At 43.5% G+C, this 72089-nt stretch overlaps 1 protein-coding gene across 1 annotated transcript; it reads right to left on the bottom strand.

Annotated features, from left to right (window-relative positions):
* Window positions 1-24841: 24841 nt before the first annotated feature.
* On the bottom strand, window positions 24842-71383 carry N4bp2 (NEDD4 binding protein 2). Its single transcript, XM_051164748.1, has 17 exons — window positions 71229-71383; window positions 69116-69467; window positions 64258-65416; window positions 61123-61247; window positions 58297-58385; window positions 56259-56335; window positions 50881-51036; window positions 46605-48949; window positions 45923-46008; window positions 45212-45257; window positions 43101-43288; window positions 39390-39508; window positions 38385-38523; window positions 35691-35879; window positions 34051-34219; window positions 26457-26580; window positions 24842-25287 (listed from the first exon to the last, which is right to left on the bottom strand). The coding sequence occupies exons 2-17, from the start codon at window positions 69342-69344 to the stop codon at window positions 25242-25244; spliced, it is 5286 nt and encodes a 1761-aa protein (XP_051020705.1). The 5' UTR covers window positions 69345-69467; window positions 71229-71383; the 3' UTR covers window positions 24842-25241.
* Window positions 71384-72089: the final 706 nt, after the last annotated feature.

Genomic DNA, 72089 nt, shown 5'->3' with positions numbered 1-72089 from the left:
CCAAACACGCCGCGCCCACAGAGACCATGTCGGGAGACTTGGAATGAGATGATGAAGTAAAGTGAAGGAGATGATGAGCCAGTTCCTCTACCAAATCCTAATGCAGCCATATTGAGAAAAGGAAGGCACCCACCACAAGAGTGAGTTGGCCTTTTGAGGGTGGTGAGAGCATAGGGAAGTGAGCCCAGGATATCCCCCTATGGGAGCAAGAATTACTGAAAGCCAAGCGAGGAACACTTTTGAATTTATTCTGTCTGCAAACTTAGATGCCGAAAGTTGACTTGATGCACCATGCAAGACTCTGAGCAATAACATGATGGAGAGAGGTCTTGAGGACCCCGGCAAAAGCGCCAACATCACAGTGGCCTTATGGCACGGCAAAGGAGGCCTGGTGCACACGGTGAGCAGCTGTTCCGGACACTTTGGTGCCATAAGCACTGTCCCAAGTACCAGCTGCACTTCTCTCATTGTGAATATTAAACACACAGTAGACAGATGAGGGAAAAAACAAAAACAAAGACAGTGCTTCATCAAATGTGCAATTTGAGAAGAAATTATCCACCCTCTCGTATGTATGCTTAACTGCCTTTCCTGAGCCTTAGGACATCATTTTTAACCAAGCTCAGGATTGAAGCTGTCTCATATAACACAGGTCTGGAATTAGAATAACAAGGGACACATGCTGCCCCCCATCTCTCCCCTCCATCCTTAGCGCCCTCCCTCACCCTTCGCCAAGCAACGGCCAGGAGTGTCTCCAGTGAGAACAACTGTGCCCTCCTTCCCACCATCCTTCTTTGATGGTCAAATTTGAGCACCTACCTTGGGTCATGTTGTGAACGCCACAGTCACACTCGTGTAGTGAGAACAAAGCAAGTGGAGACCCTTTGGCTCATGCCATGTCTGGTTTTACACACAGTGTTTACTTTATTCCAGAAAGAGAGGCATGCAACACACACTGTTTTGCAGCTTAGTTTTATTTGTATTTTAGCCAATGGGTATGGTGCAGATATCTTTCCAGCTCTGGAAAACTGAAGAGCCACACTGAATTGCATGGCACTCATGGTAGGGAAATTGAATTCATTTACCTGGTCTACCATGATGTCAACTCACCTTTTGGCTTTATGAAGCATTATACTTGTAAAAACAGTGTAACATTTGAATAGAACTGTGCATGAGGAATATTCCTGTAGAATCCTCAAGGAAGTTGGATTGTTTATATGCCTTAGGTTTCCTTAACTTGTAAACAGGGTACCTGACTTGTTATTGAGAGGATTAATGAATTGTGCATACCAGCCACCCTCCTTGCAACTCAATATTTCAATAAATAATAGCTACTCTTTTGGCCACTATTTTCATGATTTTAATGACAGTTTTCCAAAATGGTTTTGTATTTACATAAGCCATAAACGAGTCCCTCACTCATGCATACAACCCTTACAAATGGTCTTAAGCTCTCTAGCACCTGCTCATCTTGATAAAAATGGAAGTCCCCAACTGAAGACAGAGACTGAAGGCTGCAGAGTGCCACACAGGAAATCAAACCGAAGCGCCAGCTACAGACACTCAACAGAATGTAAGCAAATAGAAGATGGCACGCAAAGGATTCTGGGTCTTCATCATGAGCCTTGCAGCTCCCAAGCATCAACTGGTCCCACCTCACACAAATCTGCTGTTGTTCCTGTTAGAAGGCAGCGGGAGGGGCAGAGGGGAAGGGGAGAGGGCGGGGGGGGGGGGGGGCCAGGAGCGGGTAGCCCTGCAGCAGGCCTCAGGGAGCTCCTGCTGGCCTCTGCAGGTCTGAGGTTAGTTTTGGATGGCTTTATGCTGTTACCCCAAGAGCTTGGTCACTGTAGAGCACAGTGGCACAGGGAGATTGCTCATTGTTTTCATCAAGAGAAAACGTGTCATGGTAACAATCACTGAAAGTCATCAGGGAAGCGTGCGCTGCCCTCAGAGCCACGAATTCCTCTTTCAGCTCATCAAGCTCGTGCAGAGGGCTGGATCTTTCTAGTACAGAAAGCGGGAAGGCTTTTTGGGCTTTTTAGGGGGTTTTTTGTTTTGTTTTGAGTTGTGTTTTGTTTTTGTTTTTGTTTTTCCCAGCTTTTGTTTGTTCGCTTACTTGGTTTTTTGTTTGTTTTGTTTTTTGATTTTTGGATCTTCTTTCTTGTCTGAGTTTCCCAAAGTTATCGAGGCTGGAGTTACACTCACTACACAAGCCAGGCCTTCAAACAGTGACCATCTGTCTCCGGCTCCCAAGTCGCTGAGATTTCAGGCCTGCCACCAGGTCCAAGAGTTATAGTTATTTTTGAGCAAAGAATGCACCTTCACATTACTTTGTATTATCCTTTGTATTATTTTATAAGTTAAGCCTTATTATAAGTTAAATACTTGGGGCTGGAGAGATGGCTCAGACGGTATAAGCACTGGCTGCTCTTTCAAAGGTCCTGAGTTCAATTCTCAGGGACTGCATGGTGGCTCACAACCATCTGTAATGAGAGCAGGTGCCCTTTTCTGGCCTGCAGGCAGATCACTGTATACCATAATTAATTATTTAAAAAATAAGTTACATACTTAATCTTGTTCTTTTCTCTTCCTCTTATTTCATTGTAAACCCATTTATTTGAGGCAATTTGATCTGAATTTCAAAGGACAAATTGATCCTAGCAAACACCAACACCATGTAAGGCTTCTGAAGTAAAAATGCCTTCTCACTGAAAACCTCTTCCATGAGATGCCTGAGGAAACCAGAGACAAGGCCAAGTGAATCCTTAGAGAGCCCTGTCCTAGCCTTTGCAAAGAGAACTCAATGCTACAGAGTGCAAGCATTTGCCTAGCACATAAAACTGGGCAGATAGCTCTGTCTGTAAACTGCTTACTGTGCAAGCACAAAGACCTAAATTTGATATTTAGAGCCTCTATAAAAGAGCCGAGCATTGCCTCCCACAGTGGCCCACACCTTCAAGCCCACTGCTCAGAAGGCACAGACAGATGGATGGACCTCTGTGAGCTTGAGCCAACCTGATCAATGAGGTGACTTTCAGTACAGCCCAGGTGACACAGTCAGACCCTGTCTCAAAAAACAAAAAAGCAAAGAACAACAAAATCCAGGCATTGTGGTGTGTACTTGTAAACCCAGTGCTGAGAAGGCAGAAACAGGAGGATTCCTGGGGGCTTACTGGCCAGCCAGCCTAAACCTACTTGGAAAGCTCCAAGCCAGTGAGAAACCCTGTCTCAAAACAACAAAACAACAAATAAAACTACCCAACCAAAACAAACAACAACAACAAAACCCCAAGGTGGATAGTATGTGCAGAATGATGCTGGAGGTTGTTGTCTGGCCTACATGTGCATGCTGGGGAGTGGGGGTGGGGGGAGGGCGGGGTGGGGTATGGGGTGTGTGGGGGTGGGGGGTGGGAGGGGAGGGGGGAGGAGAGAATATAGTCCCACAATGAGCCTTGCACAGAGCATTGAACAAGAAGTCTTAACAAACAAAGCAACAAAAGAATGCCTTCCCCTGCCTTCCTTTCCTTCCTTGCCTTGCTCTGCACAGTCTTCTACCCCCATCTCCCCAAAGCCCCCACTGGTTTGTCTCCTGCTATAACCAACCTGCTCTCAACCCTGAGCACTAGCTAGATACTGCCCAGACTCCCTCCTCCTCATTAGGCTGGTACTGAAGAAAAGTTCTGGAAGGCAGAGGAGAGGACCAGCCTGCTCCTGTGGCCTGCTACAGAGACACAATATAGTGTCTGTGCTGATGGAGGATTTTAGATGCAAGCCCAGCATAGAAAATTCAAAAAAATTCACTCCATGGGGAAAACAAACAAACAAACAAACTAGAAGTCTTATTTACTCAGGCTTTATGACTGTCCTGGGTTTTCTACCAGCTGCCGTGTGATTCATTGATGAATTCTTCTGTCCTTAACCTAAGTTGGGGGGAGGAGAGTCCTGCTTTGTAGATTCACCTGGAAATGTTTTCAGAAATATGCGCTCTTGTTGCTTAGATGCTGAGCAATGATCCAAACGAAGGAAAGGGAAATGTAAATTTAAGAAAGAACCCGCGAATCAGTTCTGGAAACACTGACAGAGCTCATCACATTACTAGTGATGAAAACTTGAGCCAACATGATTTTCCAGCGATAGATGAATGATACCTCGATACGCATTCAAGAGGATGTGTTGTGCTGGGCGGTGGTGGCGCACTTGGGAGGCAGAGGCAGGAGGATCTCTGCGGTCAATGACAGCCTGGTCTACAGGGTGAGTTCCAGGACAGCCAGGGCTGTTAAACAGAGGAACACTGTCTTGTGGGGGGGGGGGGGGGTGTTGTAACCATTATAATCACTTTTACAAACATCAGAAAAGACCATTTAGGGCAGCGAGACAGCTCAACAGGTGAAACCCTTACCACACAAGCCTGACGGCCTGAGTTTGGTTCCCAGAAACCATATGGGGGAAGGAGAGACGTGACTCCACAAAGTGGTCCTCTAACCTCTGAGTGCACCCACCCACCTACATGTACATCAAACACACACACACACACACACACACACACACACACACTAAAAAAAATATCTAAAGAGGGCTAAAGAGACAACTCAGAGGTTAAGAGCACTACCTGCTCTTCCAGAGGTCCTGAGTTCAATTCCCAGTACCCACATGGTGGCTCCCAGCCATCTATAATGAGATCTGGTGCCCTCTTCTGGTGTGCAAGTGTTACATGCAGGCAAAACACTATACTTAATAAATAAATAAATAAATAAGTGTTTAAAAAATATTTAGATACACTATTTAATCCCTATTGTAAAAGTAAAAACAATTGTACATTTAATTACTTAATATTAACAATTTTAATTATTATTAAAAATAAAACACTTTGTATTCATGTGTGTATCATTGTATGATAAAGCAAAGCATTAATCACTGATGAGGATTGTTTTCTTCTGATCACAGCACACTGCTGTCAACCACAGACTCATGTTACACACTAGCTCGCCGGGCTCACCTGTATGTCCGTGATTTGTACCCTTTGGGCTGTACGTCTCCTTTTCCTCCCACTACCCCACCTGTGACAACACTGTTTTATTCTCTATCTCTATAAATCTCACCCCCTCTCTATTTTAATTCCATGTATAATTGAGTTGGTACAGTGTTTTTCTTTCCATGTCTGGTCTGCTTCACTTAGCCTAAGAGCCGCCACGCTCACGTTAAGACAACGGGCTCCTCTTTTTAGAACACTGCATGAGATTCCATTGTATACCTGCAATTTGTTTTTTCCATTTTTCCATTTCCACTTGTTGATGGACATTTATTTAGATCGTTTCCAGATGTTAGCCAGTGCTGCAGTGAAGATGGGAGTGCAAACGTCTTTCCAGGGTAGCGATCTCATTAACTTTGGGAACCTGCCCAGAAGAAAGAGGGATGGCTGGGTCCTATGGGAATAATATTTTAATTTCCCTTTGGTGCCTATAACTGTTTCCCATAATGGCTGGGCAGATCTGAAGTGCCACTGATGCTGTTCAGGAGCTTTCTCTTCCCTCAGCCTCTCCAACATGTGGCCTTCCCTGCCTTCATTTGGCAGACAGGCTCTCACTGTGCGGCTCAGGCTCTCACTGTGTGGCTCAGGCTCTCACATTGCGGCTCAGGCTCTCACTGTGCGGTTCAGGCCCTCACTGTGCGGTTCAGGCCCTCACTGTGCATCTCAGGCCCTCACTGTGCGGCTCAGGCCCTCACTGTGCGGCTGAGGATCCCACTGTGCATCTCAGGCCCTCACTGTGCATCTCAGGCCCTCACTGTGCGGCTCAGGGTCTCACTGTGCATCTCAGGCCCTCACTGTGCGGTTCAGGCTCTCACTGTGCATCTCAGGCCCTCACTGTGCGGCTCAGGCCCTCACTGTGCGGCTGAGGATCTCACTGTGCGGCTCAGGCCCTCACTGTGCGGCTCAGGCCCTCACTGTGCGGCTCAGGCCCTCACTGTGCGGCTCAGGCCCTCACTGTGCGGCTCAGGCCCTCACTGTGCGGCTCAGGCCCTCACTGTGCGGCTCAGGCTCTCACTGTGCGGCTCAGGGTCTCACTGTGCATCTCAGGCCCTCACTGTGCGGCTGAGGCTCTCACTGTGCATCTCAGGCCCTCACTGTGCGGCTGAGGCCCTCACTGTGCATCTCAGGCCCTCACTGTGCGGCTCAGGCCCTCACTGTGCATCTCAGGCCCTCACTGTGCGGCTCAGGCCCTCACTGTGCGGCTGAGGCTCTCACTGTGCGGCTGAGGCTCTCAGTGTGCGGCTCAGGCCCTCACTGTGCGGCTCAGGGTCTCACTGTGCATCTCAGGCTCTCACTGTGCGGCTGAGGCTCTCACTGTGCGGCTGAGGCTCTCACTGTGCGGCTGAGGCTCTCACTGTGCATCTCAGGCCCTCACTGTGCGGCTGAGGCTCTCACTGTGCATCTCAGGCCCTCACTGTGCGGCTCAGGCCCTCACTGTGCGGCTCAGGCCCTCACTGTGCGACTGAGGCTCTCACTGTGCAGCTCAGGCTCTCACTGTGCGGCTCAGGCCCTCACTGTGCGGCTCAGGGTCTCACTGTGCATCTCAGGCCCTCACTGTGCAGCTGAGGCTCTCACTGTGCGGCTGAGGCTCTCACTGTGCGGCTGAGGCTCTCAGTGTGCGGCTCAGGCCCTCACTGTGCGGCTCAGGGTCTCACTGTGCATCTCAGGCTCTCACTGTGCGGCTGAGGCTCTCACTGTGCGGCTGAGGCTCTCACTGTGCGGCTGAGGCTCTCACTGTGCATCTCAGGCCCTCACTGTGCGGCTGAAGCTCTCACTGTGCATCTCAGGCCCTCACTGTGCGGCTCAGGCCCTCACTGTGCGGCTCAGGCCCTCACTGTGCGGCTGAGGCTCTCACTGTGCGACTGAGGCTCTCACTGTGCAGCTCAGGCTCTCAGTGTGCGGCTCAGGCCCTCACTGTGCGGCTCAGGGTCTCACTGTGCATCTCAGGCCCTCACTGTGCAGCTGAGGCTCTCACTGTGCGGCTGAGGCTCTCACTGTGCGGCTGAGGCTCTCACTGTGCGGCTGAGGCTCTCACTGTGCGGCTGAGGCCCTCACTGTGCGGCTGAGGCTCTCACTGTGCGGCTGAGGCCCTCACTGTGCGGCTGAGGCTCTCACTGTGCGGCTGAGGCTCTCACTGTGCATCTCAGGTTCTCACTGTGCGGCTGAGGCTCTCACTGTATCTCAGGCTCTCACTGTACGGCTGAGGCTCTCACTGTGCGGCTGAGGCCCTCACTGTGCGGCTGAGGCTCTCACTGTGCATCTCAGGTTCTCACTGTGCGGCTGAGGCTCCACTGTATCTCAGGCTCTCACTGTGCGGCTGAGGCTCTCACTGTGGGGCTGAGGCCCTCACTGTGCATCTCGGGCTCTCACTGTGTGGCTGAGGCTCTCACTGTGCGGCTGAGGCTCTCACTGTGCAGCTGAGGATCTCACTGTGCGGCTCAGGGTCTCACTGTGCATCTCAGGCCCTCACTGTGCGGCTGAGGCTCTCACTGTGCATCTCAGGCCCTCACTGTGCGGCTGAGGCTCTCACTGTGCATCTCAGGCCCTCACTGTGCGGCCCAGGCCCTCACTGTGCGGCTCAAGCCCTCACTGTGCGGCTCAGGCCCTCACTGTGCGGCTGAGGCTCTCACTGTGCGGCTGAGGCTCTCACTGTGCGGCTCAGGCTCTCAGTGTGCAGCTCAGGCCCTCACTGTGCGGCTCAGGGTCTCACTGTGCATCTCAGGCTCTCACTGTGCGGGTCAGGGTCTCACTGTGCATCTCAGGCCCTCACTGTGCAGCTGAGGCTCTCACTGTGCGGCTGAGGCTCTCACTGTGCGGCTGAGGCTCTCACTGTGCGGCTGAGGCTCTCACTGTGTGGCTGAGGCTCTCACTGTGCATCTCAGGCTCTCACTGTGCGGCTGAGGCTCTCACTGTGCGGCTGAGGCTCTCACTGTGCGGCTGAGGCTCTCACTGTGCATCTCAGGCTCTCACTGTAGGGTGGATGGCTGTGAGTTCGAGGCCAGCCTGGTCTACAAAGCAAGTCCAGGACAGCCAAGGCTACACTGAGAAACCTTGTCTTGAAAAACAGAAAACAAACAAAAAAAGAAGAGTAGGGGTTATAGGCAAGACATTTAGCAGCTGTGCAGCCACGCTCCCCCAGTGAGCACATGGCACTGGCCTCAGCTCAGATAACATTATAACATGCCGTTAGGATTCCTACAGATGAGTTCAAGGAGACACAGACTTCTACCCTAGTACCCATCCATATTTAAGGGATAATCTGAGGCTTGTATATCACATGTAGAGTGTCCCCAGCACTAGGACAATGTACCCTAGCCCTGTGGCTAAGGGTTCAAGAGCTAAATAAAGCCAGGGGACGGGGATGTAGCTGGCAGAGTGGCCTGAGTTTGATCCCTAGCACCTCACGAACTGGATGTGATGGTGCATGCCTGTCATCCACCCATCAGGAGGTGAAGGCAGGAGGACTAAAAGTTCAAGGCTAGCCTTGGCTAACATAAGTTTGAGACAAGCCTGTGCCACATGAGACCCTATCTCAGAAATAAAGGAAGTGGGCAATAGGATGACTCAGGGAGCCTAAGTGTTTGTCACCAAAGCCTAGCAACCCGTGATCCCATGGCAGAAGGACAAAAACCTCCTGAACAGTGCCCTCTGACCTCCAGACCCTTCAGTGTCCTCTGGCCCATGGTCACATGCCCAGGTATACACAGCCATGCACATACATGCGCAAATAACACTTATCATGAAGTTTGAAACGACTTCTAATACTTATTTATTTTATTATTTTCTTTTATTCTTCAACTGAGACAGAGAGAAAGATAATTTATTGTACACAAGCTGCACTTGGCCACAAGTGAACAGAACTAGTCCAGAATGCCACAGGCCCCAAGAGGGCCAGCAGGACTGTGGTGTTGTAAGGAAGGCAGTCAGCTTTTCAGGTGGTCTCAGCGAGATGATCTTCCAGGTCCTCTGAGCCTCATCACGGACGGCAGCGTACAGTCCCGTAACCTGTGCCAGTGTCCCGGCCTTCGGCATGCCTTGGCGCTGTTCCTGCAGCCTCCGTGGCGCACAAGGTGACGCGTGGCTTACTCGGACCTCTGCCGCCTTCTCTTGCGCTTCACACAGTCTGCGCATTCGCTTCTTCCGCCACTTCGCTCTCTTGGCACAGGAGTTTCGAGGAAGATGGCTACTTCTCCTCCTCCTCCCTCTTCCTGTCTTCCCTTGTTTTGCCTTCCTCCTCCTACCACCCTTCTTCCACTCAGGACCTTTTTTTTTTTTTTTTTTTTTTTTTTTTCGGTTTTTTGAGACAGGGTTTCTCTGTGTAGCCTTGGCTGTCCTGGACTCACTTTGTAGACCAGGCTGGCCTTGAACTCACAGCGATCTGCCTGCCTCTGCCTCCCAAGTGCTGGGATTCAGGACCCTTCTAACTACAGCACAGCGCACCTTTCGCACTGTCCTCTCACCTGGAGATGAGCCACCCTTACCTACCTGCCATTTACCTCCACAGACATTCCAGTCTCTTTTTAAAGTCATGGATACACTTATTTATCAGAGTTGCTATTGGTTGTTTTACCGGGGGAAAAAAATAGCGCTGGGTGCATTTTTTAGACTTTTGTGTGCTTGCTTACATAACACTAACGCACCATGAGATGTCCTTGAGTGAACTGATCCAGACCTACAGTACAGCCTGTGACCAGAAACAACCACATTCCAATAACTACATGGAATCTAGCTCCTCTCCTCTGGAACCTGGGAGGGTCAGTCCTCATCACTGCCGAGAGAATGTGGCAGGAATGGTGAGACCATGTTAAAAGACACTTCTGTCACCTTCTCTCACCTTCCTCCAGCTACCATGTTGTGAAGGAACCCCCGCTACACTAAGCATCCAGGTCTGTGAATCCTGGAAGACAGCTTGAGCTTAGGTCTTTGGCTAACACCTAGACTTGCTGGGTGATTCTTCAGGCAATTCTGGAACCTTCCCATGAGTCACCATGGAGAACAGACAAACTACTTCCACTGTACTTGCAGTCTTTTGTATTGTCCAACTTCCAGACACACAGAATCCATGAACGTAATAATTTTATTTTATGACAGTAAGTTATGGGGAACTTTATTACAAGGCAATAGATAACTGGAATAGAGTTAATTTGTGCTTTCAAGTGCCTATATAATGTTTCATAGTCTCACTATCACAGGCCAATTAAGGAGCTCCCTTGTTTCCAGTTCTTGTCCCTGCGAACATTACTACAACACATATCCTTGAAGATATATTACTTGCGGGGCTAGAGAGATGGCTCAACAGCTAAGAATTCTGGGTACTGGGGTCCAAATATAGGCCTTTTTGGTTACACAGCCCCCTAGAATGGTTTTTGTTTGGGGGAGCTATTGATTGGTTTATTTTTTTCAAGATAGGGTCTCACTATGTAGCCTTGGCTGCCCTGGAACTCACTATGTAAACCAGGCTGGCTTTGAACTCACAGAGATCTACCTGCCTCTGCCTCCTGAGTGCCAGGATTAAAGGCGTGTGCCACCACACCCCGATAGAATGCTTCTTTCTTAAATCTCTTCCCATTAACTCTGTATCTTGGACTTTGCTGAGAAAATCTGCACTTTTTACTCCCAGGTCCTCTTACGTCTCAATTACCTCAAGAGTTTTTAGGTAGCATGCATGCTGCGTGTTTTCAGTCATCCCATGATCATCCACGTGTAACACTTCACATACAGTGTGTACATATGTGTGTGCGTATATGTATGTATACGTGTACATTTGCACTCACACACAATTCCAAGTCTCATTGCTTACTCATCTTTTGCCTTTGTGCTTTTCCCTTTAAATCTTTGTCATAATTTGCTGTTTGGTCAGAGACCTTTAATCCTTTCTTCATATGGGAGGATGTGTGCAATAGACTGTTGGTAGAATCTTTAATTTTCTGTCATTCTCACTGGCAGGCGAATGGTGCCTTCACTGGGAAAGACTTCTTGAGCTGCTTCCTGGCTCTCTCAGTCATGCAGCTATGGTCCCACTATCTGATGTCCTTTTCCTATCCTATCTAGGAACGTAAGATCCGGGAATTTTGCCAAAACGTTCAGGTGTGTGACCCCTCCCCCATCACACACACACACACACACACACACACACACACACATCAGCCCTGCCTGGAACTGGATGAACGCCCACAACTAGCTAATGCAAGGCTTTACTCGGATCAGAAAACAAGCTTCCATCAAGTCTGGCTTTTCCTTTCTTCCCTGTGGAACGGCCAGGGCATCTTGGACCCTCGGGGACTGCCGCCCACCCTTGGCTAGCCGCAGCTACAGTCTCAAGCTAAGACTGAAAATACTGCATCTTCTCAGACGCTAGCCCCATTAGCTATTTGATATAAAGCAGCCTGGAGTGAAATAAAATGAAATACAGATAATTTACCCTGGTCTATCACGTGTATATTGATGCATCTCGCTTTGCACCCCATGGATATGTATAATCATCATGTACCCATTGAAAATAAAATTATAAAGTGTGTTTAAGAAAAAATACATGTGATTTACGTATAAAGTCTATTTTTCATATGTGTAAAAACTATACATTTATTAATTGTATCCCCTTTTTAAAAGGTATTTAGCTTTAGGAACTATGTACTTAAGTTAGAAAATAACTGTTTGGACAAAGCAGAATAACCTGCCACCTCTAACCGGCTCAGCTGTCCTCTTCTGTTTCCTAAGCTCTTCAGAATGTTTTCATGTTTAACAGAAACATTATCACTGTGGGAATATTCACAGTTTCCTTCCTCCTCTGACATTTGTACCCTGAACACTTTCTATCTAGATCCCCTCCCACCCACCCTCCACCCCCTTGTTGGCTTATCAGCCAGGATAAATGCAGACCTAGGAGACTCAGAAGAGTCGAAGACCTCAGTATAGAGCAGTGGTTCTCCACCCTCCTACTGCTGCAACCCTTTAATACAGTCCCTCGTGTTGTGGTGACCCTCCCAACCATAAAATTATTTTCGTTGCTATTCATCCCTGTAATTTGGCGACTGTTATGAGTCGTAATGTAAATACGTGATCTGCATCTGATCTATGACGCAACTCACAGGTGGAGAAACACTGGGAAGGTTTGTAACCAAAAGACCTGGACTTTGCCCCAGAGAAAAATACAAGGAAGAAGGCAGAGATGTGGAAGAGTTTTGTGAGAAGGGCAAAGTAAGTAACACAGAAACAGGAACTTTGGGTATCCGCAGAATATGAGAGAGTGTGAAACAGAAAGGCTGTGGGGAGAGCGGACTGAAGCCTCAACCTTCTGCCCACACCCACTCCACAGAGCACAAGTGCTTTATATCAGGCTACCAAGGAGCACACGGATTACAGTGACTGTATAAAGGATGGTTTAATTACATGTATGCTTCCACTCCTGGATGCACAGCGCGTAAATGCAGAAGCCCGCAGAGGCCAGAGGCATCAGATCCCACTGAAGCCAGACTTACTGGAAGCTGTGAGCTGACTGACTTGGGTGGGGAACCAAACTCTGGTCCTCAAAAAACCAACACCCTCTTACCACTTGACTTACTCTTTTAGTGTCTTTACTTTTTCTTTTTTTAAGATTGATTGATTGACTGATTGATTATACAATGCCCTGCCTACATGTACACCTGCAGGCCAGAAGAGGGCATCAGATTACATTATAGATGGCTGGGAGCCACCATGTAGTTGCTGGGAATTGAACTCAGGACCTCTGGAAGAACAGTTAGTGCTCTTAACCTACGAGCCATCTCTCCAGCCCCTTTTATTGTCTTCTTAACATGACAGTTCTAACGCTGAGTCTTTAGGGCCACTGTCCTGCTGGTTTTGTGTCAACTTGACACATGCTAGAGTTATCAGAAAGGACAGAGCCTCAGTTGAGGAAATGCTCCCATGAGATCCAGCTGTAAGGCATCTTCTGAGTTAGTGATCAATGGGGGAGGGCCTAACCCACTGTGAGTGGTGCCATCCCTGGGCAGGTGGTCCTGGGTTCTATAAGAAAGCAGGCCAGTAAGCAGAGCCCCTCCATAGCTCTGCATCGGCCCTGCCTTCAGGATCCTACCCTGGGTAAGTTCCTGTCCTGGCTTCCTTTGGTGATGAATAGGGATTGTGGAAGTGTAAGCCAAATAAATCCTTCCCTTCCCAACTTACCTTTTGGTCATGGTGTTTCGAAGCAGTAATTGAAATTCATTTTCTGTGTGTTCGCACTGTACACACACACACACACACACACACACACACACGTACTTATGGAAGGATACAAGATGACCTAGCTGTATGCGTGTGGGTAGGTGACTGCAAAAGCAAGAGGCATTGGATTTCCTGGAGCTGAAGTTACAAACAGCTGTGAGCTGCCTGCCTAATGTGGGTGCCGGGAATTGAACTCCATCCTCTGAGAAAACAGCCAATGTTTTTAAGCACTGAACCATTTCCCCAGACCCCTCCTCCCTTCTTTCTTTTTTTTTTTTTTAAGTGGGATCATACACATAGAAACCATGACTCAAAAAAAAAAAAAAAAAAAAAAAAAAAAAAAAAAAACCAGCAAAAAACCAACAACAACAAAAACAGATTCCTGAATGCTAACTGCTGGGAATTATTTTTGAGGGAAATTAACTAATTTTGCCTAAGGGAAAAAAAAAAAAAAAAAAAAAAAAACAGATCAGGGCTGAGTGGGTAAAAATGCTTGCTGCCCAAATCTGAAGAACTAAATTCAATCCCTGGAACCCACAAAAGGTCGGTTGTGGTGGCTCACACCTGTAATCCCAGCACCCCTGGTTGAGATGGAGACGGAAATGGAAGAATTGTGTAACAGCTCAAAGATGCACACTAGCTTGAAGTACACAGCAGAAATGGCGGCCCCTGACTCAGCAAGACAGGAGAGTACCCACACCCAAAAGCTGTCCTCCAATCCCCACACGTATGCTATGAAATGCCCAACACACTAATAATAAATCAAATGAAATATAGAATAAAATTGTCCAAAAAAAAAAAAAAATTGTCCATGAACCTACAAAGCTAATGAGTTCTTGCTATGCAAACTCATCGACTTTGAAAGTCTTTGCAGAGACTGAGGGGGAGTGGCCATGGACCCTCGGTTTTTCTGTCGTCAAATTGAAACGTTGTGAAATAATGTATCATCCTGTAGTGTGTATGTGTGCACGTGTGTGTGCGCACATGTGTGCACATGTATGTGTGCACGTGTGTATGTGTGCACATGTGTGCACATGTGTATGTGTGCACGTGTGACACGTGTATGTGTGCACGTGTGTATGTGTGCACATGTGTGTATGTGTGCACATGTGTGTATGATGTGGGGGAGGAGCATGGCTCACGAGTGCAGATCAGAGAACAACTCTGTGGAGTCGGTTCTTATTATTTATTTTTGGTTTTTCAAGGCAGGGTTTCTCTGTGTAGCCTGGGCTGCCCTGGACTCACTTTGTAGTCCAGGCTGGCCTCGAACTCACAGCGATCCGCCTGCCTCTGCCTCCTGAGTGCTGGGATTAAAGGCGTGCGCCACCAGGCCGTGCTGTGGAGTCAGTTCTTTCCTTCTACCTTTAAGTGGGTTCTAGAAATCAAACTCAGGTCTCCAGGCTTGCATTATGGGACAGCAAGCGTCTTTACTCAAGGAGCCATCCCATCAGCTCTAGTGTATCTTTTTTAAAAGTATATTTTATTGGTTTTTCATCAATTCAGATGGGAAGACAAACAAGAAAGAACCTCAAACTAGATTCACACTGCAAAGCGGCTCAGAGCACATCCACTTCTCCTGATCCCTTCACTCCTCCAGTCACTCTGCCCATCCCTCCCTCCAGTGAGCACAGGGGGGCAGAGTCAAGAAGAATGTGCCCAGCAAGCCCTCCCTCCCTCCCTCCCTCCGAGCATCACTGAGGACGGCGGGAATAAAGAAACCATCTTGTAGTTCACCCATCTTTCCAGCAGGCTGACTTTTCAATCTTTCAGTGAGTGGCCACCACCTCCCTGGACAATGTGGATAGAGTGGATGACAGCCATCTCTGTGACATGCCACGTGTCAAGCCGTCAGGGACCAGTGTTCCCATAGCTAATATTTCTAACTCTGAAACTGTCTCTTCCTACCCCCTCCCACTTCCCTTTAGACTCTGACTTTCTGAAGCTGTTGTTTGTCTTCAGGACACAGCTTCCATTTCCTGACACCCCACTTGATTTCTTGCCCAGCTCATATTTCAGCCAGCCACCCTTCAACACACAGCACCCTGAACTGCTCCTGTTACAGGAAATTTGGGGGGAATCCTTTCATGTTTAGCAGATGAAACCATGAAAATAGTCCCTTCTTGGGATTTGTAATCTCATTAATAAAGTAATTTAATGGGAGCATGGTGATACATGCCTTTAGTCCCAGCACTTGGGAGGCAGAGGCAGGTGGATCAGTGTGAGTTTTGAGGCCAGCCTGGTCTACAGAGTGAGTCTGGGACAGCCATGGCTGCACAGAGAGACCCTGTCTTGAACACCCACAAAAAAAAAAAAAAAAAAAAAAAAAAAAAAAAAAGTCTATACCATAGACACATAATAAAAATGCGGGAGGGGTTGGGGAGATGGCTTGGTGGGTAAGAATGCTTGCTGTACAAACACATGGACCTAAGTGTGAATCCCCAGGACCCACATAAGGCAAGCATAGGTGTGCTCACCTGAAGGGTTAGCAGCTGAAAAGCCCCACCTGGGCTGAGAGCCTTGACTCATTTGGTCACACCTTCAGGCTGTTAGGTCCTGCCAAGCTTCTGGTAAGATCAACATGCCAACCTCTTCACCTTGAGCCTGCAGGGTAACAGTGCTGCAGGTGGAATCTTCCATCCCCAAAGATGTCTTTTCTGCCCTATAAAACCCCAGGGCCCCTGCTGCCCTTCATTGTTCAAGAGGATCTGCTTCTAAAGGTCTCCTCTTGCGTTTCCAGGTCACTGTGAATCCTGGTCTAACGATGCCTAGAACCCAAGCACTGAGGGGCAGACACAGGAACTCACCAGGCCAGCTTAGCTGAGACAGTGTGCTCCAGGGTCAATGAGACCCTGTCTCAAGAGGTAGGGGAAAAGTAACAAAGGAAGACACTTAAAGTCCACCTCTGGCTTACGTATGCATGCGTGTGTGTGCACAAGGATGGGAGCTTGGAAGTGGACAGAGCTGGAAAATGTTAAGAAATTAGTGTAAACAGCCTTGAGACTCGTTAGGGAAACTCAATAGGCTAGTAAGCCTTTTAATAGCATGCAGTTATGAGTCCCAGTTTCCCCTTAATGAAAGTCCTAACAACTTAAGAGCAACGCTGAAAGGAACACACCAAGCAAGTCCTGGGCGACTGCTTCAATCTGAATCCTGGCTCCATCCTAAGCAGTCTTGGACAAGGTGCTAATCTTTTGTGCCCAAGTTTCTCCCTGATTCCCCACACCGACTCTTCTGAGGACTAATAAAAACATGAAAGGGTACAGAAACCAGGACCGGGTAGGAGCCAAGGATGAAGTCTTGGTGGGGACTGTTCGTCTTAAATGTCTGGCAAGTTTACTTAAAATGCAGGGCCCTATCTTGAGGGTAGAAAACTGCTTTTAAAACTAAACATTTTACAGGCAGTTCTTGTGTTTACACATTGAAAGCCACTGCTCTAAGGAAAAGTGAAAGACACCCTGAAAGCTGGGACACTTCCTTCAGTGGTTTTGCTTGAGATCTTAAACTCAGGATGAAGGCAAAGATGAGCCTCAATTCCTAATTCTCCTGCCTCCACCCCTCCCCCGAACGCTGGGATTGCCAATGCGCATCTCCTCACCCAGCATCCTGGCATGTTTCTTTTTTCTTTTTTTAAAGATTATTTTATTTATTGCATATGAGTGCTTTATCTGCAGAAGAGGGTGTTAGATCACATTATAGATGGTTGTGAGCCATCATGTGGTTGCTGGGATTGAACTCAGGACCTCTAGAAGAGCAGGTGGCGCTCTTAACCACTGAGCCATCTCTCCAGCCCCTGGCATATTTCTATATAGCCCAATTGCCAGGGTTTTTGCCTTTTTTTTTTTTTTTTTTTTTTTGAGTGCTGGGATTAAAGGTGTGTGCCACCACCGCCCTGTGCCATGATTAATCTTCATCATCCATCACTATGGAAACACCATTTCTGGGAAGATTTAGTTGAGGTTCAGCTGAGAGCTAAAGATTCATCGTAACTGTGAGTGCCCAACACGCGCTGCCCTCTGCTTCTTCGCTGTGGATGCAGTGACCCAACTGCAACACCTCTCCTGCCGTAATGAGCTGCACCTTCAAACTGGGACCCAGAGCAAGACCTTCCTTCTTCCTTCAATTGCTTTTGTCAGGCAGCTCATCACAGCAAGGGAGGTCACTGCTGCATGCTTTCAAACCCTTCTGGTTTTTCAGGGTCTTGCCATGCTGCAGAGACTGATCTTAATCAACTTGTAGGTTCAAGTACTTCCCAAGATTCCCAAAGGAGCTTGGATTAAAGAGAGCTACACCTGCCCCCAGTCAATCTTTCTTATTTCTAGTACATGTCTGAAGCTCTCACCGGCATAGCCAAACTGGACAGTCCCCTTCTCCAGCTCCACCTCTCCTGTAGGGCTGCAAAGTCTGTCTCCCGGGCCATGCCTGCAGACGCACTTCCCTATAGAGAACAGACCCTGCTGAGGTCTGGGAGCAAGGTATGGGACACCTACCCACCGCTGCTGCTCACGGCACTGAGAAGTCACACCGCAGAGCCACCTGGGTCTCCTGCAAAGCTTTTCTGAAGCCGATGCTGGGTAGGCTGAGGAACAGCTGTGGGGATGGTGTCATGGTGGCAGCTTCCCTCCTGCTGCCTCCTCACCTTTTTATTTGGCAGAGGTGGCAGCTACCAGGCAGGTTAATTCTTCAGTGTTCAAGAACACAATGCCAGAGACAAGCCTGCAGTCCTCTTCTTTAAATAGTCCTCTAACTTAAAAAAAAAAAAGTTCCCAGTTGGACATAGTAGCACATAGCTGCAGCTCCTACATATGGAACTCTCAAGTCCAGGCCACCTAGTGAAACCGTATCTCCTGAGACAAAACAAACCCCAAACAACAAAACTCCCACCACAACCAAAAGTCTGCGCAGTTTTAAGTGTATTCAAAAGTAGAACCCTGTGGTATAATCAATGCTCACTCCATCTTCAACAGTTATTAATATTTTTTTGGAGGCAGGGTCTCCCTATATAGCTCAGGGTTAACTCCATTTTCATGATTTCCCCCAGCCCCCACCCCTGCCCCTCACATGCTAGAATTACTGTGTGCACCCCAACTCCCTTCTACACTGCCGATACGTGCTGGGCAAACACTCCACCACTGGCTGCTGCACTAGTTTACCTTCCCACCACCACCTATTTTGAAGTAAATCCCAACTCTTATCATTTTTAGCACACACTTTTTAAAACAGCAGACTCACGTAAAAGTTCACCCTAATTATGCACCCAGTCAATGCTTACACTGTTAACCATCTTTTATTGTAGTACAGTTTGCTTCATTTCACTGAGCCAGTACCCAGATAAAGTCCACAGATTGCAGCCTGACACGTTCCAAGCCTTGAAGTCTTAAGTCTCCCCCTTCGCCTGTGTCGTTTTCTGCGATTGGTTTTGAAGAAATCATCTTGTTGCTTCTCCCACGCTCTGTACTGTGGTGGCTTTGCCCAGTGGTGTTTTACATCCTTCACACTACACTCTTCTGTAATTCCTACCAACTGCTGGGGACAAAGGCTTCGTCTGCCAAGATGAAGGTGAGTTTTCTGAGACCTGCATTAGGCGCTGTCAGGTAGCGAGCAGTTGGTATTGCTAGTCTGGGAACACTTAAAAGCTCATAGCTTCAAAGACTAGGAAGGAAGGTAGTTTTGTTGCTTTTTCATTACCATGGGGTATGTGATTTTTCAGCTGTTAATCTGTGAAAACCAAAGATTAAAACTTCTTCTCATAGTCAGGACAATATTCCTTGCAGCCTTCTAAGGTGGGAAGACAAAATTATTTGGTTTATTCTCAGCCCTTCAAGGATGAAGTTCTTTAGGGTGCTAGTTTATGGAGTGTCTTTTGGTTGGTTGGTTTTTTCAGAGTGTTTCTCTGTGTAACTTACATCCTTGGCTGTCCTGGACTCCCTTTGTAGACCAGGCTGGCCTCGAACTCACAGCGATCCGGCTGCCTCTGCCTCCCGAGTGCTGGGATTAAAGGTGTGCACCACCGCGCCCGGCAAGGGTGTCTCTTATTAGCACCAAGCTTCCTGGGGCTTTGTCTTTGATCTCGTGCCCCGAGATCAAGCTGCCTTGTGATCGATCAGAGGCACCTTCTGCAAAAAGTGCTTCCACCTGGTTTTGGCAGAACCCTCTACCCCACTTGCCAATTATGCACCGTTTTTAGAGCGCCGACGCTTTCCCACAGAACTTCTCGTTTTCCCGCCTCCAATAGGTCATTCCATGCACTTACATTAACAGATCAGGCTGTTGTGACAATACCAGAAGCACAATCAGACTTGACTGCACCCTTCAAGGAGCCCTGAGCGAGCTTTGCCATGTCATTTAGTTTCTTTCCTAATGAAGACCACAAGGCTGCAGTCCCCAAAGGTCCCCTCAGGCTGCGAATAGGACTTGTTCCCACAGTAACATTTTCATTTTCTTTAGAGGGCATCCTAAACTTCTCAAGACTTTGAAAAATGTGGACACTGTAGAACGTTCTCCTAATGTAACTTCATTTGTCATACCATCGACACACCGAGAACGCAAGCTACAGGCTTAAAGGGGTTCAAAGGCAAACATGGACATGTTTTCACAGCTGCTTGTTTAAAAGGGTATGTGTCTGATACAATGGTAAAGTATATTCAGTACTATCTTGTAATACCCTGTAAGTAAGTGGCCACTCCACTACCCCAACTTCATCCCCAGTGCCACAGCCTACAGCTTCCTGCATGTCACGAGACAGGCCACCAATGGCTCCCACTCACTGCTACTGATGTAATGAATCTGCTTTTATTGTCATACTAAAGAGCTAATATTTCTTCTATTAAAACTAAGTAATTTCTAACAAGTGAAAGAAGTTGAGGTGGCCACAAGGAGTGCTCCAGAACCCCAGCAAAGGCAAGTGAACTCACATGAAGACCAAGATGAGGACTTCCACACGTTTCAGCCTTTTTCTTACAGAAAGATGCTCGGTTATACGGCCTTAGCGGGAGACCTGTGTTTAGGCTCACCCACCTCCTGCGAAAACAGTGGCCTCCTTCACATCGCCCCAGCCCCTCCTCCTTTACCAGCAGGCTCTGAGTCCTCAGACGGAGATGGAGACCCAACCTCCTAGACGCAGGTGGAGACCTATCTCCTAGACACAGATGATGGAGACCCACCTCCTAGCCTGTTCCACCTTGCTGCACATCACATGCACCAAATCTGAGCTTTTGGACGTGGATATAATTAGAAGGGGAGGCAAAAGTCACTATGCAAATGACTAGTTGTGCATTATCACAAACACCTATAGGCCTCGTCCAGTTGCTACAACTAAACTGGCAAATCAAGTGATCCTGTTAGAACTTAAATTATGAACCCAAAATCCATTTCCTCAGCCATATTAGTTACTAAGATTACCTGAGTATTTGAAATCAAAACATATAACTTTGTGGGGTTTCCTTCTTATTACTCTTCAATATTTGGAAATTATCAATCACTTGCTAAAGGAATGCATCAAGAACTAATCTCTACATGTGTCTATATCGTGGTAAAAATGACAAGGTGAAGACCGCTATTCATAGCAAGAGAATGGTCAGATTTTGCCTGAATGTAGGGCGGTCTGAAACAAGATGACTCCCCAGACTTTCTTGTAGGTACATGTGACCAGACAGAAATGTCCTACAGCAGCTCCCAAAAAGTACCCTTCCTGCCCCCCTTCCAACAAATCCTCCAAAAAGGCCCATGGAAAGAGCACGAATATTGGTCTTTACCTCTGGCATTTAACGTCAAGGAGAAATACGCCGTTCTTCTTGTCCCCTCCCCCTACATAATGGCTTTCTTTGGATACAAGGTGAAGACAATTTCAAAATGGGAGAATTTCAGACATACTAACCAGTCACCCCTCCCCTTTTTTCTTTCTTTTATCCATATTTGAGTCAGGATCTTGCTATATAGGTCTGGCTGTTCTGGAACTCGCTATGCAGACCAGGCTAGCCTCCCATTTCTGCTTCCAGAGCGCTGAGATTAAAGGTGTGCACCATCACACCCAGCTCACTCCTCTCTTTTTAAGGACTTATGAGACTATTACACACTGGGGATCAGATAATCAAAGTTGGAGCTGTGCCTCTGCCACTAGCTGGCGAGCCAGTTAGCTTTGCCAATCCTGTGTGTCTCTGTCTACTGGAGTGGACTGTGTAAGAAGACCCTGCAGAGATCCACAGGCAGACATGTGTGCAAGCATTAGGCGACATGAGTCACTATACACACATTAACTGATGAGACTATAAGACACACCTGTGGGTAGGAGCTATCTTACACCGTAGCTTCAGTAACAAGTACTCAAGAAATATTTGTTGGTTAAGTATTTTAGTATCTTTGATAAATTATTCTGCCTGTTTGAGCTGAATAAAGCTGATGTAAGAGTATTATTAGTGTTCCTAACAGGCACAAACAGGAACTTCTAATTTTGAGGTCAGTTAAAAGATATGGGGGTGTGAAGAGAGAAGGCTTAGCTGCTAACCCACTTATCTGGGCCAGAAGTGAACCCACCTGCAAAACCAACACAAGTGGCACACTTGTACAGAAATGGAGACTGTATGACACTGTTCCCAGAGGATCACAAAGATACATGCAAAAACATTCTTTAATATTTAAGCAACTAAACCTACCACATCAAATGAAAGATTTCTTCACACTGGACTGTGACTAAAGCATTTTATTAAATTAAGTGTGTAATTTGCAAATGGTTTCATAAGAAATTTTAAAAGCAATGTTATAAACATTTTCAATAAAAAAGTACAGAGTTGACAGCAAAAATCACATTTTTATAGTACAAATAAAAACATTTTGTTTCTGATACACTGTCTGAAAAGCTTATAGTCTATTTTCAACTGCTAGCTGCAATGTGGCACTTTAATGAGACGTCTCGTGGTTAACTCGACAAGAACAGGTTCATCACCTGACCAAGACAGTCAACCACTCAAATGTGAGGACACAATGAATGAACTCTGTCATCAGCTAATTGAGGTGAGGCAGGCTTTAGGACACAGGTGTGTTCTAGCCTTGTTTCTCTATTCACTTCTGTAAAGAGACATCAAGTAACACTGTAAACTTAAATTACACTGTAAAAATAAGCACCATTAACATATCTTCTATATCAACTTTTCCTTTTAAATGGCACTTGGTTTTGGCCACAGACGTTTAAGTCTGTTTTCTTTACAAGTAATTAAAAATAAACAACATTTAAGCATGGCACAGAGCATCACCAACTGTCACTTCATTGCACAATGGAAAAGCACTCAGAAAAACAGCACACATTATTTTTGTCCATCCCATACACTTTCTTAATTGAGAGCAGTTAAAACATTGTCAGAGCAATTTCTTGATTTTCAAAAGTTTCCAATTGCCAGCTTAGAAATAACTAACTAACCCTGTCGTTACGCATGTCCTTCTAAAGCAAACAGAACAGTTGAATTTTTAAAAGAGGAAAGAAAGAAAAAACAAAACAAAACAAAAGACAGGAAACCACCCCAAAGAACTGGAAGCTGTTTCTTCTCAAAATCTGTCATAATAAAAATCATCTCAGTCACAGTTTCCACTACATAATATGGATGACACTTAAATGTCACAGTATACAAGCAATGTGGAAATACTAATAAAAAGAAAAAAAACCTTCACCTTGAAAATAACAGCAATACATCAACAGCTAACAAATGTTAGAAAACATGCTCCAATTGTCTTACAGGAATAAAAAAGCGGAGTGAAAGTGGTCGTGAGGGCCCTGGCGCTTCCTACTCACTGTTGTGTTGTTATTCCTATCAAGTCTCTCTTTTCCTTGGGTTGATACCAGTAACAGATTATTAAATGTATAAAACTGCTACTAAGATCTTCCAATCTGGGGCGGGTATAATGGTTTAATATACTAAGATTATAAGAAGTTCTAACTTGGGTCCTCTATACCATCTTTAACCTCTGATATACAAAATTCAGAAGTGGACAAAAGAAAAACTTTGATAATGCCCAAAGTATCTCTACCTCTGGGGGCAGGGGTGTGGGGGTGGGGTGGGGTGGGGGGTGGGACAAAGGTTTCCAGATCAGAAGAAGAAAGTTCAAAGAATGTCCCTTCAGAATCAGAACTGCTTAAACGATACCAGATAGTGGTGTTCAAACTCTGTGCATTTATAGATAATAAGAAGAGCTATGAAGCCAAGCATGGCAAGCCAAACCTATAACCTCAACATTTGGGAAGGGTGTGGCAGAAAGATCTTGAGTTTTAGGCCAACACGGTCTGCATAGCAACAAGGTCTACATTAGGTTTAGTCCATCATAAAGAACCACTATCAGACTGCTCAAAATCAGGCCAGGCGCAGCATAAAAACAGCTGCTTTCCAGTAGTTTCCAACTACAGCATGCCACGCTTGTGCTTCTTTTCACTGCTCTCTTATTATAATAAGTCTGTCTGAAGAACTCAAATGTGATTTGTTTTAAACATGAGAAAATATAAAACACAGAAAATGAGTATGCAGCTGCACATACTCCAGTACTTCTAGGTTTAATACTTTTTCTCATTTTTAAAATTATATGCCTTGAACACAGGAATATGCTCACTTTATTAACTACTGATTATGGTTTTTGTACTAAATTGAAAGGGGGAACTGCTTTATTTTTAATATATATAAAACACTTCTAAGCATTACCAAAAAAATGGTATGCTACACTACTGCAATTTTGAACACAAATTATTACGTCTAAAAATATAAATGCTTGGGTATCGGTAATCCACTAACCATTTGTAGGTAACAAACATAGATATTTGTTTTTCTGGAAAGAAAACTCAATAGTAAGGCTCTTTTTTTAAAGCATGATTCACAAGATGCAAAAGCATGATTTTGAGTTTTATTCCCATTAGCATGTCCGCTCTGTGAGAGCTCACTCTGTCAGTTCTTTCAGTGCAGGGCAATGCCACACTCCTCAGGAAGGTTGAGAAAGAGCAGCATAACTTTTTGTGAACATCATATGTTAAAAATACTCTGTATATCCAAAGTTAGATTTATTTTAACTACTGTCTCACTCTAGAAAAAGTACACTTCACCACACTGAGTCTGTATAAAGGAAAACAGAATTTACACACAGACAGGACACTAGCCCAAAGAACTCAATGAGACTTTTCTTTCAGAAAGTTGGCTCCTTTTCAAAATAAAGGTAAAAAAACTAATTACCAGGGCTTCTTTTACAGTTATACCAAAAAATGTGTTTGCACTTAAGTCAACAGAATTGGCTCACTGTAGCTTAGAAATGATGCCTCAAGTATAAAACAGCCACTTAGCAGTGATGCAGTGTGGCACGCACGCTGCTCCTGAACCCCGCAGCACACTAGAGACACGCAGCCATTTTCCCTTCTTTAAAAGCTTTCCTACCCATTGAAGTTGAGACTGCAAGTTACTCTCAGAACCAACTTGTCTCCAAAAAATGCACAGAACAGCACAGGAGGGAAGGGATGAAGACCAGAGGCACAGAGCAAAATACAGCCGCACACCCGTGCATCTGCACAATGCAACAGAATCAACTGATTGTGTCAGGCTTTGAAAGTAGGAAAAAAAAACAACAACATGTTTTTGCTGACCCCTCCTCCTTTACTGCTCTGCGGCTGTGTGCAGAGGCTGGAAGCAGGCTTCGAAGCCACCGCCCTCAGAGCTGCCTTAGGACTTTTCTAATGTGAAACAGTTAATACAAAGGCCGCAGTTTTCTTGTTTTGTTTTCCTAAGAACGACCTAGAGCACTTAAGATTTTTAAACTGCAGTTGATAATTTTTTTTGACATTTTGTAATTAATAAAAATTCCTTTTAATGTTTTAACAAGTAACAGATTGGCATTTGATCCTGTAAAAACTTTTTTTGAATTCTGAAAAACATTTTTCTTGTTTTACATTCCTAATAAAACACATTTGAAAGTAGAACTGCTGAATTACTACAAATAAAACCAATTTCAATCTACAAACCTTCACACTTCTAAGTCAAGGGCTTTTTAAATTTTACTTTAGCATGACTTTCAAGCACCCTGGTTTAATTTCAGAGAACCTGTGGGAATGAGAAAAAGAGTTATTTAAGTGCAAAATGTTCAAACTACTTAGAAAACGTATTATAATCAATTCACATGATCTACACTTAACATTTACTACTAACACGGCCTCCTTTATTAGCATCCGTGTTGGCCATCCCTGACCCACCCTGGAAGCAAACGCCACCCTAAAGCTGCTCCCACATCACCAGTCAGCACAGCCTCTCAAGCCTGAGCGTGACCTTCGTGAAGAAAAGCCTGCTGTATGAAAGGTTAGATGGTGTGCATCAAGAAAACGCCAAGAGGAGTCTCTGATACAGCCGACAAGCCCCTTTATCTGGCCATGCAAAGACATAAACGTAAACAAACAGGAAGATGGCTCACTAACACCAACCCAATTGTAAAACTAGCCCTGAAAGGCTTTTTTTTTTTTTTTTTTTTTTTTTGGTTTTTCGAGACAGGGTTTCTCTGTGTATCCTTGGCTATCCTGGACTCACTTTGTAGACCAGGCTGGCCTCGAACTCGGAGATCTGCCTGCCTCTGCCTCCCGAGTGAGTGCTGGGATTAAAGGCGTGCACCACCACTCCCAGTTAAGGCTTCTAATTTTTAGGTGCAAAGTTAATGCCACTGTTTTCTAAAGGTGTTCAAGCAATACCTCACTGCATGGCATAAACACGTTTTATACTACATGGAATTGGGAGATTGGAAGGCTAGGGGAGAGATTTAAGGATAGGTATTCTCAGAGAAGTGATAAACTTCCTTGTCCGTTTCTACTACTAACTAATGACTACAATGGAAAAGACATTTCACGCCTGTCAATAAAAATCGTTAGCACATTTCAACTTGTGAGGACATATAAATTCAATTAGAACTTCTGCTGAAGTATAAATAAATCCAAACTATACCTATTTCAGCCAAACTCCCACAAATACATTTTGCCTTTCCAAGTTAGCAAGTCTTAAGCTCTCACACGTCACCTAGTGCTGCAGCACAAGGGCGTCTATCAACGCCTCAGCAGACTGTCCCTGACAAGAGCCATTGTTTTCTTTCAGTTTCTCATTTACCAGACAATACAAATCTAGCAAGAAAAGCTATCCTTTAATTATCAACTTGTGGCTGCAATCAAATTGCTGAATTAAAGTAACCATCTAATAGTTTGAACATACTGACAGTAGCAGTCTGCACTCACCGGAAGCTGTGGCTTGTGAGGTATTTAATGACAGCTGGTTTAATGCGAGCGACTCCTCCCTGGCTGTGGTTTCCTCTCCCAGTAATCACAGAAAGATAGGGCTTACCGCCACTCTGCTTAAACTCTGTTAAAATGGGAATTACAACAATTAAAATCATTTTCTATATTCTCAGCAGAAAACCTAACTATTCGAAAGTATCTGTTTTAAAGTACAGAGCTTTAAGCAGTTTATCCATTTAGAGACGTGAGTGAGTAGCTCGCTCACTCGGCTCAGCAGAGCACACTTAGAGACGGCGGATGGAGAGTTGGAGGCACCCAGGATTATAAGGTGAGTCTGAGGTTAGACTGAGGTACATAGTGCAACTCTGTACCAGGAAAGAAAAATGGGGCTTAAATGAGACAGATTTCCATTCTCTACAAGTCTCTCTGAATAATGACAGCAGTAGTAATTTTATCTAAAAATTATTACACACGTGGACTCAGACAATGCTTTACATGGCATATTTTTGTGATTTAGAATCTCCATAACAACCTGTTAATGAAGCACCCTAAAGCCAACCAGATTTAGTATGAATCACAGTGCTGCCACAAATTAACTGTGTGTGATTGTGGGCAAATTCGTTGGCTTTCTGGTGCCTATTTCTTCACCTAGGAAAAGAGATAATAATAGCCACTATTTTATACATTATCTTCCAGGAACAGCTAGCTATTAGCAAATCTAATTTAACATAGAAAGATAATCCATTGTTAAATTCTTCCCAAGAGAGATTTTCCCTCCTTGCAGGAGAGAATATTTTAAAAATCCTGAATGACATTGATCTCTTGAAAGAATGTAGCTGCAACTTCGTATTTGACCTTGGGAAGTTAGATAAATCCTGTAATCAGTAACAAATCTAGTAGAGTAACAACAACAAAACCAAAAAGTCCTATTAATAATAAAGTAATTCATGTAACAAAGTTGTATTTCTCATTCATAAATAGCCTACCTTTTTACATTTTGCTCATTAAGTTGCCTTAATATTCAAACAGAGCCAAAATATTGTTTTTTCAAGCCCTATTATATCCAAGTCAATACCTGGCTTGTCATTTTATTTACTTATTCAAGGCAGGGTCTCGCTACATGTCTTGGCTGACATGGAACTCAATGTGGACACCAAGCTGCATGGTAACTTACAGTGATCTGCATGGGCAGCCATGTCCAACTAGCTTGGCATCTCAAAAGGGTATGTTGTTAGAACAGGAGGGTTCAAGGCCAGCCTGGGCTACCTATACCACATGGCCTGCCTTGAAACAAAGTGAAAGGTGAAACAAAGTTTTAATTTACTTCACTCTCCTCACACCTTCACTTCTGCACCATCAGATAGATCCGCCATTCACCACCTGTCTACATTACAGTTCACTCCTGTTCAGAAAATGCTCTTCAGTTGGTCTGCAAACCTCAAACAACAGAGCAGCTCAAAAAGATATTTGTCTCATTAGTTACTATGTGCACTCACAGTCTAAGATTCCAGACTGTCTCAGATATTTATCATCTTTGAACCAATCGTTTAACTTCATTTGTAAATTGCTAATAATTTTAAACAACAAACTCATAAATGATTCTCAAGGACTCCTCTAAGACAACATAACAAGCCGGGTGGTGGTGCACAGCCTCAATCCCACCGCCTGGGAGGCAAAGGCAAGTCCAGGGAGTTCTAGGACAGCCAAGACTACAGAGAGAAATTCTGTCTGAAAAACAAAAACCTTCAACTATCATCTTAATTAATCACAGTTCCCCAATTATCTGAAACATGTGTTTATGGAGTGATTCTGACTTGTTTGTTGTTTTTTTTTTTTTAATCAGAGTTGAAGTAAACATTTCATTCTGCTGGTTTGCTTTTTCATACAGGGTCCTACTCTGTAGCCCTGGCTGGCTGTCCTATCCAGTCTACCAAGTGCTGAGATGACAGGTATGAGCCTCCGTGCCCATTTGATGTGTCTGCTTGTTTTGTTTTTCAGACAGGGTCTTATACAGCTCTAGCTGACTGGGAACTCGCTTTCTCTGTAGACCAAGCTGTCCCCAGACTCAGAGATCTACCTGCCTCAGACTTCTGAGTGCTGGAATTAAAGGTTGGGCCACTGTGCCCACCCTGATATATAGTTAGGTAGCTATAAATGGAAAGGTTTTCCTTCCCTTTATTTCTGTTTGTTTACTTTTTTAAAAGTTATTTTTTCATGTATTTCTAATCTGTATTTTGCTGACTATATCTCTGTATATTTATCTAGTTCCTCTGTCCCCAATGAATCCCTAGTACTAATCACACCCAAACTTCTCCTGATTGATCTGAGGGGAAGGATACTTCACAGATGTGTGTGGACTTCACCATAAGGCACACAGGACCCAGACGTCTCTATCTATCCTCAATTTTGAAAGTTTTTTTATATTATGACTAAAACTAATGCAAGATCCCCATAGATTCTTACCCCCACCCCAGCCCAACCCTTCTGTTCAGCAGTGCTGCCATCTGGTGGTAAGCGGTAGACATGCTGCCACAAACACACACAAGATGCTTTTTGCACCTTGCATCAAAACAAATGCTGTCCTAGGGAAGTTATTACATTTTCTTCTTTTCTACAAAACTGTTTGTTGTTTGCTTGTTTTTTCGAGACAGGGTTTCTCTGTGTATCCCTGGCTGTCCTGGAACTCCCTCTGTAGTTCAGGCTGGCCTCGAACTCACAGCGATTCGCCTGCCTCTGCCTCCCAAGTGCTGGGATAAAAGGTGTGCGCCACCACTGCCCAGCTTTTCTACAAAATTGTATTAATATAAAATTCACGTAACATGATACTCTCTTTACAATTCAGCTCAGCCATGTAATGAAAGCGTTAATCACAGCTACTTTGGAGGCTGAGGCAGGATGATTCCAAGTTCAAGGTCAACCTGTGTTACAGAGTTCAACTCAGCTCTAACCTGGGCCATAGCAGCCCGGGCAGCTTAGTGGCATCTTGTCTCAGGGAGGAAACGCCTGAGGCATGGAGCACTTGCCTGGTTGGTCAAGTCTCACAAGAAAAAACAAAACACACCCTTATAATTCAGTAGCATTTGTTGTTTTGTTTTGTTTTTTAGCATATCAGCAATGCTACAGCTACACAATCGACACTGTTGCTCCTAGTACTCCCTTCTCTCAAAAAGAAACCACACGCCTGTCAGCAGTTACCAGTTCCAGTCCAAGACATCACTAATCTACTTTCTTTCTATTCCTAAGGACAGTTCATATAAATGTTATCTTTTGTACTGTCCGTCTTTCACATACATAGCATTCTGTTGTTTTTTTGTTGCTGTCTGGTTGGTTTTCTTGTTTTGTTTTGTGTTTTGTGTGTTTAGCGAGACAGGGTCTCTCTGTGTAGCCTTGGCTGCCGCGGGTATACAGCATCCTTGACAAGTCCATCCGTGAGAGAACTTCATCTTCACGGACAAGTAAAGCTCCATTAAACAGGTCTTCTGCATTCTGTACGCACGCAAGCATGCAACGCACACAGGCAGGCAGGAAGAAATACTGGAAGGCAGGCAGGAAGGCAGGAATGAAGGCAGGAAGAAAGGCAGGAAGGAGAAAAGAAGGTTGAACCTAGAAGGCATTAAGCTAAATGAAATGAGCCAGACTGAAAGGAAAGATTGTATGATATCACTGAGATGTGGAATCTCAAAGATGAAACTCATAGAAAGGTAGTAGAGTGGTTCAGGGCAGAAGAGAGGGGATCAAAGTGGGACGATGTGGGGCACAAGGCAGACACTTTCTACTGTAGGAATAAGTTCTGAGATCTGAAGTACAGCATGGCAGCTACGAGTATTGCTGCACTGTGTAACTCATCAGTCATCCCGACACTAGAATCTACTTTGCTCCTAAAAGTAATGCCTCACCCATTGTCTTAGTCACTTGTCTACTGCTGGAAGAAAGTTAACTGGAAGCTTAGAGTCCATGACCACCACTGACAGGGAGCACAGCCAGGCGTGAAGCTGAGCAGAAGCTGAGAGTTCACATCGTTACCCAACAGTCAGAGGCAGAAAGCGAACAAGGAATGGTCTGGGCTTCTGAAACCTCAAAGTCCATACCCAGTAACAGACCTCCTCCAAAAGGCCCCACTGCCTAACCCTTTGCAAACAATCCCACAATTAGCGTCTCAAATACACGAACTTGCAGGAGCCATTCTCAGGCCACCACCACACCCTGCTCCTGTGAGCAACCCCATAAACTAACTCACTGCTCACCACGCTAGGCTAGGCTTCGGTGGTGTCGCTAGCTTTTCTTCTGCCACGTATTCTCTATCTGGGCTGAGCAGACATTTGTTTCTATCTCCCCAGTGTCAAACAACACCATTTCCCTACACCAAAATGCTAGTTTTTAAAAGCACAGAATTTTCACGGGGCGGTAGTGGTGCACTCTTTTAATCCCAGCACTCGGGAGGCAGAGGGAGGCATATCGCTGTGAGTTCGAGGCCAGCCTGGTCTCCAAAGTGAGTCCAGGACAGCCAAGGCTACAGAGAGAGACCCTGTCTCAGGGGGAAAAAAGTACAGAATTTTAAAAACACACATAGCATATTTGTATTATATATTAAAATATATTATGTCTGTACACATATATATGTATGTGTGTATGTGTGTATATATGTATATGTGTACACACACACACACACACACACACACACACACACTCAAGTTCACAAGTTCATGGTTAACCTATATTACAGAGTTAAATTTAATGCCAACCTGAGCTACACTAGCCCAGCTCTTAGTGACAGAGACAGACAGACAGACAGACAGATAATAGACAGATAGGTAGAAAGAACTAGCTAGTGAACTATATGCGCACCATATAAAGAGCTATGTGTACACGTATTACACATGTGATATGCATATGCGTACATATAACACGCATACACTATACATACATGCTTTATATAAAGAGAGCTACATATGATTATATATTATATTTATTATAAAATTGATGGGCATGGTGGTGCATGCTTTTAATCCTAGCGCTTGGGAGGCGGAGGCAGGAAGAGCTCAAGAGTTCCCAGACAGCCTGATCTACAGAGGAGTTCCAGGACAACAAGGCTACACAGAGAGAAACCCTGTCTAAGAAGCAAACAAAAATTATAACTCCATCTTTCAACCACCAATGCAACAATTTACTTGTCAAAGAGCTATCAACAGATGCTAAAACCATTGGTGAAATATTCTGAAAACAGTGGTTGACAGTCATAAGATACCATTCACCACAGACTACTAATTAGCAACAACAAGGTAAAAGTCTATTTTAATCCACAGAGAAATCTGATAAAAATCTTCAATTAACTACAGGGTATCCAACAACATTTTCAATATTAGAACAAACTGGCCATGCATGTTTCCTGATCTATTCACCAAGAACAGCTGAAACATTATCAATGTAACCAATAGTTTCGGAGTTTTGGTTTTTCGAAACAGGGTCTCTCTGTGTAGCCTTGGCTGTCCTGGGTCCGCTCTGTAGACCAGGCTGGCCTCACATGCTGCAGGAGCATGAGGATGGCCTGGCTTACAGTTTCAGAGCGCACAGTCCCTCACACAGAAAGGGCATGGCTGCAGACTCACAGAGATCCACCTGCCTCTACCTCCCAAGCGTTGGAACTAAAGGTATGTGCCACCACTGCCTGACTAACCAATATACTTTTAAAAAATATCTTATAATGTAATGTAGACTGGTCTCTCCAGTCACCCATGTAGTATATAACTGTTTAAAAATTTAAATTCAACCTGAATTATCTAAAGAAAATAAATTATATATATATAAAAATATAAATAAAAGCTTGGAGCTTGCATAACCGTAAGATTTAAAAAAAAAACAGCAAACTATTGCAGACTATAGCAAAGTACAAAAGATGCTCAACTAGCACATGCTATACTTGAATAGACCCTGGGGAAGGGGAAAGGCACAGCTATGTAGGACAGTATGTACAAAAGCTGGAAAACTAGAATGTGGCCTGCACATTAGACAATGTCACTAGGGATGGTCAGCGTCTCAAAGGTGGAAGGGTGTAATGGCTAGACAGCAGGTGACTCTGTCCTTAAGAGATACAGCTGCTAAGGCATTTAGAGTTAAACCACCGCAACATCTACAATTTATTTTCAAATGCTTTAGCACAAAGCAACTTTACAGGAGCTAGAGACAGATCCTTTAAATTGCTGGTCACAGCTGGGCGTGGTGGCACACACCTTTAATCCCAGCACTTGGGAGGCAAAGGCAGGTGGATCTCTGAGCTTGAGGCCAGCCTGGTCTACAGAGTTCCAGAACACCCAGAGCTTGAAAAACAAAAATTAAAAAAAAAAAGAGGAGCCGGGCATGGTGGTGCACGTCTTTAATCCCAGCACTCGGGAGGCAGAGGCAGGCGGATCGCTGTGAGTTCGAGGCCAGCCTGGTCTACAAAGTGAGTCCAGGATGGCCAAGGCTACACAGAGAAACCCTGTCTTGAAAAACCAAAAAAGAGGAGGAGGAAGGAAAGAAGGAAGAAAAGAAAGGAAGGAAGAGATTGGCGAGAAATAGAAAAGGAAGCATTTTCAAAAATGACAAACAGCTGTGAGGTGGTGGTGCACACCTTTAATTCCAACACTCGGCAGGCAGAGGCAGGTGTGTCTCTGTGAGTTCAAAGCCAGCCTGGTCTACAGAGTGAGTTCCAGGACAGCCAACACTATGCAGAGAAACCCTCTTTTGGTCTCAAAAAACAAAAAGAAAGTAACAACAACAACAAAAAGAGAAACAGTAAAAAAAAAAAGTCTGCACTTGTTACTTGATTCATTGGTGTATGAACATTTTTTTTTAATATTCCGGAACCTCTTCAACAGAGTTGCAACGGTTCAGAATAAGCAGATGAATTTTCAATCTTATATATTAATCCTGTTTCATCACAAGTGATATGTACTGAATTGATAAATGTATATAAAGTGTGACAGCATAGGGTATCTTTATTATCTAAACTTCTCAGGTTTGTCCAGGCGACAAACACATGACGTCTAGTATCAGTGTCTGAGACAACTAAAACAGACTGAACTTCCTTTGGAGTGCTCCTAGTTGATGAAAGCGAAGCATGATGTTACACCACCAGGACACTTTAATGTATGAAACGCATGACACTGAATGAAGTACTAAAAAAGATCTCTAGCTGAAGGTCCTGGAAAGATGTAGAATTTAGGAAACAGCAGGTGTGACCTTCCCTGTTACCTGTGTGACTAGACACCAGCACAAAGAAAGGAGCACTGCCCCACTGCAGGCACTTAGGAAGCCTGCCTCTGGAGCAATTCTGCAGAAATATTACCACATTACTTTCTCTCATATCTGAGCAAACATCTACTGAAGACAATATTCAAGGCAGGTCCCATTTATAAGTCACAGTGGATTCCTACATTGCACTGTACCCCATCCTTTAATTCCAAGAAGGAAATCTTAACGGTCACGCCAACAAAAATTCTTTGAAGAACAACTAACATAAATGTCTACAAATAAAGCAGATGCTCTCAGTCGGCACACACACACTCACTGTGTTTGACAAGCTTGATCGACACCAGTGTCACCAGCACACTCCTACCTTCTGTCTTCTGGTGTAAAACTGTTGTCAAATGCTCTATAGCTTCATCCACATGCAGCCCGTGGAGGTCTAGGACATTCTGTGGCAGCAGAGAGGCGTTGACTTTCTCAAAGATCTCCACAGCAGCGAGGTGATTGGCTTCCTTCATCTTCTGCTCATGAAGACTGCCCTTGAATCATAAACACATCACCAACAGGGACCTTCGATAACTACCACTTAGACAAAGAAACAGAAGTGCCCTAAACAAAATTCAGAGCCCTGAATCTATTACTTTGATGTAACAAGCTAAATGACAAGGACGAACCAAACTTTGGAGAAGTTTAGTAACTAAATAAGAGTTTTTAACTACTCAATCATAGTAGTAGGGAAAAAAAAAAATCCTTAAAAAAAGGTCATGAAAGGAAATGTAACAATATTTAGCTCAAGAAAGAACCAACTGGATTACTGTTTGATTAGCAAAGTGTATTCTTTGATAACCGTTGTCTCTCAGCGTGATGGTCACCTCCAACATCTTCTAGTTACCCCCTGCCCATGGTCTAGTGTTTGACACTTTCTTTCTGTTCAATAACAAAAGATTAAAGCGTTTAGAACTACAAAAATGAAAAGGATGTTTCTTATTCTGTCATGCAAAATAAGTCCAGCAAGAAATTTTACTTTGTTGGAAAATGTTAATATTGTTTTCCTCTTTGTGAACATAAAGGTAGTAAGGGGGTGGCTCAGTGGTTAGGAGCACTTGCTGGGCAAGCACGAAGACGAAGCCAGGGTAAGGAGATGGGCAGATCTGTATGTGCCTTAACCCAGCACAGGGGAGGAGGCAGGTGGATCCTGGAGCCTCACTGGCAAGCCAACACAGCTGAAAAGCTGAGCTTCCAGTTCAGGGCTTCCTCACTGCCTGTCTTAGGGCAATACATGGGAAAGTGATGTGGAAAACACCTGCTGTCCTCCTCTGGCCTCTGTACGCACAGGAACTTACACTAATGTGCATGTACCAACTACATAGACACGACAACACACACACACACACAAATAAATGCTTTCCTTAAAATCCAAAGAATGTGAGACAAGGTAAGACCCATATGATTTCAATCTAACACAACTTTCTCTGCTTTCTTTTCTCCAGGAAACTTCTATCTGTTCAGACATGCTACTGAATGATAAGCTGCCAGGAGACCACTACACGCTCAATTTAATGTAAAGGAAAATATGAAAAAACAAGCCACAACTGCCCAGGCCTAGTGGTACACGGCCATACTCCCAGCAACTTGGCGAGCGAAGGCACGGAAACACATGTCCAAGGCCAACCCAGGTAATTCAGCAGGACTCATCTAACATAAAAGACAAAGGGAAGGAAAGAAAAGGTAAAATACAGAGGGAAGCGCAGCCCGGGTGGAGCACCTGTGTGAGAGCAAGTTCACGCTCCAGCCCGAAGAACAGCTGTGATTCATGAAGCTGCTCATGCACGCTCAACGACAGGAGCTGAGCAGAGTGGACAAAACTCTCACAATCATGCCATTCTTTTACATTAAGCCACTTTATGTTACTTATACAGTCTCCAAATTCTTCCCCAATTGTTAAGCCAAAACTTAGTGTAAGCACCATGTACTTCAGACTAACAAAGAGTGACCAGTTCTGCACCTCACCTGCTGAGCGTAGAAGGTGGCCACGTTCTTCTTCCCCAGGCGGTAGGCTTCCTTGGCCTTGCTGTAGCACTGCATCCTCTTCTGCTGGTGCAGGAAGGCTTCGGCCCGGTAGTCGTCATACTCCGGGTACTCAAAGTCCTGGAAGGGTGGCTCGCCTGAGGCGTCATCAGTCTCCTTCTGCTTCTTTGCCTAGAAAAACACAATAAATAATATGCAAACAAAGCTTGAAATGGATGTCTTGTCAGAAAACGCACACACACACTAGGCTCTGAGGCGGCGAGGTGGCACATGCTTGCAATCCTAGTACTCAGCCGGGAAGCAAAAGCAGGAAGATGAGACTATCTGGTGAGTTCACGGTGGTGTGGTCATCAACAGGCAGGAAGACCCGGACAGCGCGGGCTACACAGTAGTTGGAGGCTACTCGGGACTATATGGGACTCTGTCTAAAAAGAAACCCAGCAGGCACTGCAATGCCTTTAATCCCAGCAACTGGGAGGCAGAGACAGGTGGACCTCTGAGTTCAAGGCCAGCCTGATCTAGCCTGGTCTACCGAGGGAGTTCCAAGACAAGCCAGAACCACACAGAGAAACTCTGCCTAAAGAGAAAAAAAAAGAAGGAGGGAGGGAGGGAAGGAGGGAGAGAGGGAGGAAGGGAGGGAGGGAGGAAGTAAGGAAGGAAGGCAGGCAGGCAGGCAGGCAGGCAGGCCGGCCGGCCAAATGAACAGCTAGACTCATCTTTTTTCTCAGAAGAGATTTCCTCAGTGTCTATAGTGTAAGCCAAGCACTCACTGCCATTAGCGTTTTCATATTATAATATTTTCCCTTCTTAAACCACTTCTAGACATGGAAATGTACTTCAAATTATTATTTTCTTTACGGATGGGTGAGACAGGGTTTCTCTGTGTAGCCCTGGCTGTCCTAGAACCCGTTCTGTAGACCAGGCTGGCCGCAAACTCAAAGATCCACCTGCTTCTGCCTTCCAAGTGCTGGGGTTAAAGGCGTGTGGCACCAGCATGTGGCCTGGCTGTTCTTCAAAATTATCAAAATATAATTAGGGCATAAAATCAAGCCAAAAGGTAAAAGGTAAGAAGGTCACAGAACAATGCAAAAGTATTCAGCACAAAAAGCCAAGTTTTGGTTTGTGTTTAAACCTATTCAAGCCTTGGCTAGTGTTGCACCTGGCACTCATGGGCAGAGGCAGGGCTCAGCTCACTCTTGACTACGTAGGGAACATGAAGCCAGCTAGAGAGAGATACGATGGCTGGCATTAAACAAAATTTCAATGAGAAATTCCAACTTAAAGTTTTTAAAAGCCAATTAAAAACAAATAATTTAAAAGCCAGACTACCTCATGACGTTAGCATGGCTGATAGTAGAGGTAAGGAAACTTATGGGTCAGTTTCAACCTACTGCGTACCATTAGCCACCATGGTCAGGTGGAGAATTGCAGAAACCGTTCAAATAAAGCCTATACCTCACAACCTCAGCATCACGGAGGCCAAGCAGGTGACTGAGAACAGCATAAGCTACACAGTGAGATCCTCTCTCAGAAACCAAGCACGGTAGAGTGCTTCTGTATGTATGTACACCCACATCCTCATGTGATATAGTTATTATCCAAGCAGGTCCTTAAAGAGGCTAGTCACTCTAATGGAAACCATAAAATAGTAATTATGCAAACTGGCCACATGCTTTTCCATCAAGAAAGAAAACTAGGGCTGGAGAGATGGCTCAGTGGTTAAGAGCACTGCCTGCTCTTCCAGAGGTCCTGAGTTCAGTTCCCAGCAACCACATGGTGAATCACAACCATCTACAATATGATCTGGTGCTCTCTTCTGCAGATAAAGTACTCATATACAATAAATAAATAATTAAAAAAAAGAAAGAAAGAAAGAAAACTCTATTTTAGATAATATTCTCAGACAATATATCCAAATATCTTTAGAACAGGGGTTTTCTCCACCTGAGGGTTACAAACTCTTTGGGGATTGCATATCAGGTATCCTGCATATCAGATAATTACATTATGATTCATAACAGTAGCAAAATTACAGTTATGAAATAACAACAAAATGGTTTTATGAGTACTTAGGAGGCCAAGGCAGGCGGATCACTGTGAGTTCGAGGCCAGCCTAGTCTACAAAGTGAGTCCAGGACAGCCAAGGCTACACAGAGAAACCTTGTCTTGAAAAACCAAACAAAAAATAAAACATTTTCAAGGTAAAATAGAAAAAACACTTAGGAAAAAGGTTAAATATTTCTGCCTACATATTTAGATTCTAAGATCTATGAAACAATAAAAACCACTGCTATTCAACTATGCCTCCTACTCTACTGTGTCTACACAGAGAAGCCTACACAGAGGCAGAGACAGGAAGGGTTCTGTGTTCGAGGTCAGCCCGGTCTAAAGAGCCAACTCCAGGACAAAGAAACTCTGTCTCAAAACACCAAAATGAAAAGGAAAGAAAACTCTCCACAGAGTCTGCAGGGACTTGACATGCTCATCCTGCATACGAATATGAACATAATTAGTATCAATTAATTCTCTGGAGTACACAGATATTATTTTAAAATTAAGCTTATAAACTAGTCGAAATAGAGAAAAATAATTATTAAATTACTGTACTCAATAAACAAACCATATTTTTATATACATTTATTTGGCAAAAAGATAAAAGATCAAATCACTCCATACCTTTTTCTCTTTAGGTTTCAGTGTAGTTTGAGAAGTGACAGTCTCGTTTTGGTGAACACACTCCTGAGCTACAACTGTTTTCACAGGGTCTCCTTCAAGAACACAGTTTAGAAACTGCACCGTGTGTTCCAGTGAATAGCTGTTTAAATATATTTAGACACGAAACATCAAAGTTCTGTGGCATAAACACCATAAACCACCTTCAAGCATTCTGTAGGAGCACGCCCTGCCTTTGCAGAGAACCCAGGCTTGGCTCCCAGCACCTGCAAACCTGCTCACACCTGCCCGTGCCCGGGGATCTAACGCCCTCCTGCTGCTGCTGCTGCTGCTGTGAGCACTAGTCACACATGGGGTGCACATACATACATGTGGGCAAACACTCATATGCATACGATAATAACTATTTTTAAATTGAAAAGTGTAAGAAATTGGCTTACTTTTCAGTTTTTAATACTGAAACTGGTATTCTAATACTGGTTTTTCAAGACAGGGTTTCTTAGTGTAACCCTGGCTGTCCTGGACTCGCTCTGTAGACCAAGATGGCCTCAACTCACAGCAATCTATCTACCTGCCTCTGCCTCCCGAGTGTTTGATCAGAGGCGTGCGCCACCACCACCTGGCACACGCATCATCTATAGCCCATAAGTCTTCTTACAGTCTGTATACAGTTCATTTCCTTCCAAAATCAAACACAGACACAACACCTCAATGCCAGTATTGTACTGTAGCAAACTCTATCAAACAACACCAGGCTCCAGTTTAAAATGGACGCAAAGCACTGTCCAGCTCTCAGCCCCATTTTATCTGGGCATGTTACTCATGGTGAAAAGTTAACGAATACATTAACAAATACCAGTGGCTAGAAATTTTCATTCTCTTTACAATATCATGAAAGTTACATACTAAGTTTAGTAATTTATTAGATGGACACTCGAGACGCTCTGCCATGTATGTGCAGGGACACCGGTGCAGAAACCACAGCCTACCCTTCTAGCACTCACTCACTTGTGGTCTTTGAAAATGTCCACCAGGAAATTTTGATTGATGGCTGGAAATATTTTGAAGAGCTGCTTCTCCTTTAGTTTAGTGGCACAGTCTTTTTCAAACATAAGTGTCTCCCGTTTCTAAAACAAAACAGAAAACAATCACCCATAAGATGAAATTTATAAGCCAGACAATACTGAACAAAAGCCTAATAATTTTGTTGCAAAAAGACCAATGATTTGTAACGCAGGTTTTCTTCACTGATCAAAGGCTGAGGTTAGTAATATAAGTATTCTTACCCCATTTATTTATATCCCATTTTCACCAAGCATTTGAAGTTCATAAATACACAGTCATGTATATACACATACACAGACACAACACAGTCTACCATGTATTGTAACAAGGGTGACACTACATATACAGTCATGAACCACGTAACAATGCTTCAGTAAATGATGAACCACATGTGTGCTGGTGTAAGCTGTGCCATGGACCACATGTGTGCTGGTGTAAGCTGTGCCATGGACCACATGTGTGCTGGTGTAAGCTCTACCATGAAGCCTCAGTGTGTGCTGGGCGTACCAAGCTGCTATAAAAACACTATGACATCATATAACAAATCACATAATGATACTTTATTTGGGACGTCACTAATCAATGTAACTATTACAACAAATTCAAAGATCAGAGAAAATAAAGACAAAAATATAGGATAAAGCTAGCAATTAAAATCAGTATTTAAGCCCACGCCACAAACTCCTGTACAATAACTACAAATTTAGTTCTGAGCCCCCTTAGTGGCTAAGGGGAAAAAGATATTCTCAGGGTCCATAAAATAAAAACAAACCAGTTCTGCAGGGGAAGTAGCTTTTCTAGTACCGAAACCTGAGAAAAATGTCTCTGTCCCTTGGGTCCCCATTAAGGACACTGTGATGCTGTGAAGAACCTCAAAATTATTTTATCCTCAGTGGGGAGAAACCACAACGTGTAAATATTGCAAATTTAGGTTGACAGAAAACCTTAAAAGTTACAATTGTTTAAAATGTTTTCGCAAATACATTTACTAAGCCATAAGTATATGAGTATTGCTGCTTTCCACACCCACGAAGCTGTGGATTCAGAACCACTACCCCAGCCAGGCAGAGCCGCACACGCCTATGACGCTTGACATACAAGAAAGAAAGATGGATAGTTTAAGGACACTGAGCTATATATTGAAATCCTAGCACAAAAAATTGAACTTCAAGTAAGTAAGTAAAGTAAAACTGTCAGGCTAAATGGATTTTCCAAACTAGTTCTTTCTCTGCCTGCACACAGTGGCATGCACTACGTGACAGCTGTGGAGGTGCCGCCCCTGTCTGTCTACCTTCTTCCTGTCTCTACCCCAGTAGCTCAGATGCTAGCACACCCAATTTTTAAAAAACATTTTATGATGGTGTTGGGGGACTCAAATGCAGGGCCGCATGTCTGACAGGAAGTGTTCTTACTCTCTGAGCCACTTCTCTAGAATGTCCAGAGCGCCTTTTTTTTTTTTTTTTTTTTTTAATTAATGCTAAACTAAATTATGAAAAACATTCTTCAAGTAGCTAGGTACTGGTGGCGCACACCTTTAATCCCAGCACTCAGGAGGCAGAGGCAGGCAGATCAGTGTGAGTTTGAGACCAGCCTGGTCTACAAAGTGAGTCCAGGACAGCCAAGGCTACACAGAGACACCTTGTCTCAAAAAAAAAAAACAAAAAGAGAGAGAGAGAGAGAGAGAGAGAGAGAGAGAGAGAGAGAGAGAGAGAGAAAGTTGGGCTGCAGATGTCTCATAGGTTAAGAGCACTGTCTGTTCTTCCAAAGGTCCTGAGTTCAATTCCCAGCAACCACTGGCAGCTCATAGCCATCTATAATGAGATCTGGTGCCCTCTTGTGGCACTCAGACATTCATGCAGGTAGAACAGTGTATATATAATAAACAATTAAATCTTTTTTTAAAAAAAGGAAGTCAAAGGAAATTCATTTGTTAACTCCTATTGAGAGATTATGAGGCAGGCCAGAAATATAAAGGAAATTTTCAATAATGGAAATAGTATTTCAGCAAAACTACTACACTATTTAAGCTGTGTTAGGTGTTCCTATTTCTCTCTCAGCTTACTATACATAAATTAAGAAGGATATCTGAAGACTGGAGAGATGGTTCAGAGGTTGAGAGCACTGTTGTTCCTCAATTCCCAGCAACCACATGGTGACTCACAACCATCTAAATGAGATCTGCTGCCCTCTTCTGGCCTGTGGGTGTTACATGCAGGCAGAGCACTGTATATATACATAAATAATAAATGTTTTTTTAAAAAAGCAAAAGAAAAAGAAAAGGATATCTGAAACTGCAGAAAAATATAAAGATGCTAAGAGAAGCTATTTTATGTACAGGTGGGACAACAGAACTTAATCATGACTACAGCAGATGGGGTGTGCATGTGTGTAAGGAACGCCTCCTGCACTGGCATCTATGCAGCCACGTCAGAAGGCGCCTCCGTCAGTCATACACATTAAAGGCTAGAACGTCCTGGGCACTGCCTAAGTGCTGCTTTTTCCCTTGATAACTGGACTAAATAACTTCTAAAGTCTTTCCATTTTAATTTTTAAATTCTTTAGTTCTTTCGGTTTGGTTTTTCCGAGACAAGATTTCTCTGTGTAGCCTTGGCTGTCCTGGACTTGCTTTGTAGACCAGGCTGGACTCGAATTCACAGAGACCGACCTGCCTCTGCCTCCCGGAGTGCTGGGATGGCAGGTGTGTGCCATCTCGGCCAGTGGAATTCTTTAGTACTTAATTTCAAAAGTTAAAAAAAAAAAGCTGAAAACAAATTTGAAAGAAACCAATTTCCCTAATGGCTTCAAATATGTTGAAGAACAAAAAGTAAATAAGATGTAATAAAGTTGTTTATAAACTTTAGCTGAAGAGTAGAAAAAGAAGAAAACTGAGTTATAAATTCCTAAGTTCCTAAACTTTTTTGTTTTAAAGATGAGCACATCTCAGTCAGTAGACAGAGTCAGGTGTGGAGAGAACATCTTTTAAAAAAGCAATACTGGGCACGGTGGTGCACGCCTTTAATCACAGCACTTGTGAGGCAGAGGCAGGCGGATCAATGTGAGTTCGAGGCCAGCCTGGTCTACAAAGCAAGTCCAGGACAGCCAAAGCTAACACAGAGAGACCCTGTCTCAAAAAATTAAAAAAAAAAAAAAAAAAAAAAGTAATGCTATTACTGTTACTACATGAAAGATTTCATATTTTTCTGTAAGTAAAAGATTACAGAGGTAAATGTTAGAAACTACCAATGAAGCCTGTCAGGGGTGGTGCACGCCTTTAATCCCAGCACACAGGAGGCAGGTGGATCTCTCAGTTCAAGGCCAGCCTGGACCACAGAGTGAGTTCCAGGACAGGCAGAGCTATACAGAGAAACCCTGTCTGGAAAAACAAAAACAAAACTACCAATGATAACAGCTTGATGGCCTGAAAAAAAACTCAATCTAAAATAAGCACATACTTAACAGGACGGCTTGCGTGTGTCAGAATGTCATCTAAAAGAAGCCTTGACTTCAGAACCTATACACTTTTCAGCTTTAATACTGACTTCTGCCAGATTGAATATAAAGTCCAAATCTGGAGACACAGAATGAAATGAAAACCACAAACTAAAGCGACACTGCAGCCCAAGAGCGTGGGTTAGGGTCTGGGCCAGCCCGTACCAAGTCATGTTTCTCCTGTAAGGCAATTTCTTCCGACATTATTTCTCGCAGAGACACTTTCTTTGTTTGAGCATTCCAGGGATCCAGCGTCTCGGGTGCTGCTACAGTCTTCAATAATTTTTTGCCTGTTTTCTGGGATGACTTTTGTTCAGAATTATCAAGAACAGCAAGTCCAGCCAGCAAAGGGTCTACAAGAATAATATAAAGTAGTGCCACATATTTGGCAATTAATGTACAAATTAAGCATTAGCCACAAAACAAAAGAAACATGAGATTTTGAAGTCCTCAGCTTGTAATATGACTTTGAAATTTCAAAATAAGCCTTCACATAACCACAAACAAAAACTGGTGGCATAGCAGTATTTAGGTATTATTGTAAGTCAGCTCAGTGCTTCGTGTTCTTCTGTGTTTCTCTCTCTGCCTCCCTCCCTCCCCAACACAGCAGCGCATGCTGGGGAGCTCCACTAGGCCCCACCCCGCTACTCCTGGCACTGAGAAGAGCAACATGCTAACAAGCAGTAACAGACCAGAAGCACACCATAAATAGCAAATTACAACAAAATAAAGAACAAACCATGAAGGTCAGTTAACAAGAGTTAACATGTAACACTGCAGCATCTAAACGGGGTAGAGGCTCATTCTGGTATATTCCTGTTCTCTGTGGGAAGTGAAGCAATGGCAACTGCTGCACCCACTGACGTCCATATAAACCAAAATACAGGTCCAGTCACTTCTGCCATCAGCCACCTTTATTCCTCTTTTCAAATGTTTGTATTATTGTTTGAAAGGTCTATACATCCCCCCCCCCTTCCGTGTCTTTTCCCAGACCACCCTCCCCACATCCCAGACCAAGTGACTTATGTTTTTTATTTTCTCAAGCCCAGACTGCTGGCTACTCTTAGGTGTGTGGCTACCTTTTCTCTTCAACTTACAACTCGAGCACAAGAAAGAACACGTGGAGCCCGAGACTCTCCGACCCAAAGTCCCTGGCCTTGATTGCAGTGTGCAGTGCACAGAGGTACGCAAGGTGCTCCCATACAGAAGAAGGGCCCTTCTTACCAGGTCTGCTATGACAAAAATCATAGGCGACAATACTGTGTAAAAGGTCATCTGGAATCCAGGACCTTCAAGTTGGCAGCATTTACCAAAAAAGCACGTTTACCTTTGTAATCTAACACAGTGATATCAATAAAGATTTCAATGGCCAGGTAATAATTCTAAAATGCTTTGGCACAACCTGGCCAAGAAGCACTTGGACAGTATGCGCTGCAGCACCCTCGAGACACTCCACAGCCTTCGTGATAAACACACAGTGGACAGCCCTGCTTTCCTCTCAGTTTGTTATGCATCAAGACTTAGTGCTAAAAGTTTTTGAGAGAACATTTATCTGTAACTGGCATGGTGTGAGCCAAGTACTCAAAAAGCTTAAGAAAGAAGTATTGCAAATTCGAGACCAGCCTTGGCTGCAGACTGTCTGAATTAAAACACAAAAGGACAATTTTTAAAAAATAATTTCTTAACTGGGCATAGTGGTGCATGCCTTTAGTCTCAGTCCAGAGTAGCCAGAACTACTACATAGAGAAATCCTGTCTAAAAAAAAAAAAAATTCCTGGTGGATGGTGGATCCCAGCATGACAGAGGCAGCAGGCAGACCTCTGTGAGTCTACATAATGATTTCCAGGACACTGAGGGATATACCAACAAACCCTGTCTCAAAAATCAAACAACAAACAAACAAACAAACAAAAAAACCAAAAAAAAAAAAAAAAACAAAAGAATTTTTTTTTTCATTTACTAATCAAAATTTTGAGGGACATGGCAAACAAAAGTACCTGCTGCCAAACTTGATAATCTGAGTTCAATGCCCAGGATCCATATGATGGAAAGAGACACCTGAAAAGTGTCCTCTGACCTCTACATATACACCAAGACACAGACACAGACACACACACACACACACACACACACACACACACACACACACACACTTTAATGTTATTTTAAGAACCCTTGGGTAACATATTTTGTGGAAGTCCATTTAAAATGAGTTAAAATATGCACAGTTAGCATTTCAACATCAAGACAAAGAGAAGTCAAAGTCTGTTCTTTACCTTGCACACACCTGCCACAAGACACCTCCTCCTGTCTCTGCCGTTCCTAAACACAAAGGCAGAAAGCAAAAGTTGGCAAAGGAGGGTGCACTAGGAAACAAGGCTACAAAGTTATATTAGTTCTTCCTGTGAACTATAAACCATTATTAAAATTAAGTAAAATAAGCCAGGCGTGGTGCAGCACACCTACCCTACAACCCCAGCACTCAAGAGAGGCAGAGACAGGCATATATCTGTGAATTCGAGGCCAGCCTGGTCCACAAAGCAAGTCTAGGACAGCCAAGGCTACACAGAGAAACCCTGTCTCGAAAACAACGACGACAAAATTAAGTAAAATAATGAAACTATATAAATAAAATTACCAAGAATAGCTATATCAGGGTGAAGAGATGGCTCAGAAGTTAAGAGCACTGGCTGCTCTTCAAGAGGACCCAGATTAAATTCCCAGCACCCACATGGCAGCTCACAACTGTCTGTAACTCCTGTTCCTGATCTAACACCCTCACACAGACATACATACAGGCAAAACACTATTGCACATAAAATAAAGATTTAAAAAATAGCTACGTCTATATATATTTTCCCCACTTTGGAGTTCTTTTTTAAGATTTTCACTATTAAAAAATAAAATTATGTCCACATGTGTTAAGTCTGCATATGGCTATGTGTAAACAGACACCAGGGAGCATGTCATACAAGGGCGCTACCAACCATCACAGATTCTCTCCATTTCTCATGAATCACTTTAGCCAGATTCAGATCTATATGAACCACGCAATCTTCAACTGTTAGAGACCCTTGTAATGGGAAGAGAAAGAAAATACAGTCATTACTCATCATACATTTGCAGAAAACGTACTCAACTGTCATACGCATAAGTTAACTGTTGTCATTAATTACTAACACATTTCTATTTGCTTGGAATATTTTTACGTTCTGTGCCATTGTTTTCATACTTAAGTGGTGCAACATGTAAAACTTCAAAATCTGCTAAACTATTCACTTGCCTGTGCCTCAGTAACTTAATAATTCTTCCAAAGTATTAGTTAAGATAACCGTCGTCCAGGAAATTAGTTCCTCCCTTAAATCTCCCTGAAATAGCACCAGAACTCAAAGTTCACGTCTGCAAGTGAATGAGGAACGTACTGGAGAAAACTTTCCACATGCGCATGGAAATACTGAAATGACTGAAATATAAAACTCTATGTAAATATTCTCCACTTCAAACTGCTTTAAATCCTTTTAAAAACATGTTTTTAAAAATAAGGCACTATGTAAAATTATGTGACAAAAATTACTGATACACTGAACCAACAAAAACTGCCAACTGGACTAGAGACTGTCTGCTATTTACACACACACACACACACACACTCACTCACTCTTTCCTTACCTGAATCAATACCAACTGGGCCAAATAATTCACTGAGTTGGAAAGCCAGCTCAGGGGGCAATGCCAACTCCAAACAGTCAATGGTCAGAGATTTGGCCATCGCTGGTGCGGGATTCAATACCTCAGTTCTGTCCTCTTCACTTATTCCTGCTGACAAATTAGTTCCTGGCATTAGAAGCTTCTCCACTTCCTGTTTCTCCTCATTGATAAAGTCTTCCATGTTTGCCAATTTCACATAATCCTTAGTTAGATTTTCATTTTTCTTTACTTCCAAAGATCCAGCAAAATAAACAAGTTCATCTAATTCAGGATTTGAAGAGCTTGTTGCAGAGTTTATAAACTCAGATAAATTTAAGAAAGAATGCATATTGTCTCCGGTCTCTGTGACGAGATTTTTCTCCATTTCGCTTACATCTTTAGGAACACCGGATTCTGTAGTACGTGGGAGAGACTGTCTGAAACTATGCGCACCTGACATTCCAGCCCGACCGTTAGGAACTATTTCATTATTACTCTTTCCATTTGCACTGACATGAGGGAATATTCTGGTTATTAATTCAGGGTTTTCAGGATTTACATTTCTTAGCTCTTCCTGCTTTGAGCTCCCCTTTTCAGCATCACCAGCAGGCTGTGCACTAGTGTTCCTGATACCAATGCCAGAACTAAATTCTGACACAGAAGAATTAGAATCTTCTGAGGTTCCTTTGTGGCTAATAATTTCCTTCAAATCTAACCCCATAGAAAATGGCCCAACTTGTGACTCATCATATGATTTGGGGGAATTATCAACCTCAGTATCCTCACATAACTTCGTCTCAGAATCCAACAAAAGGCTTGTGGCCCAAATAATATCTTTATTACATCTCTCATATAAATCTTTCAGGGCTTCTAAGGAGAAGGACCCAAACAGTTTGCACAGGATGTTAAGATTTTCGGATTCGTCGGCGCTGGTGAGCTCGCTCTCCTCGACATAGGTGCTTTTATCATGCATCCCTCTATACGGAATTGTTGCCTGGACATTTAATTTTGTATTAAAAGTGAAATCTTTTGGCCTAAACCCATCCAATTTTCCGGTCAACACTCTGACAGAATCTGAAGCACTGATTTTATTCTTTTCTATTTTCCACAAGAGAGCAAAATCTTGGGGCTCAGTCTGGGTACAAGTGCCAGTATCTATTCCAGAGACAACTGCAGACAACCCCACTGGAAATTCTGCTAGAGATCGGGGTCCCACGACTCCAGGAAGGGTGGCTGAGCTACTGGAAAAGGGAAGGGGCAGTGTGTGCTGGCTATGAACCATTTTACCCAGGCAAAGCTGATCCTCGTGACTTGTTTGACTGGGCAGCATTTCAGAACCTCGAAGGGTGGAACCCAGTGTTTTCAGTTCTTCAGGGCTTGTGCCCCAATAGGCTTCATGTGCTGGGTATAAGGGAATTTTACCCATGTTGTCACTGGCTCCAAACTCTAAGCTGGGTTCACCTGAGCTAGCTTTTGGTATTCTCGATCTGTGCTCTCTCTGAGCTAACGAGGCAGCCGAGGGCCAGTCGCCCACGGCGCTGAAGGAGGTCTGCTCAGTGCTTCTGTACGTGTCATAGTGATAGCTACTGGGCACCTCAGAAAGAGCATCACTTCCGTGAGGAGCTCCTTGGGGCTGGGTGTGGTCTGGAGTCACAGGTACCCTAATATCTAATACTTTGTGAGACTGGGGGCGATTATATTTTTTGTCACTTTGTACAGATAAACTTTTTTCAGTTTTCCGGTTCCTTTTGCTTCTCTGGCTAATTGTCTTATCAACTGGCCAGTCACCCACAAAATTTGATGGTTCTTGTTTTGGGAATTTTTCCAAAGATGATTTGCTTTTTTGTTTTCCAATGGTCTTTTTCTTTCCTGCTGCCCTTTCCTCCACCACTTCAGGGGGTGAGGGGTTGTCACAGTGACGTGTGGCTGCACTGGTGAGCTCACACACTTCTGGATGACTGTCAGTGCACAAACTACTTGGTGACGCTCCGTCTGCGGGGCTCCAAGCACCTGCTTCAGTCGCTGTCGGCTCTGGCTCCTTCTCTCTCTTATCTGTGGCTTGCATCTTGCTCTCAGAGTTAGGAAGACAGGTGTTTGGAGCTTCCCTAGAGAAAGGGCCACGCACACCGTGACTTGCGTGACTTGCATCACTCGCCTCCTTCCTTCCTCTGTTTAAACTGGCAAGAGGGAGCGGGGGAACGCTTTCAGGTAACACTGCTTCTTTGGCCACGTCAAGTGTCTTCTCTTGCGTCAACTCCAGGTGCTTCGAAGATGCGGGTAAGACGTTTCCTTCTTTTTCAGAGGTAACAGCTTCATTGTTTCTTGGGCTACAAGATATTTTTAAGTGTTAAGAAAGTCTCTTCACAGTGCCAATAATATTGTGATTTTAATTAAAGAAGCATGCAACCAGACACCACTTTAAATTTATTCTAGATATCCAAAGTTAAATTGCACACAATCATAAAGCTGGGATAGAGGTGTAAGTAAGTGGTGCAGATCTGCGGCACTGGCCTAACTCTGGTGCAGCCGTGAGTTCAATGCCCAGCCTGGTGGAAGAAATACTGTGAGAGCTAATCTTAACCTGTCCCTAAGATTCCGCAAACACAGTGTTTTACTGTGTGTCAACACGTGGCATCGTGCAAAGCATACAGAAAGCACACTCTCCAAGTTAGACGCAGTGCCACGGGCTGACCACTACACTGAAAGTTCTGAATGTGCTCGCAGAAGAGGTCACCACCTTGCTGTCCTCCCTCAGACCCACAGCTTCACATGTGTTAAGTAGGTCTACCAAGGTGTCCATCTGCATTTACCAACTACCTATTGACAGGTTTCTCAACCTGCGGGTCACGACCTCTTTGGGGGAGGTGAGAACGACGCTCACACAGGAGTTGCCTAACAACAATGGCAAACACAGACACTGACATTACGATTCCTAACAGTAGAAAATCAAGTTATGAAATAGCAACGAGAAGAATTTTATGGTTGGGGGGTCACCACACATGAGGTGTATTAAAGAGTTGCAACATTAGTAAGGCTGAGAAGCACAATTTACAGGTCACAAAACCAAGACCATCAGAACACAGTCCATGAATGGAGCTGTGTGAGAATTCTCAAAGAATTCTAAGAAATCAAGAGTCTTGTGGCCTCTCTGTTCCTCCAACTCATGGTGGCTCCTGGAATGTGCTGTTGTGCTGCTCCCAGCTGTGGCAAACAGGAGTGGTTTACTTCAGATTACCCATCAAATTGTGATTACTGTTCAGATGACGTTTCCAAGTGGGGTTGTCCTCATGACTGCACACAGCTTCAGCTCGCCTGACCTCCGTTCACAGGACCCTCAGAGTATAAATGCTGATGCCCTGAATGAAGCCGGCAACTGCATGAGACTTCACTCTGCCTCATTTTTAGGCTCTGCTCTCCCAGGTGCAAGCTACCAACTAGAGCAGTAACATAGCATCCTTCGCATGGTTAAGAAAAACTTAAAAAAAAAAAAAAAAAAATCACAGCTAACATTAATTGAATTCTCTATGTGAAAACTGAAGAGTACATTCATTAAAACCTTTTTTTAAAAAAGTAATGTGGATATATACAAAAACAACAACTAAGAGAAAAAGGAAAATACTGGAATCAAAAAGACAAGTGTATTTGTTGTATAATCAGACTCATCTTTCACATGAACTTTTACTTCTGTTAACACCCTCAGCTGACTTCAAGTGAGACTGCTGAAAGAGAAAAAAAATCTCTACTTTTAACATTTTTGGTTTGTTTTTTTTTCCCCTCCTAAGTTTTTCAAGACAAGATTTTTCTGTGTAGCCCTGGCTATCCTGGACTCACTATGTAGACCAGGCTGGCCTCAAACTTAGGGATGTACCTGCCTCCCAAATCCTAGGATTAAAGGCGTGCGCCACCACACCCAGCTACTTTTAACGTTTATAAGCAGTGATTTCAAGTCTTCAAAGCTATCATTAAAAAAAGAAACCATAAAGCTGGGCGTGGTGGCGCACGCCTTTAATCCCAGCACTCGGGAGGCAGAGGCAGGCGGATCACTGTGAGTTCGAGGCCAGTCTGGTCTACAAAGCGAGTCCAGGACAGCCAAGGCTACACAGAGAGACCCTGCCTTGAAAAACCAAATCATCAACAACAACAACAAAGAGAAGCCACAGCTTCAAAGTGCATTTTTCTCTGTAAAGCACTCTAACCCACCTAGAGCTCCTGTCCTCACAAGCATATGCACACAACTCTGTAAAGCACTCTAACCCACCTAGAGCTCCTGTCCTCACAAGCATATGCACACAGCTCGCTCCGCTCCGTTTTCTCTGGGTCTGAAGAACTCATGATTATCGGTACGGAAACAAAGCGCTGATAGTGCTCCAGCATGCGTGCTATCTTCTCTTTGCTTACGCCATGAATATTACGCCTGAAAATTCCAGGGAAGAGAAAGGTGGGGAGAATGTTGGCAACCAAATGAAGAAAACAATAAAAACAAAAGCAAAACACCACAAAACAGAACAAAATCCAAAAGAACAGCATATCTGTTTTCTTTTTACTCTGTGCTGGGGACTGGACTCAGGGCCAAGTGCATGCAAGGTAAACAGCTACCACTGAGCTGCATCCCTAACAGCACTAATGACACAGCTCAACTGTGTGATCATGCAAGAACAGCAAAGCTTTGTTTTGGGAGGTTTGTTTTCATTTAAGATGTGGTCTTGCTATGAAGCCTGGGCTGCAAATCTAAACTTGGACTCCTCCTGCCTCAGACTTCTGAGTGTTGGAATTATACCACCACAGCCAACCTGGTCAGACTCTCATAAATTGCCATTTTTATTAATCATCTTACACCATTTTTTCCAGATATCCTTTATTAACTCAGGAGAAAGGTTACAATAATCTGAAAAGATGTGATCTAAAGCTCTGAAAAACATTTCATAAAACAATGATAGTCATTTCATAGGTATTAGCTGTGAGCAGTAAGTATTCCACTGCAGTGTCTCTGGGTAAATGCCCCAAAGTGCCTTCCTGTTGTAATAAAACCAGATCCCAGCTAAATTAAAACAAACCTATCTTATTACATGTTAAGTTCAGACAATTTTTAAATCCCTACCATATTAAGCCTCTGGGTGTCCAAATAGGAAGTTTACTGTTTGTGTTTGCAGTGACCCTCACTTATCTGTGTTTGCTGATGAACCTGAGTCAGTGAACACTAACACATAGGAACCTCAGGTCCGGGACTGAGGTGCTTTCTGGACTTGCACTTCCAGGAATGGGGTGACACGCTGCAGTCCCTCGTGGGCTAGTTTCTTTTCTTTTCGTTTCGTTTTTCTTAATGAAAACATCTCAGTTATAACTCTTTTAACTGGGTCTGGGTTCAAGGCTTTATATCTGAATTCCAGGGCTAATATTCGGCCCTCTTGGGTAAATCTGGCTTTCATATTTACCTACCTCGATCTTGTCTGGTTTCATATCACAGAGAAGCAAAGAGATAGAAAATATGAGAGAGGTTAAGAAACATAGACACAGAGGCCAGAACAAAAAAAGGTCTAGTAAAACCACTGGTTCAAGTCTGAGGAAGAGAAGAGAGGGCGGGATAGAAACAGCTCACAACAAACGCTGAGGATTGTTTGGAACGAATGAATGACACACATGTCCTGACTGCAAGGGTCAAACAAGGTAACAGCATAGAAAACCTATAGCTAGAAACATGTTAAAACTGTCACTCACCAAAGAAAAAGGAGATGACATTAAGTTAGAAATTTTAAAAAATGGCTAGTCATATAGACAGAAAAAAATGATTAGAATGAGAAGACTTAGCAACAGTAATAAAAATAAAACATAAATGTGACTTTCCACAACAGAAACTGGCTGACATTCCAGAATATATGGAGTGTCTTATAAGAATGAAGATGATAAAAAGATTTTCAAATGAAAATGTAAAAGGAAACAGAGTTACACAAAAATAGACCCTTAATGTGAAGAAAAGTCTAAAGGTGAACACCAGGCAGACAAGTCTCATATTAAAGACAGGTCTATGCTGCGATGGGAAAATGAAGCACAAAGAAATAAGTGAGCAAAGCAAATGCTTGTGTACAAGTCACATAATGATATCTTGTACATTAATGAAGAAGTACTGTCACAGCTGAGTGTTTTAAAGCCCTTGTGTTTGTGAGGAGGAAGGCTGAGAAAATGATTTAATTTTAGAGTTAAATTTCATCCAAAAGTTCTAAAACAAGATGAGAGAAAAACTACACACTACACACACACACACATATGTATGTATGTAAGTATGTATGTATGTATGTATGTATACACATACACACACATATATTATTATTATTATTATTAATACAACAATCATAGAAGCCAGGGCGTGGTGGCACATGACTTTAATCCCATCACTCAGTAGGCAGAAGCAGGTGGATCTCTTTGAGTTTGAGGACAGCCTGGTCTATAAAGTGAGTTCCAGGTCAGCCATGGCTACACAGTAAGACCCTGTCTCAAAAAAACAAAGCAATAATCATAGAAAAGGTAAAATAAGCAGAAAGTGGCCAATTGTATGAATAACAAAAATACCCATAAAGAGCTGTCTCTTCATTTGAGGGCAGATGGGACTGAGCACTACGGCATTTGCCTGAAATCCTAACACTTGAGAGGTGGAAACAGGAGGATCAGGGCTACAGGAGATCCTCCAAACCCCTGCCGCCTGCCGCCTGTCCCCACCCGCCTCTCACACACACAAGAAAAGGCCAAGGTAAACTAAGAAACCAGCCATGCTAGGCACAATTAAGTACATAAACATCAAGGGTATTAAAGGGTTAAAGGTAAAAGTATGAAAAAAAGTTCTCAAATATTAACTAAAAGGATGCTGGAGAAAAAAAAAAAGGATGCTGGAACAGTTCTACTAATTAAACAAACCAGACTTCACAGCAAAAGCTATTTTTAAAGACAGAAGAAAAATCACTAGGAAGGGATAAAGTCCAGTTAATTAAGGTAACATCACAAAACAATAAGCTCCTAGGAATTTCAACAACCACCCTCCAAATATGTAGACACAAGTGGGACAACAGAGAAACTGACAGGCAACATACAGAGGGACTGACGCACTGTCTAACACTGGGAGAGTTCACCATCCATCTCCAAAGAAATTAACCCACAAGACTAACCCAAAAAAAAGAAAGCACAGAGAGCTATATAGCATGCTGGGCGGCAGAGCTGCTAAGTATTACTAGAGACATATTAACACAACATAACCAGTGCCGTGTGTGTGTGTGTGTGTGTGTGTGTGTGTGTGTGTGTGTGTGTGTGTTGTACGAGTGCGCACATGCCATAACACGCATGTGGAGGTCAGAGCTGGCTCTCTTCTTCCACCACGTCACCCCTAGAGATCAAACTCAAGTCCTCAAAGCTTGGCAGCAGGTGTCTTTATTATTGACCCATCTACAGGGCCCAATACACATGCTCATTAAGCAAGTACAGAACATTTAAAAAGTGACAGTTGGTATCTGCAATTACAAGGCCTCAAACCCCACCACTCAGGAGGCAGAGGCAGGCAGATCTCTCCAGTTCCAAGGCCTCCAGAACTGCAGAGTCAGATATTAGAGAGAGAGAGATGGCAGCCATCATACAGGTGTAACCTACTGCAGATGACTGGAATCCAGAAGAAAAACATCCATTGGCTTAGAAGTTTTAAAACATAGTTCTCTATAACCCAAGAGCTACAGGCTAGCATTTAATTATAATACAACTTTAAGAATAAACATGCAAAAGAATGCACTGTACAGTGGGCATGGTAGTACACACCTTTACTCCCAGCACTCGGGAGGCAGAGGCAGGTGGATCGCTGTGAGTTCTAGGCCAGCCTGGTCTACAAAGTGAGTCCAGGACAGCCAAGGCTACACAGAGAGACCCTGTCTCGAAAAACCAAAAATAAATAAATAAATAAACAAGCAAACAAAGCAAGCATTGTACACTAAACCAAGTAAAGTAGCAAAGAGAGTTTCAATGACACACGCTCCTACTATAAAAGTGATTTACCTACACCATCAAGTAAAAATTTAAAAAAAAAAAACAGAAATAAGCAAAATATATACTTTAAAGCAAAGAACATAGAATAAAAAATCATAAATGATTAAGCAAAATAGCGCACTACAGAAAAGAAGATCAATCAAGTGAAGTGCTCTTTATTTATGAAGGTCACTTTGAAGAAAAAAATAAATAAAAGCAAAGAAAAAAAGTATCACTAGTGAGAGCAATGAGAAGAGAAGGGGGAGCACCTGGTGAGCTCATCAAGACCTTGACTGCTTACAAACGCTGGAGGAGTATAACTGCGTTCAAGTCCTAACATGCGTGATGTGTAATTCAGAGGAGATACTTCTCAGTTAATTTATGATAGCAGTATCAGGCGAGGCAGATGAGGGAGGGGAAGCTGCTTTACCCGACTCATCTACACAGATGCAAACATTCCAAACACAATACAGGAATATTACATATGAAAGGACAATAAGTTTGAGTATGACATGCTGCAACATAGATAAACCTTGAAATCATTTCCAGTGCAAGATGCCTGACAAACAAGTCCATTTGTTCACTGTGTATACACTGTCCAGGGTAGGAACACCCCTAGAGAGAAGACAGCAGGGGTTGCCAGAGAGGAAGAAGGGCTGGGTATGACTTCTTTGTGAAAAAATGAAAATGTTTCAGAACTAGGGAATAGTGATGGCCATAGAACACTGTGAATATATTAAATCAGACTGTCCTTTAGTTTGTATTGACTTAGTTGGAATATTACAAAGAAACTATCTTTGTTTTTATTTTTCCAAACCAGGTTTCTCTGTGTAGCCCTGGCTGTCCTGGACTCACTTTGTAGACCAGGCTGGCCTCGAACTCACAGTGATCCGCCTGCCTCTGCCTCCCAAGTGCTAGGATTAAAGGTGTGCTCCAACACGCCAGGCAGAAGCTATCTTAAAATTAAGTTAAATCTTCTAAAAGAATACAGAGTGGAAAGGAAAAAACAACGTATGCTCATTTCTTTAAAACAGCATTTTAAAACTCAAGGCAAGCAACCAAAGAGCAAACCTGGAAGACCGAACTATCTGCAACTTTTCCATTGCTGCCTCCCGCCCACTCTCTAGCATTCTAGAAGCCACAAGTCCTTCCCAGCAGGACACACACAGTTCGAGAGTACCAACTCACAGGCTCTTTTCTAGTTTTAGAAATTAACATATTATTACAAGGTTATAGGACAACTGGAAATTTCTTGGGTATTTATTATAAAAACATAAATCCCCAACTCCTCATAAAACTAGGGATTAAAGGCCATCAAGATGGCTGGGCGGGCGCAAGTGCTTGCTTAAAGGCCTGATGACAGGAATTTAATCCCTGGAGCAGGAGAGAATGCACCCCAGAAAGCTCACCTCTGACCTTCACACAAGTGACATGACATATGGGTGTCTGCACTCATTCATATATACATAGTAAGGAAACACTTTTAAAATAATTATTTTTTAAAATTCACAATATAAAATGTTACCAATTTTTAAGTGGATAAGCCAAAATCTAATCAGTTTTGTTCATTCACCATTTGTAAAAAACAAACATCTAGATAAGCACTGAATTGTTGTGGAATATAAAACCTCCAAGTTTTACCTTGCAAGTTCCTTTGGTTTGAACTTCCACCATGTGTCTGGTTCCCGGAAAAGGACCTTATATTTATGCTTTTGAGACTACATACAGAAAAGACAAAAACATTTTTTTTCACACACACACAAAAGGTTATGAATTATATTTAAAAAACAGTTCAAGTACACTAAATGTGATAGCCAGCATTATGTTTTAAGTTTAAATTGTGGGGCTGGAGAAATGGCTTAGAAGTTAAGAGTACTGTCTGCTCTTCCCGAGGTCCTGAGTTCAATTCCCAGAGACCACACGGTGGCTCACAACCATCTATACTGTGATCTGGTGCCCTCTTCTGGTCTGCAGGAGTACATGCAGGCAGAGCACTGTATACAACAACAAATAAATTACTATGCTTAAGAGATCTATAAAACAAAAGCGCCTCTAACCCATTTGCCCAAGGACAGATAACTTCGAGGGATGCTGGGGTTGCTGTTCATATAAGATTAACAAACCACATGGGTTTTCTCCTGTAAACAAGCTTGGCTGCCCCAACTGCACAGGATGTGTGCTTGACCACACACAGGCAGCAAGTATGCCAGGATGTGCGCTTGCCTCTGACTGCGTGAAAGAAGGAAGTAGGAGCCTTTCATGTTTCGTCTTTAAAAGCTCCTGTCTAACGTAACCCGGTGCCAAGCCCTGAGCATGGTCTTGGGTACGGCCTCGGCCAGTATTTAATAAAGCGTCTTATTTACTAAAGCCCATTGTGAGGCCGGTGAACCTGAGTGACTCCAGACCTGTAACATTAATGAAACAAACAAGATAACAACAGCCTGGATGTGTTAAGGACATAAAGAAGTCCAGTATGAGCCGGGCGTGGTGGCGCACGCCTTTGATCCCAGCACTCAGGAGGCAGAGGCAGGTGGATCGCTGTGAGTTCAAGGCCAACCTGGTCTACAAAGTGAGTCCAGGACAGCCAAGACTACACAGAGAAACCCTGTCTCAAAAAATAAGCAAACAAAAATGAACTCCAATATGCACTCAACTAAGGAAGCATGTATTTTATTCCATGTGCAAAGTATCTGCTGGTAATGGAAGACCATAACACAAACGCACCCACATCCTAAATGCTTCATTTATCAGATCATTTATTGGATCTAGTCTATAAAGTCACTACATAACCAGGAACAGCAATACACCCAGAAGACTCAATGGTAGATAAAGCAAGAGTCCTGCACTCAAGAACTATCTAATCGGATGCTAGAGAGAGGCCTCAGAAGTTAAGAGCACTGGCTGCTCTTCCAAAGGTCCTGAGTTCAATTCCCAGCAACCACATGGTGGCTCATAACCATCTATGATGAGATCTGGTGCCTCTTCTGGCTTGCTGGCTTAATGCAGGCAGAATACTGTATAAATAAATAAATCATAAACGTACACACACACACACACACACACACACACACTATTAAGACCAAATATAGCCCAATAGCCACTACTGATACACCCTAGAAACTAAAAATAGTTCTTATGTGAGAAGAAAGTCAAAAGAAGAAGAGAGGAGAGGAGAGGAGGGGAGGGAAGAGATGGAAGAGGGGAGGGGAAGGGAGGAGATGGAAGAGGAGGGAGGGGAAGGGGAGGGGAAGGGAGGAGACGGAAGAGGAGGGGAGGGGAGGGGAAGGGAGGAGATGGAAGAGGAGGGGAGGGAAGGGGAGGGGAAGGGAGGAGATGGAAGAGGAGGGAAGGGAAGGGGAGGGGAAGGGAGGAGATGGAAGAGAAGGGAGGGGAGGGGAGGGGAGGAGAAGGGAGAAGATGGAAGAAGAGGGGAGGGAAGGGGAGGAGAAGGGAAGAGATGGAAGAGGAGGGGAGGGGGAAGGTTAACATTTGACTATCACAATTTCAAAGCTGAGTAAACTTAGCTTTACTGAAAAGCTCAGGCCAACTGGTTGTCTTACTCTTCTCATTTAATGCAGTTCAAGGCAAAGCAAGATCTCCTCAAGTGCTTGGACTCACTTGTGAAAGAAACATCCCCTCAGTGACTCCAAACTCAGTAATATAAACTTATGGTACAAACCAGTGCAACATACGGCTTCATTTCCCAAGCTTGGAGGTTGGTATTGTCTATGATTACTGGAGATATCTTCTTCTCAAATGCTTCTTTTGCTGAAAAACACAGTTCAAAAGCACATCATTTTAATAATATTAAATACAGGGCAGGCATGGTGGTGAAAGACTAGGAGTCAGGCTCCCTGGCAGACAGACAGACAGGCAGGGAGAGGGCCATGGCTAGGTAATAAAGGTGGGCAACTTCCAAGACGGCCAACTTCTGCCTCACACTCCTGACTTGAGACAGACGCCTCACAGCTTAAAATGTCTTAAAATTCTGTCTCCTACCAGCAGGCCCTGCTGATAGACTGGCGTGCTTAGGACCTGTAGTCACCAACAGCTGTGGACCCATCAACCATCCATCCTGTCACTCTTCAAACTGACCAACCCTAAATTAGAGGAGGAAAGCTCTCCTGACGCTTTAAAAATCCCAGCCCCCGAGATCTGTGTGCCTGGCGTGCCCGGCGTGCACGGTGTGGCACGCGTGCTCCTCACACCTGTCTCACTGCTGAGTGCTTGAGATCTCTCTGCTGCCGCCTCTTGTGCTTCAGGTTTTTCCTGCCGTTTAATTCGTTAACTGACAGAGAAAAATGAACCCAACCAAGATCCCTAGACTGTATCAGTGGGAAGTTCCAGGATTTCTAGAGCTATATAATAGGCCCAAAAAACCTAAATATTATCATTTTTAAAAAAAAAAAAATCTACTAGTCACAGTGGTGCACACCTGTAATCCCAGCACTTGGGGGAGGCAGAGGCAGGCACATCTCTGTGAGTTCGAGGCCAGCCTGGTCTACAAAGTGAGTCCAGGACAGCCAAGGCTACACAGAGAAACCCTGTCTTGAAAAAACAAAAAACAAAAAAATAATCTTAATTTCACAGCTCAAAGCCACAGATGTGAAACTTTTACACATTATTTGACCACAAAACATCACTTTGTTGGTGGGGGGGAGGGGGGCGGGTGTGTGTGTGTGTGTGTCCCCAGATATACACGTGTGGTGTGTGTGGTGGACGCAGTGAGTGTGCAGGTGCAGGCCCATGCCTCAGGTAAAGCCAGAGCAGGGCCTCCAGGGTCTTCCTCCATTGTTCTAGTGAGGGAGAGAGCTTGCCTCACACATCATGGCCCTGCGGTTCAACCAAGTTCAGAAGAAAGGAAGGCAGGAGAGAGGAAAGGAAGGGAGGGAGGGAGAGAGATGGATGGACGAGACAGATAAACGGACAGATGGAACCAAGCTGGAAAACACCAGTATGTAACAGGACACGTTCCATTTCAGAAACGAGACCAGGAAGGATGAGGAAAGAAGATAAACAGCTTAAAGCCAGCCTGGACTCCCAGCAACTCTGTCCTGAGGAGAGGGGTGGCAACAGAAAGGGAAGTGGGGAAGAAAGGCAAGAAAGGAAAGAGATGAAAAAGGAGGGGATGAGAAGAAAAGAAAGGAGGAAGAAGAAGAAAACAAAAGACTAGAGCACACGAGACAACAGCAGTTCTTCAGCTATGAGACACTAGGAAAAAAGATTGTATTTCTGACAAGATCCGTGCTGACTAAATAAAACTGAGACACTGTCATACAATAGTCTAATCCTCTTACAAAAACTAACTTTAAAAATATGTTTTATTGGGGCTGGAGAGATGGGTCAGTGGTTAAAAGCACTGCCTGCTCTTCCAAGGGACCCGGGTTCAATTCCCAGCACCCACGTGGCAGCTCACAACTGTCTGTAGCTCCAAGATCTGACACTTTCACACCAATGCACATAGATTAAAAACTAAATAAAATATTTTTTTTAAATGTTTTATTACTTTATGGAAGGGGATGAAGAGAGGGAGATTCACACAAACCTGGGGGCAATGTGGGAGGGAGTGTGAGGTCAACATCACACATCTTTTTTTGCTGCTGCTGACTTTGTTTTGTTTTTAGCAAGGGTCTCATTATGTGGCCCTGGCTGTCCTGAAACTCTCTATGTAGACCAAGCTGGCCTCAAACTCGCAGAGATCCACCTTTTTCTGACTCCCAGTGCTAGAGCTGAAATTAATAGCATGTACTACCTTGCCTGACTTAGGTGTTGTCCTTAATAGCCCCCCACCTTACTTTTGAGACACAGTCTCTCAAAAAACCTGAAACTCACCAATCTGGTTAGACAACTGGCCAGCAAGCCCAGGGCCCCTCCTTGTGTCTGCCTCCTCAGCACTAAGATCACAAACACACACTGCCATGTCTGACTTTATGTGGGTGCTGGGAAAATTGGCCACACATTCCTGTGCCTCAAAACTTAACTTTTAACTCTCACTTACATCTTACTGTGTAACATAAGAATTACTTTTTTTTTTTTTTAAATAAAACAGGGTTTCTCTATGTGGCCCTGGCTGTTATTGAACTCACTCTGTAGACCAGGCTGGCCTTGAATCAGGCTGAATCACCAATCTCTGCTTCCTGGGTGTTGGGATTATCCTAGCTTTTGTTTATTACAAATTACTTTTTAGTTTTTAAAGATATACTTATTTATTAATACGTATACAACCCTCTACCTGCACACCAGAAGAGGGCACCAGATCACATTATAGATAGTTGTGAGCCACCATGTGGTTGCTGGGAATTGAACTCAGGGCTTCTGGAGGAGCAGTCAGTGCTCTTAACCTCTGAGCCAGCTCTCCAGCCCCACATTACACATTCTTCAGGGCTAGGGCCAGTCACGCTCAGTGGCAGCACAGCACCTACGTAAAGACCGTTCTTTACACATACTAGAGAAAGCTGTCTGCCTACCCCAACATGACATCATGCAGCCGCACAGCTGCCCGTACCTCGGTTCTGGTTCCACTCGTGGGCTTCTCCCAAGTACTTCACATCAAACTGGTACTGCCCATTTATATAGAAATAGTCGTCAGTACTAAGAATGACCCCGCTGGGGTTATCCTCTTGCAAAGTCCTATGAATGAAAAAGGGGATTGGTTTCTTTAATTTTCTTTCCAAAATTCTCTCTTCTTTTATAGAGAATTATATAACCCAAATATGGTAAAACTTCAAGTAAGAGTATTTAAAGGAGCAACACGATTCACAAGTTACATTGGAAATTCTCTAAGCAAAAAGTTCAACTCTTCAAAAAAGATAATCCTCCAGGCATGGTGGTGCACGCCTTTAATCCCAGCACTCGGGAGGCAGAGGCAGGCCTGGTCTACAAAGAGAGTTCCAGGGCAGCAAGGACTATTACACAAAGAAATCTTGTCTCGAAAAGCCAACCAACCAACCAAACAAACAAACAAACAAAACTAACCCAAAATAGATCTATTTTGCTTTATACAAACTATTCAGAAATGAAGCAGAGTCAAACAAACAAACAAACAAAACTAACCCAAAATAGATCTATTTTGCTTTATACAAACTATTCAGAAATGAAGCAGAGTCTCACGTAGCCCAGGCTGGCCTCGCACTTATGATCTAAGCGAGGACGACCCTGCACCCTTGGTCTTACAGGCATGACCACCATCCCTGCTGCAGATGTCTCTGCAAGCATAAAGAACGCTGACATCCACAGTACCTACACACAACTGCTGTGTGGCACAGCAGCCCGTCAGTAACTCCAGTGCTTAAAGATGGAGACAGGAGATTACAAATATATATAAAAAATTTATACAGTATCCCACCCACATGCATGCCTGCCCGCCAGAAGAGGGCACCAGATCTCATTATAGATGGTTATGAGCCACCATGTGGTTGCTGGGAATTGAACTCAGGACCTTTGGAAGAACAGACAGTGCTCTTAACCTCAGAGCTATTTCTCCAGCTCTAAATTTATATATTTTTGTAAGAGACATCTATCCATGACCATTCTAATAAATCCAAAACACTTGTTTTTACATCAGATTTCCCTAGTGTCATAAGCTAATTTAATGGTATAGACCATACTCGCTAAGAAAACTCAGATCGTGTCCAGATTACCTCACGTATTTCTATTAAAAAAGGAACTCCTATTTTGTGGCAAAAACTTCTGTTACCACTCTCAAAATCGCATTTGACTTCTAACTCTAAGGCCCCTGAAATCTAGCCCTACATCTGCTCCTCTTAAAGTACTACTTTCTTTTTTTTCTTTTTCTTTTTTTCTTGTTTGGTTTCTGTTTTGTTTTGTTTTGTCTTGTTTTTCAAGACAGGGTTTCCCTGTGTAGCCTTGGCTGTCCTGGACTTGCTTTGTAGACCAGGCTGGCCTCGAACTCACCACGCCTGCCCAGGAATGTGTTCATCCCTGTCACCTCTACTCTTATTTCTTATTTCCCACCACACCTGGCTGAAGTACTACTTTCACTCCCACTAATCTCATAAACACAACTGCTTAACTCACATTATTTTATATTGCTATTCCCGGGGCTAAACATGTAGCTCAGCTGGTAAGACAGTTTTTCTACCACGTACAGGGTCCAGGGTTTGACCCCTACTTCCACATAATGACGGCACACATCTGTAATCCCAGCCATTTGGGGGTTTATAGGCAGGAGGTACAGAAATGCATGGCCTTGGCTACATATAAGACTTTCTATCTCAAAACACACACATGTACTGCTACTACTAAATCAAAAAGAAAAGCCTACGGCTACAAAAATAATTCAAAATCAGGAGGAAAAAAACAAATGAAGACATGTTGCACGTAACGCCCAGGCGTCTGGAGCGCACCCTTGCAGGCACAGTCACCAGCTGCTTCTACCCCTGACTCTCGCCTCCCACATCAAAGCATTAACAACTACTTGGCATGAAAACATAGGCAAGGGAACCGTGTTTTCCAACAAAATGAAGCTTTGGGCCAGGAGTGGTAACACACACTTTTAATCCCAGCACTCTGTAGGAGGGAGAAATGCCAACTCGGTCTGTATCCAGGTAAAATCCAGGTTAGGCAGGCTACACAGTGAGATCATGTCTTGAAACATCAAAAATAAATAAATAAATATTTTGAAACCCTGAGTTCTGTAGTTACTACTATTGGTCTCTCTTCTTTATACTCAAGTTCCCTTTGTGTTCTGTTTTCTGGAGTTTGAGACAGGGTTTCAAGACAGGTGCAGCTTTGTCTGTCCTGGAACTTTTTCTGTTTCATGATGGCCTTGAGCCCAGGGATCTGCCTGTCTCTGCCTTCCCAGTGCTGGGACTAAAGACCTACATCACCATGCCCAGTTTAAAATCATGTTTCCAAAAGCATTATTTAACAACATACTACAATCCTCAATTTCTAGTCATTAGTAAAAATTCATGTATTTATTACTTTCTGTTCCTGAATTTAAAAAAAAAAAAAAATCAACTGTGGATCTTTTCTTTTGATTTTTCTAGTCTGGTTTTCTACATTCTATAAACAAAGTCTAATTTACTATTTCTCCTAATCAAATTAGCTCTCGTCCACAGAAAGGTATTTCTATTTCACAGTCTCAGTATCTTCAAACTATCTTTATTTTTTCTGAGAAAAAGGTTTCAATAAACATTTTTAAAGAAAAGAATATTATCTTGTCTTGTTTTTTTTTTTTGAGACAGGGTCTCTCTGTGTAGCCCTGGCTGTCCTGGACTCACTTTGTAGACCAGGCTGGCTTTGAACTCACAGCGATTGGCCTGCCTCTGTCTCCCAAGTGCTGGAATTAAAGGAGTGTGCCACCACTGCCCTGAGAAAAGAGTGTTATCTTAAAAGAAAAAAAAAAGAGGGGGGGGTGGCTAGAGAGATGGCTCAGAGGTTAAGAGCACTGTCTACTCTTCTAGAGATCCTGAGTTCAATTCCCAGCAACCACATGGTGGCTCACAACCATCTATAATGAGATCTGGTGCCCTCTTCTGGGCTGCATGTGTATATGTAGGCAGAACACTGCATACATAGTAAATAAACAAATAAATAGGGAAAAATACTTATTAACCATGTGTTAAGCAAATCCATGCACTATACTTTCTTTTAAAATGCCAATAAAACTTCCTACCTTGCCAGAAAGGATTTCCCTGAGCCCGGCAGCCCTCTGAGAAGAACAAGAACCAAGCCGACATAGGACGTCGTCTTCTTCCTCGCAGGCTGAGACACTGGGGCCTCCTGAACTTGATAAGCACTAGTTCCCTCACTGCTTCTCCACACTTTTGTTGGGGAGGTGTGGGAGATGACGGGGGGTGGAAACGTGTAGTTGACAGGTCTCCAGTGAGCAGCTGTGGTTACCACGGGTGCTACAAAGCCATGGTTTCCTTGAAAGAGGTCAAAAGCAGGGATCATTGGGTTCCAAATTGGTGGCGGAGGCGGCGGAGGAAGGAGTAAGGGGAGAGGGGTGAGGACGGGGCAGTAGCTCATGTCCTTGCCCTTCGGTGGCAGCTCAGGGTGTTTGTGTGGCTTGAAACTGAACCCCTCAGAGGGCACAAAGACGTCAGGCGCAGAAGTGGACTTTTGATCCCCATCAGTACCAGCTAAACCAGGCCCTGAATTGTGCAGAGGAGGATGTGAAGGAACCTGAGGTTCATTGGTACCCAGATCATCAAGGGCCTGAGAATGCTGCGCGCTAGGACACTCGGATTCTAAAAGCTCCTTCTGTCTTTGGCTAAAGCTACCACAACCCACAACAGAGTCATTTGTTGGAGTCACAGAGCTACTGGGAGGAGACTCTTCTGGGTAGCTACCTTCTAATGGCAGTGTGCCATCCTTTATAATACTTTCAGGCTTATTCAAAACTGAATGTGAAATTAGTGGGTTTGAGCCTACTGAAGCAGCAGAATTCTTGAGAATCTCACTGTTTGAGTCTGTATTTTGTGCAGAAAGAACAGAGGTCACACCATTTGAATCTGAACTCATAAAGGTTGAAGGGCCATTAAAACTATTAGCATCTTGCAAAGGCAAAAACGAGCATGCTTGGTCATCGGGGGCAGAGTTCAGCTTGTCGAAGGCGTTCTGTATTAAGGAATCCAAGTCCTCCGTCAGCTGCATATCCAGGAACGGGTCCAGTGTCGAGTCTTCACTCTCGCCTACAGGACTTGTCTCCGTTCCTGCACTTCCTGACACACGCGGCCCGTTCTCACAAGCAGGAGGACTTTTTGAAGATGATTCTTCCATCTTGCCATTAGTAGCAGATAACTCTAATAGACAATCCATGGCATTTTCAACTGCGTGAGAATAACAGCAACAACAAAACACACGTATGTACTGAAGATGGCTCAGAATACAGGTCGTCTTCTAAAAATCAGCACTGCTCTAACGTCAAAGCCCACACTAGAGAGGCAGCTCTGCAGAGCCATGGGGCGGTGTTCTTTCCAGGTGTAGTAAAAATCTACCAAGTACACATTTTTGATCGGTTTAATGAGTATGCACATAGACTATATATATATATATTAGGGTCATTTATAAAGATCCTAAGGTCAGTTGATTCATTAAACAATCATTTGTCTATTGACTGTCCTATGGAAGATTAAGTATTTTAAGCATGCATTCTTAGTAAACTTACTGATTTACACAATCCATGCTGTGTCTTTCACAATATAAAGAACATATGCATCAGAAATACTTCATACAAAAATGAAGACTATTTTGAGACAGGGCTTCTCTGTGAAGCCTTGGCTGTCCTGGACTCACTTTGTACACCACAGTGGCCTCAAACTCACAGAGATCTGCCTGCCTCTGTCTTCCCAAGTGCTGGGACTGAACCACCATGCCTGGCTAATGAAGACAAATTTTTAATACAAAAGATTCTGGAAAGTTTAAATATAAAAACATGGGTATTAAAATATAATTACATCATAATAAGTCAAATAATGTGTACTTTTTAATAATGTACAAATGCTACAGTGATAGAATAAGGAAAGATTTCACATAAAGTAATGTATGATCTGGCACTTAAAATATTAAAAATCAAATTGCTAAACAGAGTGAAAGTTAAAGCCAAGCTTGAAAATAGAAATTTGCCTGTACTTAGGAGGCAGAAGCAGATGGATTTCTGTGAGTTCAAAGCCAAAGCCAGCCTGTCTACATAGTAAGATCCAGAGCTGCACTAGGCATGGTGGCACACACCTTTAATCCCAGCACTCAAGAGGCAGAGGCAGGTAGATTGCTGTGAGTTCGAGGCCAGCCTGGTCTACAAAGAGAGTCCAGGACAGCCAGGACCACACAGAGAAACCGTGTCTCAAAAAACAAACAAAAGAAAATTTTTTTTTAAAATCCAGAGCTACGTAGTGAGACCCTGTCTCTAAAAAAAAAAAAGAAAGAAAAGAAAAGAAAAGAAAATATAAAAGCTGTCTAAAGTATTCAGAGAAACTTGCAAAGTTAGCTTACAGAGTTCTGTGCAAAGGATAAAGAAGGAAGGAAAAAAAGTGAAGGAGGCTGGGTGAAACTGGGAGGGGTCTGACATGTCACACTTAGTCTTCTAACAACCCGGCACAGCACCTGGGCCTGGAGCACTGTGCGGACCCCTCGCTGGGTCCTCATCTAATACTCTAAGATCTTATCATCCTAGAAAACACAAAGCTCAGAAAAGGGTGCAAACTGGCCCCACGCCGCACAGTGACAAGGTGAGGGCTGGTCTATCTGCCTCCAGTGCTGAGCCGGCGTGGTTTCCGGCACATAAGCGTGAGGGCCACTGCTCAGTGCAGAGAGCCTAGTTAGCACGCGTGAGGCCTGGGCTTGGTAACAGGCACCACAAGAAAAGAAAGTAATTTTTAAGCATTTGTAATCAGGAAGCCTTTTTAAAATTTTGTTTCTGTTTTATACTGTTTTCTCTTAAGATAAACACGGGGGGAAAGCACAGCACTGTAGGACACAGCTCTGCTCTGGAGTCAAAAACGCCATCGTTTAAATATCTACTTCAAACAAGTCAGCTAGCTTCCCTAAGCTGACCTTCTTGTCTGTAATATGGGATAATAAAAGTACCTACCTCATAGGCTGTTGTGGGGGTTAAATGAGATAATCCATGAAAAGGACTGGCACCTAGTAAGCACCCAGCTAATGTTCCCTTAAGAGAAAAACAAAGAGGGTTGGAGGGGCAGGCCTGGCAGGGAGGTCAGTCAGGAGAGCAGGGCACAACCACAAAGGCAAGGAGCCCTAAACACTGAACCAAGGGAGAAGGGGGGAAGCAAACAGAAGAAGGGGGGAACCCTACATGGGAGAAAACCCAGACTAAAGAACTAGCATATTTATAATGAAAAGCAGTATGAAGTAAAACACCAAAATACAAAGATAATTATCATTAAAAAGAAATCTTAAACAGATTGCTGGGAGAAAAGGAAAACTATGATACAAAAACAACCTTAAAACCAAATGAATAACCTATGAATATGAGAAAACTCAAATACTAAAAATGTTCAAAATGACTCTTTATTTTAAAAAGTTAAGGAAAATTACAATTTTATTCCTATTAAGATCTTAAAATAACTATTCGCAATGCTGAGAGGGCTGTGTGAATTACAAACTGGCATGCCTCCCTGGTAGGTAATTTAGCAGTATATTTTCAAGTCCAGACAAACTACTCTTAACCTGTGATGCAGGAAAGAAAGCTTTGGGATTAAAAAGAAATGCCAAAAGAAAAAGGCTACTTTCACTAAAATGTTCTTTGTAATAATGATTATTCATGAGAAACTTGGAAATAGATACATCAGAATACAGCTCACTGGAGCACTAGGAAACTACCAAAGAGAACCATGTAAATCTTGCTACAAAGAGAAATATGCAAAAGCAATGAAAACATTTCATTGTATTAACTTTTAAAGGGCAGAATATATGCTTTCTTAGTGCCATCAATGCTATTATTCAAACTACTCATAACATCAACTATTTACAAAGAAGTTCTACAGAAGATCCTGAAAAAGAGAAGTAAGTTTGTTAGGACATAGGATAATACAGTTGTGATTGCCCATTGTGTTATACATATGCGTTCAACAAATAAAATGTAAAAACAAAATCAGGACACAAGTGTGTCAGTCACTTACAGCACGCTGCCCGCTGCCACCTGAGCACCAGGCAAGTCCTGGAGCCTGCATTCTGGTAGGTATCATGACAGGGTGGAAATGCTCACATCACAGCTCACACAGTGACTGAGATGATAAAGTTACCAGGCTCTATCAAGACCTTTAAATCTAGAATGATTTCATCTTAGAAAAACCAGAGCCCAAAACAACATTAACCTGGCAGTAACCCACCCAGGCAATTTAACATTTCTTTTTGCCTGCAAACACACTTCTAAACAATTTATTAAAGGTTATTTATATACTGACGTGTTTGCCAATATCAAACAAAATAAACCTTTAACCTTCTCCCAGAAAGTCCTATCCTGTAAGACACATACTATTATTTTTATTAAGAAGTTAGGAAAACAAACTCGAAGACGTCAATAGCATCAGCCCGTCTAGAGGAGACAGGAGAGGCTGAAACGTGGACTACATTCACATCCATGCATCTCAGATCTACAGCCGCACACTTCATCATGGTAGGAGCCATCTTTACTTTTCCACAGCCCTAGTGATCCTAAACAATACTTTTGTCCATGGGAGATACTTAACATGTGATGAACAAAATACGAGTATCAGGGGCTGCAGAGATGGCTCAGAGGTTAAGGGCACTGCCTGCTCTTCCAAAGGTCCTGAGTTCAATGCCCAGCAACCACATGGTGGCTCACAGCCATCTATAATATGATCTGATGCCTTCCTCTGGCCTTCAGGTGTACATGCGGGCAGAGCACTATACATAATAAATAATAAATAAATAAATAAATAAATCTCTAAAAAATAGAATATCATTTTTCTGCATTGCTGTTCACTGTGACACAGAATATCAGGTCTTCTTATAAGATGCAAAGATTCAAACTAAACTTTTCTCACCTTTAAAATCACATTCAGAAAGCATCAAATACACTACATCAGGATCCAGAGCAGAAAACATCTCTGAGATACTGGTGAAGAGTTCTTCCTGATCAATTTTTTTCTCACACATGGAAGGAAGAGCAGTGGTTGGGTCCTCACGACTAGCAACACGTGACACGACAATTTCCTGAGATTTTGCAGTCTTCCGCAAAGGATTGCCCCCAACATTTTTCCTTTTCCTTGGCATTCTGACTTCCAAAACTAAAACACTTCCCTTTTTTAAAAAAATTTAAGATCTTTTGATATTTAAATCATAATTCAAAGGAAAAATTTGTATTAAAAAATCTTGCAAATCCAGCAGTAATAGGACCTAAAATAGAAAGCAAGTAAAAATACTCAGACTACATAATTATATTTCCATTTCTAAAATGGAATGACATCTCTGTGTAATTCTAACAAAGTTACCATCAACTCTGGTGGCAACAAATCCAAAAACAAGTCAATTTATCTCCAAAACACTCCAGTTTTGTCAGGATTGAACATGTTAAATATTAAAATAATAGTTTAGCATAACATATTTCAAAATAATAAGCATACTGTTTTAATAGCATTGTTTAATTGTTTTAAACATAAAACCATCTGTGAACATCAGAATGCCTATTCAACACCTATCCTCACATATCTAATAGGCATCGTAAACTTAACATGTCCAAGACTGACCACTCCCTTCAAACCTGTTCGCCTGGGCATTTCCGTCTCAGTTAACTGCAATAATCCTTGCTTGCCTGGTCTCATCCAAGTGGAAGGTAATTTGGCCATGCAATTCCTGACGTGTAGACAGTATGATCACACCTCATCCCCTCCAGTGCCATCACCCTCGACTTAATTATCACACCCTTTCTACTAAGTGGCACTCGCAGACTAAGCAATCACCCTGCTTAAGTCTCCAGGCAGAGACAACGACCCCATAGGTTGGGTCATTCCTCCCCTCTGCTAAGCAGCCCCCTAACTTCCCATCTCTCTCAGGATAGAGACCAGAGAACCTTCACAACAGCCTGCCGTCCAGACAGTGTTGACACTGTCTCCCCATCAGTGCTGTGCTCTTGCCACTGAGAGCACATTTAGCCTCCTGGCTTTTCTGCTCTTGTGTGTGTGTTTCCGCCCTGCTCTCGGCCGGGACCCTTTACCCTTTGGCTCCCTCTACCTACTTTTCTTCCAGGTACCAATAAGATGGATTTTTCTCTCCACCATATTATTATTCAGATGTGACCACATTGTTAATTCAGTACTACAGAATCTCTTTTTCTTTCTTTTTTCTGAGACAGGGTCTGGTGTAGCCCAAGCGACCTACAACTTGCTATGTGTCTACGAATGACCTTGAACTTCTTTCTCATCTTCCTGCTCCCGCCTCCAGTTTGGTGGTGCTAGGGTCATACCCAGAAGTGCATGTGTGCAAGGCGGGCACTCCACTGAGCTGTACCCTCACTCTCCTCAAAAGCATACTTCACCTCCTGTTTGGATTCCGTGTTTTACCTTCTGGCATGTCGCTCTCTTCATGCGTCTACCTACTTTATCCAGTAGGATCTAAGGATCGAGAGTAGGCCACATTCTACTTTTTTGTTTTGTTTTACTTGGATATGTCTAATAAACACCTCAACCTTAACGTCTAAAATCTCTGAAATTAAATGTCTTGATACTTTCCCCAAATCTACCTAACCACCTGGTCTGACAACCACCAGCCTTGCACCTACACTCTCACCCCCTAACTTGACCCTGCACCACAGGCCCTGGAGTCTGTTTTCAATATTCCAGCCACAGCAATCCTTACAAACCCAAGTCAGACTGGAGCAGGTCTGCTCTAAGCTCTCAGGTACTTTCCCAGGCCATTCAGAGTGAAGGCTGCAGTCCACACAGAGGCCGCCCCCTGCCAGCCCTGGATGCACTCTTCCCACAGGTATTGGCACTGATAAATCTCACTTAAAATTTTTTATTCTCTTTCCAAATATATTCAAGAACTTCTTCCCTGACTACCCAATTCCAAGTCAAATATCTCACACCCTCTGTCCCAATCTCCCCTTTCTAGCTAATCACGCATTGTTCTTAACATCTTTTAACATACTACAGAATTTACCTTTTAATTAAATTTGTGTCATAGCTCCCTCCACCTTCCAGTAATATGACAGCCACCAGCAACATGTGCCTAAATTCAAATTAATTAAAATTTTCAAAATTACTTTTTTATATATTATAGCAGATATAAGTAGAATTTAGAGAAGAGATTTGGGGGGAGAGATCATAATAAGGACTAATCCACCAGAAAGAAAAAATAATAACAACAATAAATGTCTATGCATCAAAAACATAACTACAGATTTTTTTAAAAAGAACTAAAAAAATAAACAAATTTCACTATAGTCAAGATCTCAATACTACACTACCAGCAATTTATAGAACAAGTAGACAAAATCCCAAAAACACAGAGCTCGACAATATCAACGACTAAGCATCTAGTCAACGTTTATGGAACGCTCTTTTCTATAGTGGCAGAATACATTCTTTTGTTGTTGTTGTTTGTTTTGTTTTGTTTTGTTTTTTGAGACAGGGTTTCTGTGTGTAGCCTTGACTGTCCTGGACTCATGTGGCAGCGCTGCCGCCAGACTACAAATACTCTTTCAAATGTACACAGAAGTTAACAATCATAAACCATAACCCACATGACATAAGAAATTTTAAGGAGCTTCAAGGAATTGAAAGCATACAAAGCATGTTCTGCAAGCACAGAGAGGCAAGCTAGAAACCAGCAGCATGAAGACAACACCCGGACCCTGAGCAGTAACTGAGTAAAAAGACCAAGTGTTGGGGCCAGGGAGACAGATCCATCTGCAAAATGCTTGGGCAGCAGCATGAAGGCCTGGATTTGGCCCCTAGAGCCCATGAAAGGCGGCTAGGCGCAGCTAGCTGCTTATGATCCCAGAGCAGGGAAGGGAAGGGG

Source organism: Acomys russatus, chromosome 22, assembly GCF_903995435.1.
Source record: "Acomys russatus chromosome 22, mAcoRus1.1, whole genome shotgun sequence".
Lineage (NCBI taxonomy): Eukaryota > Metazoa > Chordata > Mammalia > Rodentia > Muridae > Acomys > Acomys russatus.
Note: the sequence above shows the minus strand (reverse complement) of the source record. Positions and strands in the feature narration are given on the sequence as shown.

Excerpts from the sequence above, each read along its gene's own strand:
- N4bp2 (XM_051164748.1), bottom strand. The coding sequence starts at position 69,344 with ATGCCAAGGAAAAGGAAAAATGTTGGGGGCAATCCTTTGCGGAAGACT. Across the intron at positions 61,248-64,257 it reads GGGAAATCCTTTCTGGCAAG|GACTTTGCAAGAGGATAACC; the intron begins GTAGGAAGTTTT and ends TTTCATTCATAG. Across the intron at positions 26,581-34,050 it reads TTTACACCAGAAGACAGAAG|AGTTTAAGCAGAGTGGCGGT; the intron begins GTAGGAGTGTGC and ends CCATTTTAACAG.